Source organism: Camellia sinensis, chromosome 14, assembly GCF_055761805.1.
Source record: "Camellia sinensis isolate YWXY chromosome 14, ASM5576180v1, whole genome shotgun sequence".
NCBI classification, from domain to species: domain Eukaryota; kingdom Viridiplantae; phylum Streptophyta; class Magnoliopsida; order Ericales; family Theaceae; genus Camellia; species Camellia sinensis.
In genome coordinates this window covers 24,427,069-24,499,157 of record NC_138974.1, presented here as the reverse complement: position 1 = coordinate 24,499,157, position 72,089 = coordinate 24,427,069, and the positions used below count along the sequence as shown (strand labels likewise).

Here is a 72,089-nt window from a genome sequence, read left to right as displayed (position 1 = left end):
ACCTCTTAAAAATAATGACATTTGTCCTATCTTAAAAAAAAAAAAAACCATTTGTACAAGTTTTATAATTGGGAGTCAAAGTATATAAGTTCATAAATAAGGAGTGGTAAACTAATATTTGCTAATAATTAAAGTAATCTTGGTGTAATTAACCAAGAAAAATAATATCAAATGATCGGGCTTTACAGTTTCAATAATGCTACGAATACAAAAATCAAGTATGGAATCGGCCACAAAGGTGTATAGATGAATACTTTTAAGACTTGTTGGTGAAACCTACTTTTACAAGATCTTATCTATTTATTTATTTTTTGTGTCTAATTTTATGTTTAGATTATGAATTCTCGGACTTATTACTGTTAAAATTTTGGAGAAAGTATAATTATATTATGAAGAAAAGCTATACAAATAACTTCAAGCCTAAGTCATGCATTTAATTTCACGTGATTTGGGTGGGAGAGGGGTGGGTGCTGTGAGGCGATTGATAGCATTGGTGTTGTGTCCCTAAACGACGCAGTTTGTCGAATATTTTCGAATTCTTCCCTCAAGTCTACCTCCTGAGGTGAGGCCAACTCGCCGTTTCTTCCTATTTAAACAAATATAGGTTTCGTTTGACTAAGTTGGTTGAGATTAAAAAAGTATAAAAAAAAATAAAATAGACTAAATAAGTTAACAAAACAAAATGTTACATCTAAACAATAATTATTTTATTTTTTCTCACAACATTCAAAAAAAAAAAAAAAATTGCCAAACAAACTTTTTAGTTCCAAGCTAAAAAAATCTCAACTCTAAAAAATCAACTAAATTTTTTTTTTGTCAAACGGCAACATACTAACGTCCATTTTCTGTCAATTATCAATGCCAACTCTATTTCATGTTTTAAATTCTTCAAATAATGTAATTAGATAGTTGGGTATAGATTAACTCAATGGATTAACTTTTTAACAAGTTCAATTGACGAGTTTGTGGGGTTTATTATAGATCATATTTTGATAATTCAAATTATTGATTTCTTAGAATTCTCAATGTATATCATCCATGAAAAAAAAATTAAGTCGATCTAATAATCGTAACCATTTTATTTTATTGCGTTTTTTTCTAAAAAAAATAGACAACATGCATGTTTTGAAAATAAATTATTTATTTTTTTGGACACAGACACCATAAAATAAAAATGCTACAATTATTAGATAAATGTAATTTTTTATAGATGAAATATATGAAATGCCTAAAAAATTTAACGATTTAGATCATTGAAATGAGATTATTATTGAGCCCCACGAGCCTTTCAACTCAATCCTAATGTAAGTAAAACGTAATCAAAATTTATCCTAAAAATAAAACGTAAGGTGTAGAGTTAAAGTTAGAGTGGTGTGAGTTATGTGTAAAATAAATTTTCTTTACATATTTAATTTTTGGATAATGTTTTTGGGTACGTGGCACAATTGTATTTGATTATGTACATATATGATAAGAGCAATGATATAGAAATAAAACCAATGGAGAATTATACGGTACACACTCTTTAAAAATGTATCTATCATATGCCTTAGTTACGACATTTGTGATTTTTGGTGAAAACCTATTGTGGTGTTAGTGATGACATTATTGTAGTGGTGATCCAAAAGGCCTTTAGTTATGTCTTTTTTCATATAATATTCACAAAATTTATGGCATAAAATGGATTTGGCATTATGGACAACAAATGGAAGTAAGCATAAGCCAAAAACAGTGGATTTGGCCTACGAACGTAGACCTGATGAGGAGTTCGAAAATATCTATCAAACTACGTCGTTTAGGGGGCACATCACCAATGCTGTGAACTCCTTCACAGCACCCACCCCACCTCTGATTTGGGTCGCACACCCATTGTGAACAAGTAGAGTAAAAAATGCGTGTATGCAATAGAACTGGACTAAAATATTAAGATTTAAATACAACCTAATTATTTGTTTTATACTGTATTCGTTTTTTGTTTTTATTTTTCAAAAATTATAGTTTGTATGCTATTTTTGTTTTTTTTTTTTTTTATACCAATTCACATTTTAGGAAACAATAATAAGTTCTTTTCTAATTTTAAAAATTGTTTTTGCACTAAAATGGAAATTATATAAGTGTGTCAACCTTTCTTTAATTTTGAATAATAATAATAATAATACCAAACAAATCAAATATACATATATAGATACGGATATGAAACCCTAACCCTAGAATTGTCAGACAAATTCAAACAAAAATTTGGGTTAGCCCTAGCCCTAATTTCTGATTTCAAATTCAATTGAAAACCCTAGAACATTTTCACAATTCAAAACCACAAGATTTTACCAATTCAAAATCACAATTTCAATTCACAAAGCCTATTCTACCCACATTGATGTCAATTTCAATTCACAATATTTTCACATTCACAAACCCTATTCTACCCACATTGTACCCACATTCATATTTTCACAAACAAAATAAACACATATAAAATTCAAACTGAGAGAGAGAGAGAGAGACAGACAGTCATACCAACGAGAGAGGGAGCAGAGAGCGACCCACACAGAGAGAGAACAGAGAACCCACAAAGAGAGAGAGAGTGAGAGTAGAGAGTGAGAGAGAGCAAAGCGTGGTCCGGAGGGCAAAAAAAACGAAGTGTAAAAAACGTGGTTGCAAATGAGGTGGGTGGGTGTTTTTATAGGGGGTTTTTTTTAGGGTCCTTGGTATTAAGACTTTATAGTATAAAGGACATCTAATATTTTCATAATGTCTAAAGTCCCTCAATTTGATCTAGAGAAATTCTGTCCAGAGAAATTCTCTCTAACCCAGAGAAATTCTCTGTTTCTCTCCAGAGAAATTTCGATTTTGTTGAAAAAAGAGTACAATCTACAAGGGCAAACCCCAAGCCATTCAAGGTTGTCTTGAGGACCACCTATATACTGGGTTACAAAACAAAATGACAAGAACCTAATTACCTTCAAAATTGGGCTACCATTGACAGCAACAACAGCAAGAGCTACTTGACACAGCTCCAGCAACCTATTTGTAGATATATCAATAGCAGAGCACAAATTACACTCTAAGCAGCCACCCTAGCATGCAAAAGAAAATTTCCTTCCAATCTACGAGCTCAAGCACTTCTAAAAGGCAAGCGCTCATAGTAGTCCATATTCACAGCTGAGAATATGTCACATATCTGTAATAAATAAAAATTCTAGATCCATCTTAGAGAAATTTTGTTCCCAGAGAAATTCTGGATCCATCCTAGAGAAATTCTCTTCCCAGAGAAATTCTGATATTCTCAGAAGCCATCACCAGAGAAATTTTGGATCCATCACCAGAGAAATTCTGATTTTCTTAGAAGCCAAAGAGTCCATTGAAAGAAAATTAAAGACATAAGTTCAGATAACACAGCTTTGGTACTTTTCTGAAAACACTTGGTGGGCATTGTTCTCAATGAATTGCTCATTTGAATATAGTAATAACATCAATTTTTATCAGGTGTGTTTTCTATAGCCAAAACTATGAAGTCTGCTTGTTATCTGCAAGACTTTCTCAAAACAAGAGCATTTTTAATTCAACAAACTAGAAATTTACTCAATCTAGAGAAATTTCCCTCTCCACTCAAGAGAAATTTACTCAATCCCAGAGAAAATCCCCTCCAACCAGAGAAATTCACTTGTTGTCTGCAGTTTGATGGCTTCAGTGATTTGATCCAACATTATTTTTATACTACAAAAAGAGACTTGATCCAATAACCATATTTATGTCTATATTCATAATGAATTCAACATACAAAGTAATCCTTGGAATTTAGAGTCTGCAAAAAATAGAAAATTGGGAAAGAGAAACAGCCCAGAAGAACCTCAAGTCCATGCGCCTCGGCGACCTCTGCTTCTTCTACCACTCCAGTCCCAAAGCCCGCCGCATCGTCGGCGTAGTCTCCATCGTCCGAGAATGGTACGAAAACGATGGTGGTGCGGTGGATGTGATGGCGGTGGGGGTGTAGAAGCGGAACCAGAGATTGAGAGAAGAGTCGATTGTAGTGTTGGAGGTGGCAACGCCGTGGATGGGTTTGGTGGCGGAGGGAGGAGATTTGAGGTCGAGGAAGGTGGTGAGGCGGCGGTTGACGGTGCCGTTGGGGCGGCGAGAGGTGTTGACGGCGAAGGTGTAGGCGGAGAGTAAGAGTTTGATCTTCCATGGAAGGGCTGGTTTGGGTTTGGTTTGACTAGCCATTGAACCTTCTTCACTTCTCGCACTCTGTTATGGTGAAGAAACCTACTGTACAATAGTTTTATAGTATTTAATAAGCTCTCGTGCTATTGGCCGTTGTGCCGGTTCCGAATGATGTGTGGGATCGGATTTCTGAATTGGGTGGTGGGTTTGGAAGAGGTGAGGCGTGAGTCTGAGAGAGAGAGGGGTGAAGGTTTGAAACTTATACCAAATTTCTCTGTAATACATGGGTGTGGGGTTGAGGGACCTTAGACATTATAAAATAATATTGTGGATCTCTTCCATTACTAAAATTGGGAAAGGGACCTTAGACTAATTTTTCCGTTTTTATATATGTTATAAAAGTGTGGTTTTAAAACCAAATTTTCGTTAAAAGTATGGTTTCTAACCACGTTTTATTTACAAAATAGTTTTCTTGAAAAGCGTGATTTCTAACCACGCTTTCTATACAAAACAGATTTCCTTAAACGCGTGGTTTGTAACCACGCTTTCTTAATTAAAAGCGTAGTTTGTAACCACGCTTTTATGATTTTTTCAACTTTCCATGGTTGGGACAGAAATATGGTGAAAGTGTGGTTTCGAATAGCGTTCAGCTTATTTTGAGAATTTCGGCTAAACTAAACTTAGTTTGGGAAATAGGTTAATTGTTAGGCTTATTTTGGGAAATGGCACCAAATTTTTAGTATAAAAAAGAGTCATTATTTGGAAGAGACGCTAATACTATATGAATCATATACAAAAACAATTATAGAAGTGTATTATATATAAATTATGTCCTTTACAAATTTAATTATTACAAATAGTATAACTAATGTATTATCATAACTAATATTATTATGTGTCATAAGTAATCATAATCTTTAACTTAGAAATCATAAGTGGTTAAGAAGACTAATATATTGGGGAAAGTGCCAACTAGCTTATTTAGTAGGGCCATTTCCCTAAATAAGCCAAATTATCAATTCAATTCTCAAACTAAGCCTAGTCTTGAAAGAATTCCCAAAATAAGCTAAAACGTGGTTCACAACCACGCTTTCAACGTCTGTGTGCCTGTCCCGCGCGAAAATTAGGAAGTCTTAAAAGCGTGGTTACAAAACGCGCTTTTAATTAATAAAGCACGGTTATGAAAGGCGCTTTTAATTAATTTTTTTTTCTTCTGAAATCGTTGTTCTGAACCACGCTTTTAACTTAATTTTTTTTTTTTTTTTCTGAAATCGTGGTTATGAACCACGCTTTTAGCTTAATTTTTTTTCTTCTAAAAACGTGGTTATGAACCACGCTTTTTGGCAAAAAAATTTTTCTTGTGAAAGCGTGTTTGTGAACCACGCTTTTTACATAAATACACCAATTATTTAGTTTCAGTTTAACTGAACTCTGAAGAATAAATTTTTTTTTTTTTTTTTTTTGTTTCTGTTGTCATTGTTTTGGTGATAATGTATTTCAGAATAATTTTTCGGGTTAAAATTGTTTTACTAAAACCATTCTCATGTTAATTTTTTTTTCTTTTCTTTTGTCTTTATTTTGGGTTAGAAGGTGTAATTTAGAATTTTTTTTTGGCTTTACTAAAGTAAATTTATTTTGTTTTTTCTTGTGTTTGTTTTGGGTTAGAAGGTGATAATGTAATTCATAAATTTTTTGAGCTTTAGTAAAGCCGTTTTGATGTAAAAAATATTTTATTTTATTTTCTCTTTGTTTTGGGTTAGAAGGTGTTATTCCGTAATTTGTTTGGGCTTTAATAAAGCCGTTTTCATTTAAATATATATATTTTTTCTTTTGTCTTTGTTTTGGGTTAGAAGGTGATAATGTAATTCAGAAATTTCTTTTCGCTTTACTAAAGCCGTTTTCATGTAAAATTTTTTATTTTTTATTTTTTTCTCTTGTCTTTGTTTTGGGTTAGAAGGTGTTATTCAGAAATTTGTTTTGGCTTTACTAAAGCCGTTTTCATTTAAATAATTTTTTTTTTCTGTTGTCTTTGTTTTGGGTTAGAAGGTGATAATGTAATTCAGAAAACCTTGAGGAAAAAACACATAAGTCTCCCACAAAAATACATAGGTAGTATAGACATAAGTCTCCTACAACAATACATTCTGGATACCATGAACTGAACATACAATACATACATAAACATAACAGTTAGACAGACAAATATTAGCCAGATAATCTGACAAACTCATTACGAAAACACTTAGTCTAACACAGACATTACATATTAATGCATGACCTAATATTGTCGAAGTGTAGACATTAACACCTAATTCGCGCTTAAATCGGTAGGTGGCTCAGAGTCTGAATAATCCGAAAGCTCAGCGTCAGAGACAAGCTCAGGATCCTCCATGATACCCTTGATAGCCGCAACATTTGGTTCTGCTCTGTTCTGTTCTTCTGGGCATCCTTCTTAACTATGTATAGCTGCATATCGCGGGCTAACCTACGGCACATTTGAGAAATCTCACGTTGTAGTCTTTCACATAGTCGATCAACATTATCAGGATCTTCCTTTTGGATCTCAACAGAACGTGCTTTTGGCACCTTCAGTCGATTTTCCCGACATAATCTTTCCATTTGCACTCGCTCTATAAATAGTGTGGGCCACTTCAGAAGTCTAGCGTCTGCTAAACCATATCCTGTTTGATTATATGATGGATCCATACATGAACCTCCTTGAACTGGATAATACTTGGGCATCAAAAAATGTCGCTTCCCAAACCTATCACGATAACCACAAGCATAATCTAAAATAGGTATTCCCACTCCCTTCCATGAATCGTCTTCAGCATCGCCACGTCCCATTCCCCCTCGTCGTCATGAACTGTCACCCCTTTGCAAGTTCTTACCACCTCTGCGATTCCCACTCCCTCCCATGAACCATGTAGCCATGCTAATTTTTTAAAACAAATGAATGATAATTTCGTAGGGCGAAATGAGTTGTAAGGTTGTCTCTTCACCTTTAGTCGTTTATATAGTTGGTTGTGAACAGCTTTAGAAAGATGCCCCTGCATGACAATCCCACATATACGAACAAGGTATGAGTTGTCACTAGAATGAAAAAATTGAGAAAAGCAAATACTGTGTACCAAGTCACGTGACTTGACAATCCATCTGCATATACCGACAAAGTAAGGGCATGCTCACTGTAAGGTAAATAAGTTAATTCACTGTTGGCATGTGACTTTCTGAATTGAGAATCACTGTAATAAAAAAATCGAGCAAAAAATCGATAAAACCAAAGCCTGTGCACCAAGTCACATGACTTGACAATCCATCTGTATATACCGACAAAATAAAGGCATGCTCGCTATAAGGTAAATTAGTGAATTCACTGTTGCCATGTGACTTTATGAATTGAGAATCCCACATATATCAATAAGAGATGAGTTGTCACTGTACTAAAAAAATCAAGCAAAAAATTGAGAAAACCAAAGCCTGTGCACCAAGTCACATGACATGACAATCCATCTGCATATACCGAGAAAATAAGGGCATGCTCACTGTAAGGTAAATCAGTGAATTCATTGTTGCCATGTGACTTTATGAATTGAGAATCCCACATATATCAAATTGGTGTTGAGTTGTCACTGTAATAAAAAAATCGAGCAAAAAATCGAGAAAACCAAAGCCTATGCACCAAGTCACATGACTTGACAATCCATCTACATATAACGAGAAAATAAGGACATGCTCACTGTAAGGTAAATCGGTGAATTCACTGTTGCCATGTGACTTTCCAAATTAAGAATCCCACATATATTAATAAGAAATGAGTTATCACTGTAATAAAAAAATCTAGCAAAAAATCGAGAAAACCAAAGCATGTGCACCAAGTCACATGACTTGACAATCTATCTGCATATACGAACAAAATAATGGCATGCTCACTGTAAGGTATACCAGTGAATTCACTGTTGCCATGTGACTTTCTGAATTGAGACTGTAATGAAAAATGAAGCTTATGTAGGCAATGTTGTGTTTCACTTAGCTATGCATCATTCGTTGTTACGACCAAACGTTCGTGTATTTCATTGAAAAGTATGACTATTTGAATTATTTGTTGTCATTTGGGTACAAGTCAAGTTTCTTACATTTTTGGCCTTGCGTTGATTGCTATTTTATACTAAGAGAATCGTCAATTTCTTAAAAAATGCGTAGAAAACAATATGTTTGTGTATAATTAATTGTAAATAGTGATTTTGACAAGCAAATCAAGTAAAACCAATTGGGTTTTAAATTTAGTTCCCCAACTGGACCAACCACTTGGCTTTGAGCTTGTTTGTCCAGCCCCCAAGTTTAGTTATCTGTCAACCCCCCATTCCTTACCAGAGTCATCATTTTGACTGGATTTCCAGGAATTAGAAGGCGACTCTTTCTTCTTTTCTGATAGAGATTGAAATTCTTTACGTACAGGATCCCTATTTCACGAGCCCCAGTTAAGGAAAGCTTTTCACCGAGCTACCTGTTTTGTTTTATGTGTTGTTGAAGGCGGTAGTTCGTTTGTATGAACTTTATTAGTCCCCCAACTGGACCAACCACTTGGTGTAGACGTCCCCGAACGCCCCGGGAGGGTGAGTCCCGTTCTATTCATTTGGGGTCACTACAACTCAGGACTCTAAAATTGTCACGGTTCTAAGTCTGAACCAAAGAGTCCAAATCTAGCAAATCGTTTTGAAAACAGATTTTTAGAAAGAAGTGCCAAACATGGACTGCTTTGCCAGATACAGAGTCGCCACCTAAATATTTTATTTTGGGAAATTTAGGAAACCCTGACTCGTTGCCTAAGGCCACGTGTCCGTCATCACCAAAGTTGCCTCGGCTCGGGAACTTGGGTACGATTGGGGAAGGTCACTTCGTGAGCACCCCCGCTCGCCCGATCAAAGATCGGCCTCTACTAACCATGATATCTAGTTTTGAAAAACATTGTGTGTTCTTATTCCGGTTATTAGCCTAGATTTACTATGTGATGCGCACAGCATACAAGTATAGACTGGGTCGCCTGAATTGGAACAAAACATTTCGTGTTTGTTTTTGAAAGATGGTTTGCTACTCGCAAGTAGGCTTAAAATGCAGATTTTGCCACCCTCGGGTGGGCTTAGAAAAGATGGTTTTGCCACTATCTAGTGGGCTTAAAACTCACAGTTGATGATTTGTTCCAATCCAAGTAACCCAACCTTCACCCACAAGCATTCAAGGCAGTTATATCACATAAGCATATAGCCTCATGGTAAGCATGCTATTCATGGCAGTCACTCACACGCATGCAAGGATGCTAAAGCATAAAACTTACCGAGTACTCCAAGCCAAAACAGAAACTTATTAGAAATCCATGCATGATCCTAATTATACTGAAATGCCTAATGCAACACATGCAAAATGCAACTATAGCAGGCTCGGCTATTCTAAAATGGCATATGAAATGCTACAGCTAACATGTATTCAACTTGGAATTGAAAATACAATGCAGTTAGTATGATGCGCCGAGCCCGGTGCATGCAAAACAGATGAATGATGCAAACATGCTGTCATACTGTATGCTAATTGAAACATGCCCTAATTTAACCATCATAAGCAGGTAAAATAAAAGGGAAGAAAGACATGGGGTTGGAAGACATATAACACACACACGCACACTTATTACAGTTGTGCCCTCGCGCAGAGGGTCCGAATAAAATAATATACAGTCCCGAATGAATGAATAATACAGTCCCGAATAAATACAAAAATCCTAATTAATTTACAAATTAATCTAAGAAAGCTATAAACCGGCATGCAAGCCAGGGACTGCCTCGACTCTGATGAATGATGTATGTTTGGGCTGCCTTGCGCGGAAATTCACTAGGATGCCCCAATTAGCCTCTGTTTTGTAATTATTCTTGGGAAGCGCGCCAAGCTCCGGAAGACTGCTGATTCTTGATTTGCTGCAACAGAGAGCAGGAGAGGGGCATAGCAATGTATTTTCACAGATGTATGCATGCCTCGATCCTCGTGCCACCAATCACGCATATCGATGCATGATGGCCGAGGAGTCAACTTATGCAACTCAATATAGAATGAATGCATATGAAAACTCAACTAAAACCTAACTCCATCATGGATAATTCGGAGTGTCGGTGACTGGGGAATTGAGACACGTTCCATCACTCGGAGTACGAAATGTACCTCGTTTCCCGTGCTCGGGCTAACCCCTATCCCAAGCACAATGCAATATGCATGATATGCATGAATGCAACTAATATACAACCTAACATGCAACATGCTATGAAATGGCATACACGATGCACGAGATAACATGGCATACACAATGCGCTAACATACACCCTAGCATACGCAACGCTATGAAATAAAATGGCATACACAATGCGCAATGGACTTACACTAACATGAGTGGACCTCAGCCACACTCACATAAGAGGCCATCAGATGAAAATGAGACAATTCGGAATGCGTGCACACATGCACGCAAACCGAGGACCGACCCTAAGGCACAAAATGCCACTCTAACAAGACAGGGCAAGGCATGGAATATGATATGCAAACATGAAAATTACAGCGCTAAAATACGACCCGAAACAGCCCCGAATCATGATAATATAGCACCCGATGCATGAAATGGTCCCGAAATGCAAGATTAAGCACATGAAATGACTTGTAGCTACATCAAGCATGCATTATTTGATCATGGCATGTGAAGACAGATTCAAGGTAGCCCCAAAACAAGCATGTTTCCAGTTTATAACAGAGCCAAATAGCAAACACAAATGGGGCTAAACTAGCATGCAAAAATGGCCCCGAAAGCAAGCTAATGAAGCAAGCCACACCTGTAAGCCTCAAACAGCTGAGGGTCCTTCAACAATGTTGAAGAGGGACCCAAAATATGATATTTTACAGTTCTGAAAAGAGCCCAAAAATAGACACAGGTATGTCTAAGCTCTTATGCAAGAAATGGACCAAAAGATGGACAAAGAAGCAAGTGAAGGTTGCTGGCCTCAAACACAAAGGGGCCCTTCAACAACATTGAAGAGGAGCCCAAAACATGGCATTTTACAGTTGATGGCCAGACCCAAAACAGCATATATACAAGCCAAAAATACTATGCAAAATATGGCCAAAAAGAGAGATATAACACAAAATATAGAAAGGATGCCTCAAACAATGAAAGACCCTCAATGAAACATGAAGAGGAGGCCAAAATAAGACTGTTTTCAGTTCTGAAATCGCCCAAAAACAGAAGCACAATAGGCTAACAAATCATGCAAAAATGGAGCCAAAAGGGAGATATAAAGGCAAGTGATGAATGAAAGCCTCAAACAGCAATGAGCCCTTCAACAATGTTGAAGAATGGCTCAAAATAAGCTACTTCTCAGTTCATAACAGAGCTCAAAACAGATTATACATAGGCCAAAAATACTACACAAGATAATGGCATACAAGAGGGATAATGAAGGAAGTGCATCAAGAGGGCCTCAAACAGTGAGAGGCCCTTAAGCAAAAGTGAAAAGGAGCTCAAAAAAATGCCACTTTCAGTTAGGGCCGGAGCTCAAAACAGCAAGCATGTATGGCTTAAAAATGATACAAGATATGGACAAAAAAATGAGAAATGGAACTTACCCTTGAAGACAAGTCTTTGGTAGCTCTTGGCTTGAGTTTGCAGCACTCCTAGGCCTTGAAGAACATCCTCCAGCTGCTGGAATGGAAGATGGAAGGGTGAGGCTTGGTGGTGTAGTGTAAAATGGTGTAGGGTTTGAAGGATTGGAGCTTGGAAGAGAGGGAGAAAGAGAGATACAAAGCAAGGGCTTAGGGGGGATTTTTTGTTAACCCTAAACCAGAAGCTGGAGCTGCTGATATATAGGCAAAAATGGGGGGAAAAGGGGGGGGGGAAATGGAGGGAAAACAATCCAAGTTTCCCTCCAAAAAGGCCAAAAAGTGGGATATAAAGGTAAGTGGTAGCTGCTAGACCCAAATGGCCAAGAGCCCTTCAACAAAGTTGAAGAGGGGCTCAAAACAAGACACTTTGTAGTTTATGACCAAGTCCGAAAAAGCTCACAAGTAAGCCTAAAATACCGCGCAAAAATAGGCCTAAAAGAGTGTTAAAGAAGCAAGTGATAGGAGGAGATCTCAAACAGCAAAAGGTCCTTAATCAAACATGAAAAGGACCTCAAAATATGACTATCTCAAGTTCGGGTCGGAGCCCAAAAATGCAAAATGAAGGTTCGGGAGCCAAAACACGCAGTTCGGGGCCCCGAAAGTGGGCTGTTAGGCACCGGAAGTGGTGTCCGACCACGAAGTTGGTCTCTCGGACCACAGTGTCCCTCAAAAGGGAGCAAATAAGATGTATGCCAAAAACTGAGGCAAACGGAGGTGGTTAAGCGGTCCCGAACCGAGGCACACGGCCAACGGCTCCGAAAAACCGGAAACCGGGCTCCAAACGGGCAAAATGGCCTACGACCACGAAACGTAGCCTACGGCAACTGAGAGATGATTTACGAGACCTCTCTCTCCCTTCGAGAAGAGAAAACAGAGAAAACAGAGCCTGGTTCGCAAACCGAGGCAGAGCACAAAAGAGTCCGGAAGTCCGGAGACAAGGCTCGCAGCCGAGACTCTGAAACTTCTGAACGAGCACAATATGCAACATCACCGAGCGCTCAATCGGTGACGTCTGAGTCTTAAGGTCGGTCAAAAATGGGGTGTCTACACTTGGCTTTGAGCTTGTTTGTCTAGCCCCCAAGTTTAGTTATCTGTCAACCCCCCATTCCTTACCAGAGTCATCCTTTTGACTGGACTTCCAGGAATTGGAAGGCGACTCTTTCTTCTTTCCTGATGGAGATTGAAATTCTTTATATACAGGATCCTTATTTCACGAGCCCCAGTTAAGGGGGAAGCTTTTCACCGAGCTACCTGTTTTGTTTTATGTGTTGTTGAAGGCGGTAGTTCATTTGTATGAACTTTATTAGTCCCCCAACTGGACCAACCACTTGGCTTTGAGCTTGTTTGTCCGGCCCCTCAAGTTTAGTTATCTATCAACCCCTCATTCCTTACCAGAGTCATCATTTTGACTGGACTTCTAGGAATTGGAAGGTGACTCTTTCTTCTTTTCTGATGAAGATTGAAATTCTTTACGTACAAGATCTCTATTTCACGAGCCCCAGTTAAGGGAAGCTTTTCACCGAGCTATCTGTTCTGTTTTATGTGTTTTAAGTATTCACATAATTCAACATACATTAATCCATTCATTAATCTAGAACATTCATTAACTCATTGCAATTCAATAAAGAAAGTCATGAACTAATAAATGTGCAGTTATAAATGTAGTTATTTCATAAACTTTAGGTTCATAAAACAAATACTTGAAATACATCCGTACGGTAGATGAACAATAACATTGTCTTACACTCCAGTAACGAAGATATGAGACTATATACAAAATATATGAAAGATAAAGGTGTTTGATTTCTCATTCCTCATCTGACATGTAGTAGTCAGAGAGATATTTTTCATTGTTTAAGACATTATTTCGCTCAATCACTATCAAATCTCTGTTGCTTGCTTCTGCCATTTCGGTGGCTAGCTGAAGCATGAAATGTCGACATCTCCGCATCAACATTCTGTTGTTCTCCTTCTTAATTCTGCTAATTGCTTTTTCATAGTCACTCACATTTCGTCTAGCCATGGTCAATGAACGACGATGAGGTACCGATGCCCCAAAGTTACGTAGATCATTAAACAATCCTTTTTGCTCCGTTACCCTGAATGCCTGTTCTGCTCGGATACCAGCATAATAATCCTTCGGACTCGAGTACTTTTCGCTCTTGTAGTCATAAGTAAATGGAGGTAGCAGCCACACTTTTGGATTTCTTTGCCGGCGTGAACTTCCTACACTTCTTGAAGACATTGTTCATAAAATAAACAAACAAATAATAATAGTAATTGTAGATATATTACTATTATTATGACTTGAACAAACATCATATTGGGGGTGTCGCTATTTATAGACATCATACTGAGGGTTAACTAGAGATGATCTAGTGACGATAATGCATGTTGGGGCACTATGCAAGAAGTGATACCCGTGATATTATTTTATGTTATTCATTTCATGCAATCCTAAGTACCCGTGACTTTGTGTACCTGTGATGTAGTCACGGACGTTGTTGTCAGATAAAATCATAATTGTAGGCTAGAGGATGACAATGTAATCCCTTCATATTCGAGCAGTGAGTTGTCAAATAAAACAACATGCAGTGAGTTGTCACATCGCCACATGAAACTAATTTTTCATGATTACTTTTTTAATACAGTAAGTAGTCACTTGGAATTGACGATTTCAGTACAAATTGGTGTTTTCAAAAAATTATAAATGAAATTAAATGCTTAAATTTTCTTTGTTTTAAAGTAATATTCTTCATAAACAACTATGAAACAGAGTGCAAGTAAATACACAACTGTCCAACTCACTTCGACTTGCAAAACTATCATTGTTTTTTTCACCGAAATAATAAAATGGTCACCTGATATGTAAACACGATTGGAACTTTGCAGCTTATATTTTATCTTATTTTCACTTAATGAACTTCACAGTCATCCCATTTTCTCCTCTTTGCATTTTCTGCTTCTTTTTATATTCGGTAAATTACACTTTACTCCTTCAGTCCATCACATAATTATTTATCAACACTATTGCCATGTGGTCGTATTGATGTGACTTAGATGAATTCTGAAATGTGAGAAAAAAAGAAAGCGTTTATTTGCGCTGCAAAAAGTCACATGCATCACGTAATGTGAGGAAAAAAGTCACAAACTAATAAGCATGGCAAAGTCAGAAAGTCACATGCATTACTGCATCACTGCATAAAGTGACATGCATCACTGTACAAAGTCACATGTATCACCGCATCACTGCACAAAGTCACATAGCATCTGAGGAAAAAAAACAAAGCATCCAAATTATTACGTCTATTCAAGTCACTGGCGAGCATCACTGAGAAATGTTGGACGTATCACTGCGCCGAGTTACAATTTATTATCGTACCATACCTACTGTGCCCTTGTGAATTATGCAATTTATTAAAATTTTGAAGGGGTGTCATAACACAATAACAATAAATTAATAAATATGTCAATACACCTAAAAAGTAAAACAAATTTGTGAAAAAATATTTCAAAATATTTTAAAATATTTTAAATATTTTTAAATTGTAATTTCACATTTATTTTTTTAAAAAAAATTTCAAGCAGAGAAATTTGACTAATTCAGACGTTTAGTCGGTTGATCAGCTTGGTTCTTCTCATTTTTCATAAAATATTTTTCAGAAAATTCTAATTTCTTAATTTTCGTGTTTTTTTTTTCCAAAGTTTTTACTGGTTTTTTTAAATATTTTAAGCAATTTGACTAATTTAGACGTTTTTACTTCTTTTTTTTTTTATGTTTTTACTTTTTGTTTTGAAATAACAATAAATTATGCAATTTATAAAAGTCGAAGTGACAACTCTTATCAAGTTGATGCATAGTTGTTCAGGTCATAAAAGTTGACGTGACAATTCTGATGCACAGTTGTTTACAATAATTTCATACATACAGCTACCATGTGTATATATGGTATAAATATCGCATCATACTACAACAAAAGTTTTATAGCTGTTTCTAGCGATATCATCATGAGATATACGATGGTTGATCTATATTCAGCAATGGGTCGCTATTGGATTGCAGATGGAGATGAATTTGAATACTCATTAAATCCAAATTTGCGTTACTCACGTGCCACCGTCAATACCATGTGAGCTGAGTGGGAATTTCGCAAAACTCGAGCAAACGTTCTCGTTGAGCTATGTCGTGAAGTTAATCATAAATTTTCTCGCCAGTTAGCCATGCGTATGCCAACTGACACTCCACAGTTGTTGCAAAGGGCATTGCATCGTATCCGCGACGAGGTTATTCGCATGACCCAACGTTTGCAAAGGTCCAGACTAATGAAGACCGCAAATAAGTGTGCCGAAGATGGGTTAATGAATGATGCACACCGGTACTTCGCCTAGAACATGGATGTTATGTATGAATCTGATATTGAGATATCAGATGATGATGATAATGAATGAAATTTTTTGGATGAACGACCAAACCATTTCTATAATGCATTCACGACTTATCAATGAAGGGAGATATTTCAATTGTTTTCGAATAGTTCTTGTAATTCTACCTTTACTTTCTATCCGTTATTGTTATTTTGAAGAACGCTACTTGAACTAGACTTTCATGATTTCATGCATTATTGATGTGGAATATAATAATGATACTTAATGAACTACAGGTTCATATAACAAATAGTTGAAATACACGTTTAAGCTAGATGAACAACAAATATATATGTCTACATTTTGTTTGGTTATCATTGGTTTGTACATGAAAAAAAGACAGTGAATGCAATCATTCAGAAAAGTGAAAGAAAAGGAAAAACAAAATTATGTGTTTGTTTAGATATTTATTTTGTTTCTTTTTATTCATATTTCTCCCCACAACTATCCATTATGCAATGTTTACATTTTTTTTCCAGATTTTTTTTGTATAAAATTTTTACTAACCTGTAGCAACACAAGTGGTCCTCCAATCTCCCTCATTAATAAAATCCTATCAATTCTTATCCTTTTTTTTCTGTTTTCCTTCTCATTTTTATGGAAATCATCAAAACAAGTAAGAATAAAAAATTGTAAAATTATATTTTTGGAATAAGTAAGTATGACACATTTACATCATCTGTACAAGTTTGATTTACAAAAACTATAACAAAAACTATAAATAAAATAAACAATACACTCCATATCACACCTGCTAATGCACTAACCTGCCCCTAGTCCCACAATCCCGACCGTGGACCTCTCTCTTCGATCTCCTGCGGTAGACTCTTTGAATATCTGGCTCCCCCAATCGTAAATGCGTATCCTGTGGAGCCTGTGAGTGTGACCCCCCCTCTACTGCATGTGCTGCCCCTGATCCTGTCTGTGGCCAAAGATCGGATACTGCTGTGAACTGTGAAACTCCATCATCTGGTGTAATTGTATCACGATCTGCAGCTGGACCTCGACCTCTGCCTCTGCCCGCACCCCGACCTCGGCCGCAACGTCCGCCACGACCAAAACCTCGGCCTCTCCCGCGCGCTCTGGGGGGGAGGCTCAATATGGACCTCATTGTCAACGTGGAAGATGTCAGTGAGAACTGCATCATGTGTACTCATGGTTGCGGTCAAACTGTCTGGTGGTGGTAACTAGGTGGGTGGGATAACAACGTCATGCATGTATCGGGGCGGTGTCCAATCAGGTTCAGGCACATAAGGTATGCCAGATATGTATGGGGTAGTATGTGGTGGGGTGACTGATGTCGAAGGAGCTGATGTGGCAGGCGCTGAAGTGGAAGGCACTGACGTGGACGACGCTGATGTGTCTGGAGCAGCTGTTGAACTATGTACACTGTAGTGGCCGTAATGCAGACGATCTCCCCGATGGGCAACCTGGAATGCCTGGTACAATAACTCTCGGATCTTTGCAACGGCCTGCAAGGCATGCTGTCCATCACGTCTGAAATGGGTGTCCTCAGCCAAGTGATACGACCTCCCAGCTCCAGCCACCTGAACAAACATTCAGACGTATTATTAGGCTACAGTTGACTGAAAGTAAATCAAGTATGATTTTAATAATTATCTGACACATAATATGATACTCACTAATGCCTCAAGATAAGGCCCAAGTCCCTGATATCCAGACTCAGACACGTGGCTCGGATTCCCGACTAGTAGGTGTGTATGTCGCCGATACCACAACATATAAGGGTCGGAAGAGGGGATCACTTCATCGTTGTAGTCATCCTGTACAATACTATCCCGACGGGCATCCCACAACTGTATATATGGCATATAAAACAGATGTCAGTCAGTGCCAGCTCGGCCACGCCTATCAGTGACGTGCAACTGCCACTCAGTGTCGAACTGATCCGGCACGGATTGGACCTGACCAAACTGTCGAAGGACACGATAGGGGAGATGCCACTCAACCACGTCAAAACAAATAAGTGGCACTCTCGCCATCCATATCTCCTGACCCAGTCGGCAGTAGTCGAGGAGCGTACCGAGGACCCCAATGTAAGGCTGCCAGATAAACTACAATAATGACAAATAAATTACATTTTGCTCATGAACTCAAAACATATACAATGAAGAAGACAACTAAAATGTAATCAAAAAATTTCATACCTCGCCCTCGATCATCCGGTCCAGCTGGTCTCTATAAACTACCACTACGTGGGTCGAGACGACCTCGTGGCCCATGTCAACCCTTCACCAGCTACCTCGCGGTCCGGGGGGCAACTGCATGTCCCCCTCACCCATAGGAAGCTCACCAGGACCAACCAGTTGCCGCCTAGATGGGGCAATGCGAATCAATCTCTCCCATGCCTAAATCTGCAATAGTTTGAACACAATTACAATACTGATATATGGCATACAATATGAATTGACATGTAATAAAATTCTTACTAACCTGTAGCAACACAAGTGGTCCTCCAATCTCCCTCGTACCCACCTGAGTTGCTCGACATAGCATCCTATACAAGCATGCCAGAGCCGCGTTACCCCAGCTATACTGTCCAATCTCGTCAATGTCTCTCAGCAGTGGCAAGTACATCAGCTTGAGCAGGTTCTGTGACTTATCAGGGAGAAGTACCCCCCTAATAAGCCACATAATATATGCTCGGGTATGTTGCTGTACCAACTCATCTGGAGCATGATTTGGAAGATGAGCAAACTGTTCGACCAGCCACCTGATCCTCAGTCTACCTGCCTGCAAATCTGCTGGTGTAGGTGCTACTCCCAATAGCTCAGCACATAGGGCTATCCACTGCTCTGTCGCGAAAGATGGGTCAACTCTAGTAACTGCTCGGTCATCAATCCGAAGACCATATAGGACGGATACGTCCTGCAATGTGATGGTGGCCTCCTCGATCGGGAAATGGAATGTATGAGTCTCTGTGCGCCACCTCTCGACGAGAGCAGTAATGAGTGCGTGGTCCAGTCGAATGTGCCCGATACGATACACACCATAGAATCCCGTGCGTAATACATACTGCAAGACTCTATGATTCAATGGATGCTCCCACAATCCAGAATCTGCCCGATGGCATGTCAACACGGTGCGTGCCTCATCCTGCACAACAGAATGACCAGTTTAAATAATAGCATTATCACGAAATATACAACAAAATGCAATGTATTTTAATTGTAAGCGTAAAGTTCAACAAACGTTATTGCATACTGGACGCTCCCATATACTGTCAGCCCGATGTGCCTGTCTGAACAGTGGAACCTCCTCAGGTACATGTGCCATGAAGCCTGTACAACTGAAATATTAGATCATCCATATCAAAATCTCATTTAATCATAACATAATAACAAGAAAACTGTAATTATTGATTTTGTACTTAACAATTTAAAATACAATGAAGTAAATCTTATGGGTTCGAGAAAAGACAAATTTATGTGCCACTTACATGGAAGCAATTCGAAATTAATGATTACATTTATGGCATATTTGACAAAACTTAAATATTGATTTTGTAATGCTAAAAGTTTGAATAAATTATAAATTTTGTAAATTACGTATAAAATTTGTAATTGTGAACAATGACTGCAGCATTCCAATTTTTAAAATTTTAATTTATAATAGGTTAATTTTTTTAAAATTTGTAAATTTTTTAAATTATAAAATGTGAACAATGATTGCAGCATTCGATATTAAATTTATTCAAAAATATGAAATTTTGAAATGGTAGAAGAACTACGTGATTAAGTATAGAATCTTGTGATACACATTTTGAATCAAGTACACAGTGAAAAACTAGTACACATTTTGAATAAATTATACAAGTTTGAATAAATTATACACATTTTCAATTTTGTATTACACATTTTGAATCAAGTACACATTTTGTAATACACATTTTAAATGTACGACCCCGTTTACAAATAAAGAATTTAAAAATACATAATTAAATGATCTATTACAAATAAAGAATTTCAAAATGATATATTACAATATGTAAGTATTACATAGTCTTCATCGACCAAGTCGCACCATACATGTTCGCCTGTCATGACCTGTCTGCTGGCACTGACTGCAACGAGCTGTGAAACACCTGTCTGATATATCCATCTCATTCGGAATACGAGCCACAGATGTACAACCCCGTTTTACTTCTCGCAGACGAAGTACATTAGGCATTAAGGTCCACTGCGGATTATCCCAATAATCTTGATGTGGTATTGGATTGAATTTAGTTTCCCAAACCCTCATGTATACAAGAAGCCTATATACTGGATCAACATACTCGAATGGATTGTCACCGCATTCAAACATTACAGCGAACATATGAGAACATGGATAGTGTCTTATCTCATATTTCCCACAACTGCACGTGGGTTGATTCATCCGCACAATCTGTCTATTGCGACCTCGTCCACGGCGAAAAGATGTTTGCACCTCAAATACGTGGCGGGGCCTATAAGACAATATTGATACAAACTAATCAAGTTCATGTTTTTAGGTGTAATTAACTTAACAACATAATAATAACAATTTTTTCACATTACAAACTAAACTGTCATACGATATCAACTGGAAAGTATTTCCCCTTGCGATACCCTCCTCGATAGTTTTTTGTATCTCTCTAGGGTATTGGAACTCATTCCGTACATCTATTTCAGCTTGGGCTCCCATCTCGTCAAAATATTTGACGAGCCGTCGAAATGTAAATTCAACCATAGCTAAGATAAGTAAGTTCCTTGCACCTTTCAAGACGTTGTTGAATCACTCTGCATCATTACTGGTCAATACCCCCCAGCGATATCCACCGTAATATGCAAGGGCCCAGTCCTCAGGATTCATCTTGTGGACCCAATTGATGGTTTCTTGGTTAATAGCCTGTATCTGTTCTAAGTAACCATTACACTTTCGTTGTTGATCAGCACTCCCTGCTTTCCATAGAAGTTGTTTGAGCTCCTTATTTTTGAACTTTGTGTTAAAGTTACTACAAACATGTCGAAGGCAGTGCCGATGATATCCAACACATTGGAGTGAGGGATTCAGCTAATGCCGCCTCACAGCAGCGAAAATACTCTCAGCTCGATCAGATATCAAAGTCACTCCCTGTCGGTCCAGGACAATATGTTCCTTGATATTTTGAATGAAGAACGACCAAGACTCCAAACTCTCCCTATCGACAACAGCGAATACAAGCGGTAATATTTTGTCATTGGTAGTGACAATCGTTGCTACAAGCAACACACCAGTGTATTTATCGTATAAGAATGTACCATCTATAGTTATAACAGGCCTACAATATCTAAAGCCATCGATGACGGGTTTGAAAGACCAGAAAACAAAGTGGAAGACGGGCGTAATGGTTGTATGCCCGGTATATCTATGCTTCCATTTGACGATGGTGCCAGGATTAGATGTCTGTAATGCATGCATGAATTTAGGCAACTGCCTATATGATTCATCCCAATCACCGAATACCATTTTAATTGCCTTTGCCCTTGCATGCCACGCCTTCTTGTATGATATACTATAGTTCATGGTCTTTTCGATATCTTCGATGACATTCTTAATTGGCATATCAGGTTCATTTTGCATACGACAATCAATATGAGTTGGATTACCTGGGTGTGAACAGTATAAACAAACAAATATGTATATATATGTAAACATTTATTTTTTATACTAACTGCAACTTGTCCCAAAATATGAGAAGCAATATAACTGGAGCTAATATTAGTGTGGTCCCTGTTCATTCATGGGTATAAACAATGGTGAGGACCCATGTACTGCTTTATTTCAAAAAGACCATGTTTCCTACTAAGTGATGCACGCAACCACCAACCTCAATCGTGCTTGCAAGTAGACACCCAAACGTCTCGCTTGGAGGTTACGACCTTATACTCTCGATTATTTGTTGCATGGTACAATTTCACAGCATGTACAAGTTGCTTCTTATCAAAAAAAACCATTCCTCTGTCCAAGTCTGGATTTTCAGCACTCCAGATCCAGTTACGGGGAACGACATCACGGGTACTAATGTCAAAATCACCATCCATGTGAATGTTGTCATAGAAAGGGGTTTCAACTCTAGGTGTAATGGGGGCATTTTCAGGGTCAACGGGAGCCTCGGCGTCATCTTCTTCATCATCATCATCATCTGATCCGCCCAATAAATTTTCTTCATCACACATTTCATTGTCATCATCGTTTAGGGCGACATCAGGACCGTACATGTCACTGTCAGCAAACTGCACATTGTTCACTGTTGCTGCCATGTTACCAGCAATTTCAACCAGAGCGGTATGATGGCTGCATGTGGGCACATCTTGTGTGTTATTGTCAAATTCATAATCATATCCACTACGTGAACTTGATTCTACACCATGGCCCTCAAATGACTATTGTGTGTAGCCTAGTGGATAACATTGATCTGATTCATACATAGGAGACTGAAACGCTGTTGTGTTAATCCCATGCGTCAGCAATGTAGTGAACGGACGAGAATCCATCTGTGTCATGTTCGGGATATTGTGTACAACCGCTTTATCAATGTAGACTTCCAAACAATTTGGTGCTTGAAAACTTGCACCGATACTTAATACGGTGTTCAATGCCTCATCGTCATTGATCGGTAATGTCTTGTATTTGCTGTGTGCTTGCCACTAGCGATAAGGATATCTACATTTGAAGGTCAATCGGACACTTTCCCCGTAACTTGCCACCTTTGACATAAACATCTCCTCTAAATTGCTAAGCGTGGTGCCAATTTGCACCGCATATATCCCTTTCGGCTCAACATCATATGAGACGCCTTCATCGGGATCCCGAATTATGTTTCTTCCCCAGTAGAAAATAATTGGAACAGTCTCCGTATACTTGCTTCAATTAAGACAAAAAATATTAAAATAGCAACAATATACTTATATCTGCTCGTACTTGTAAAAGAATTATATGAATTTTAACTCATTCAATTACAATTACTTGTGACGCAAAAACTTTATTTAAGTAATCAGCAATTGTAATCCAACAATCATTATTGATTTTTTAATTAAAATATGAGTTAAAATAATGATAATGCTTTAGATTTTTTAGCTTTTTAAGAAACAAATCTTACAACACATACAAAATTAACATCATGCTCTTGTGTTATGCTTTTTACATTATTTATTAGGATTAAGATCATGCTCTTGTGCACATTAAATGCAATTCAGCTAAATTTTAGGTCTGAAAATCTTTTATTAATTTTGGATTAATTTTGTATAAATTATATAAAAATGATTATAAATTATAAAGTAACAACATTTGTAATCATTAAATAAATGTAATTGATGTAAGTTGATTTGGGTAATTGATAAATTATAAATCTAAGTAATTTACATAAACTTATGAGTGTAAGTTGTTAATCTTGTTACTTTAAGTGTAGGTAAACTTATGAGTGTAGGAAAATCTAACAATCTTATGAGGTAAGTAAACTTATGAGTGTAGGTAAACCTAACTTTACATCAAAGTAACAACCTACATCAAAGTAACAATATTTCTAATTTACCTAAATTTCTAATCATTACATAAATTATGAGTGTAGGTTGTGACTTTATATAAATTATGAAGTGTTGGTAAATGTAACGCCCTCAAAAAAACAACATTAAACCCATTGATATAGACATGCATTGATATACAAAAGCTTCACATTCTTCTATTCATCAGAGTACTTCATTACAAAAGTATTACATGTTAACAACAAAAGCAAATGTCCTAAGGGCCTACAGCTTTCCAAGTTAACACTTGATTACAACAAAAGAGTGCTAACTCATTTACACATTAAGCCCTTGGCTTGAATATACATGTAATACATCAAAGAAATAAAATAACAAAAGTCCGCATGTCTCTAGCCTCCCAAGCTACGTCCTTGGAGGTGGCATGCTACCTGTACCTGAAAATGATATTCCCATATAGGGTGAGCCACAGCCCAGTAGAAATACACTAAACCAAATATGAACAATGACTAAAAGATTAGCAGTTGATAGATGGCCAACACTAATACTTTTCCTCATCACACTTTACGATTTCATGACATACAAGTCCATGTTACAACCCATTTTCCAATTCCTTTCAATTCTCAATTTATAACCATGGCTCAGAACCTGGCCAAACAATTCATATGAGACAGTAACTCATATTAAACACTTTCCCATTTCATAACAGATAAGCACACTAGCTATATCACACACCAACAGATAAGCATACAAGCTATATCATCACTTCCATAGATATGCATAAGAGCACTATCACACTTCCAAAGACAAGCATATGAGCTCTGTTAACACATTAATAGATAAGCATATGAGCTCTATCTATGGAGTCCATCTCCTATCTCCTCCCAACAACATCCGGTTTAGAGGTCCATCCCCTATCTTCCCCTAAACTGTGGAGTACATCCCCTATCTCCTCCAACACAACACAATGCATATAAACAATAATTATACACATCATCACACAATACATAATTTTAATGTATTCTTTCAACCGTCAAGCTCAATGACGTATTTCAGTGATTAGTTTCAGTTAGCCTAATCATCCTGCATTGTCTACAACAATCACGACTATTCTCCACCGATAGCCCAAAGCAGTTATTTCTATACGGAAAATAAATGCAACAATGGATATATAATCAACATTTCAACTAGGTGAGTGATAAGTGATCCAACTACACCCTTTAACCCCTTCTCTTTCCAATTTCCACGTTTTCAAATCAATCCCTCATTTCCAATCATTAGTTATACAAATTAATCAATCAATGTAATTAGGGCATTTTCCATAATTAACATTTACAACCCTTAGGTTCCATTTTCATTAATGTTTTAACATTAATTTCACTTTTCCATGCCAAACATGCATCTAGGTTTTATATAGCTAAAACCCCAACTTTTGTAAAATTACACAAAGGCCCCCAAACTTTCACAAAATTACCAAACCAACCCCAACATCTCAAAATACTAAAATTTAAAGACAAAGCCCATAGTGAGGAGTAGGTTATCCCTACCTCGAAGTTAGAGCTCGGATGGGGAAGAGACTAAAACCAAAGTGCTTCAAAGACCAAGATTCTCGGATCAAAACGACGCCCTCGACGATCAACACAACTTTTACAAAGGCCGAAGAGAAGGAGGACACTCTAACTAGATCAAACCCTAGAGAGAAGGGAGTTTCTAGAGAGAGAGGCTCTCAAAAATGGTTTTTAGAAAAAAGTAGGAGAGAGAAAGAAAAGCAAAAAGTGATATAAAATCACCCAGCGGATAACTCATATACGTATGACCTGCTCGAGCGGAGAACACAACGCTCGAGCTCCAAGAACAAAAATCTGAACACGCTCGAGCGCAATAATGCCCGCTCGAGCGCCAAGACACAAGAATAAAGCACTTCCGCTCGAGCGCGAAAACCAGTCCACTCGAGCGTAGATTTCCCCCTCCCAGAACTTACACCCAGAAGGTACTACCCGCTCGAGCGCCACCAAACCCGCTCGAGCGCCACCGCTCGAGCGTAAACAAACCCGCTCGAGCGTAAAAATAACATCTGCAGAAGTTTTGCAAGAACACAAAATACTAGAGGAGTGCAAACCCCGCTCGAGCGCAAGAAGACCCGCTCGAGCGGATCGCCTAAAAACTGAACAACAAGGAATTGAAACCAAGGCCTAACCAACTTGTAACAAACCTGCCCAAAACATCCTAAAACTCAATCAAGTGGAATTATAGGACGACAACAAGATAGATACCACTACCGACTTCACGGAACTGAGTCCGAAATACAACAGAACAGAAAAGGGGCAACCGGGATCGCTATAGTAAACTTGATTTATACATAAAAAAATTTGATTTATACATATTCGTGACCACGCTTGTAAGTAAAATATGTAAAAACGTGTTTTCAAAACACATTTTGAACAAAAAATCAAAAGCAGCACTCACTCTTCTTTGTCACACACACACACACACACTCACTCTCTCTCTGTCTCTCTCTGACAGACACACCCACAACACACACTCACATCAAACATATAATTTTTAATATATATAAATTTTATTTTATAAAATTCAGAACAAATAATTTTGTTTTAATTTAATTTTTCTTTTGGAATAATTTATTTTTCCAATTAATTTTATTTTTTTTTCAATGAATTTTTTTTTTCAAAGGTGGGGGAATAACTGTCATAAACATAAACCTCAGGGGGTGTCAGTGTAATTTACCTAAATAAAAAAATTACATTTTAAGAATTAAAGTAAAAAAATAATCATTTTATATAGTTGATTATTATTTGTTATTATCAATTATTATTATATATATTTAATATTGGTCTGAATTTTACAAAATAAAATTTATATATATTACAAATTATATATGTTTGATGTGAGTGTGAGTGTTGTGGGTGTGTGTGTCAGAGAGAGAGATAGAGAGAGTGAGTGTGAGTGTATGTGAGAAACAAGAATGGGTGCTGGTTTTGAATTTTTTGTTGAATTTTTACATTTTGCTTAAAAGTGGTTATTATCCACGGGTCAACAGTAAAACCGTGGTTTGCAACCACATTTTCTAAAGATAAAAAGAATTACTTAACAAAACATGGTTATGTATAAATCAAATTTCCTTAATCAGATTTACTTTAAAAAAATAATTACTTAAAAATTTATGTATAAATAAAATTTCCTTAAAAGCGTGATTTGTAACCACGTTTTGTTAATTAAAAGCGTGGATTGTACCACGCTTTTAAGATTTTACAAATTGTCCACGGGAGGGCCACAAAAACGATGAAAGCGTGGTTTGTATCTGCGTTTTACCTTAGTTTAGGAATTCTGTCCAAACTAAGCCTACTTTGGGAAATAAATTACTATTTTGCCTTAATTTGGGAAAAGCCCATAATTTGGGCAATGATTTAATTGTACGCATGTAAATGGTAACAATTTAAAAAATACTTATTTTGAAGATATTTTAATAAATCTTGATCTATTTTTTTAGTATTTCGATAAACTAGACAGATATATTAATAATTTTGAATGTGAAGACATTATGAAGATTCTTCTTTTATTTTTCTGTTCATATAATTTTATAGTATAATTTGTATCAAGTATTGTATTTATTCAATGCGATTGGACAAAATTGGACAAGTCATACAAAAATCTTAAATCATAGTGTAACTTTTTCTATGAAATTATTATTTTTTTCATTGAGTTGAAATAACTCGACTGATTTTGTATGATTTGTTCTTAATTTTTATTTCAAACATTGTTCACGTAATTTTTTAAAATTGGTGGTCCAATTAGTGAGATTACTTTTATTTGCTCAAGCTTCTGCCATTAGGGATCTTAAGGACAAAGTGATTTGGTAGGTTATTTCCTATGAGATTATTCCCTTAGGGAAATAACCTCATATGAAATAACATAGGAAATAACTTAGGGAAATAACGTAAGAAATAACTTAAATAAAAAATTAATGAGCTCTCATAATTTTAAGCAATATAAATAACATAACAAAAAAATTATCGACCTGAACCGAGTAAAACTTGAGTTTCATTAATATTAATGAACTCTCATTATGTGTTAAAAATTAGGTATGCTCCTTTCAGGTCTCAAGTTGAACTCTCAGTATGTGTCATGTTTATAGGTATTAATTGAGATTTGTCGGATCTACGTGGAATGGACGTTTAGTGTGGATTGTAAGATTAGTCCATAAATACGTAAACTGATTCAGACATCCGACTATCATAAATAGTTAAAACTTAATTGAATAAACATAATGCAGGCACATAGAGAATAAGTCAATTGGATAATTCAAGTGGGTAAAAATTATCGAGAATGAGTCATTTTATAAATCAAATATTTTAATTTTTTGAAACATAATTTTTAAACAAATTTTTTTTATTTATATCAAATGTTTTGATAATAGCATTTTCCAAGACGACTTCAAAGGCCTCTTTTGGCAAAGAGGTAAAAAGTCATTTTTTGACTTCTAATTTTTTGTGGATCACCTCTAATGTTTATATCAAATTTTTTGTGGATCAAATTTTTTGACCTCTAATGTTTATATCAAATTTTTTGTAAAATGTCATTTATTTATATCAAATTTTTTGACTTCTAATGTTTTGGTAATTTTTTGGCAAAGAGGTAAAAAGGCATTTTCAGTATTTTTTTTACACGTTTTTGTACTAGTTATAGTGGCCTAATGATGAAGCTGAAGAGATAAGCGAAAGAATAACAAGATTTAACCAGATCGACAGGACTAAGAAGCAATCAGAAATTAAATTTTCAATTCAAAAAATATAGACAGGATTCACAATTCAAAATTCAAAAACCTAATTTGTAAAAAAATAGATAGGATTCACAGTTCACAATGCAATAAATATATACAGGATTAACAATTCAAAACCCAAATTCCTGAAACCATAACCCTAATTTCTGGTTTCACAATTGAAAACCCTATAAAATATATTTGTAATTCACAATCAGAAGAACGTCGTCAACGACCATCTTGGGTTTCACTCAGACTATTCGCGGCGAAGGACACGGCCACCCTCTCACAATTGAAAATTTTCTCCCCCTTTCCCTTAAATTTTCTCCTCATTTTCTTTTGGCTGAACTTGCTTTTCTTTTATGCCAAACATCCCCTTATACTTTCCATAATAGAGAAAGAAAAAATGATATAATGATCAGTTGGATCTATGGACTCGGGATAATTAGTACTAGACTAACCATGACAACTTTAAACATAGTTCCTTGTAATTCAATTTTGTATGACACTGATATATATTATATGATTCTATTTTTATTTTTTTTTAATATATCGTAAATATTGTTAGGCTGTGCTTAATTTATTGGAATGAAAATAAAAGGGAATGGCATGAGTATTCCTTAAATATGTTTTGATTAAAAAGAAAAATTTGTGGAAAGTGAAAGTGAAAGAAAAAAATAATAATAATTTGGAAATTTTGAAAGAAAGGGATAGAAAATTTTGAAATTTTAATTATAGATAATTTTTTTTATAGACAAAATTAGATTTTCTTGTGTTTTGCCATTTTTTTTTCCAAGAAATTATAAAGTTTGTTACGATAATAATATACAAGAAAATTATTATTATTATAGATAATTATTTGTTCCTAAAAATTATTTGTTCCTAAAAAAAATCATATAACATTATTAAAAAAATTTAACTTATCATAAATTTCTTAAACCCTAACTTCTGAAATCATAACCCTCATTTCTGATTTCACAATTTAAAACCCTAACCCTAATTGAAAAATGATTTCACATTCATCAATTCAAAACCCTAATTCAAAACCAAAACCCTCATTTCTGATTTCACATTCAATAGAAAACCATAACTCTCATTTTCTCATTTCAAACATAATATTTAAATTTTTCTAAACAGATTCAACATTCAATAGATTTCACATTCAACAGATGTCACATTGAATAGAAATCTGATTTCACATTCAATAGAAATCAGATTTCACATTCAACAGATTTCACAATTATAAACAGATTTCACATTTCTGAACAGATTTCACAAATTTTTAAACAGATTTCACAATACAAAACCCTAATTTCTCAAACCGTAATCGTAATTTCTGATTTCACAATTATAAACCCTAACCCTAATTTATTATTTCTGATTTCACAACATTTTCACATTCATGAACCCTATTCTACCAACATTATACCCACATTCATGAACCCTATTCTACCAACATTATACCCACATTCACATTTTCACAAATACAAAAAATGCATTGAAATAGATCAACAGAGAGAGACAGAAGCCATACCAACGAGAAAGAGCACAGAGAGCGACAGTACTGAAGCAGAGGGAGCTCGAGCACAGCGACAGAGAGAGAGCAGGGATCGAGAGAGAGAGCAGGTAGCGAGAGTGAAAGGTGTTGTAACAAGCGTGATTGCAAAAGACGGGGCTGGGGAGATTTTATATAAGTTTTAAAAGCATGGTTACAAACCACGCTTTCACTTAAAGAAAAAAATCGTATAAAAAGCGTGGTTCACAAACACGCTTTCAGAAAAAAAAAATTTGCCAAAAAGCGTAGTTCATAACCACGTTTTCAGAAAAAAAAAAAAATTTAAGTTAAAAGCGTGGTTCGTAACCACAATTTCAGAAGAAATTTTTTTTGTTAAAAGCGTGGTTCATAACCGCGCTTTCAGAAGAAAAAAATATAAGTGAAAAGCGTGGTTCAAAACGGCGATTTCAGAAGAAAAAAAATTTAATTAAAACACCTTTTGTAACTGCGCTTTCTTAATTAAAATCGCGTTTTGTAACTACGCTTTTAAGACTTCACAATTTTCACGCGGGACAGGCACACAGACGTGAAAGCATGGTTGTGAACCACGTTTTAGCCTATTTTGGAAAATCTTTCAAAACTAGGCTTATTTTGGGAATTAAATTGATAATTTGGCTTATTTAGGGAAATGGCTCTATTTAGGCCTCGTTTGGGAATAAGCTAATTTAGTAACTTTTTTGCTATTGGCTAAAATATGAACTAAAAAAAACTAGTATGTTTGGGATGACTTTTTGCTTTTTACGAAAAGATGTGCAGAAAGTAGAGAGAAGAAAATCTGACTTTTTGGTATAAGTTGTTGATTTTTTTACTAATTTAGTAACTTTTTAACTTTTTAACTAAAAAAAAAATTCCCAAACGAGGCCTTAGTAAAGTTAAAATCAAACTTGATTTCCCAGATAAAAACTAACTCCATCCAACTTAAGCTCATTTGATTATTTTAATTAATTTTTATTTTTTTTTAAATATGTAAAAAAATAAAAAAAAGTAATATAATGATTTTATTTATTTTTTAACCATTTTAATTAAAAATAACCAACTCCATTCGATAAAACTTAAGGTTTAATTTAATTTGATTTGATTATTTTAACTAAAAAATCACAGGCCAAATAACGGCTTATTTAAGTAATTTTGGACTCAACTAGTAAACAATAACTGCATCAAAAACTGCACCAAAAATACTAGACAGGCTCCAAATATTTTTTAGACAAAAGCTATAACCCTATTAAGTTGTACCAAACATTGCATTGTCCATCCCAAGTAAAAATAAAATAAAATAATTATGATATATCAGTGGGACTCAACTGAAAAAATGAGAAAGAAAAGCATAGAAGTGAAGATGCATTCGCTTATGAAATTTACACGGCAACTGCTTTCAACAAGAGCCATCAACCTATTAAGAATGTACATTTCTCACCCTCAATCCCCCCCACACAAAGCACATTTTTTTGGGAACAAAAAAATTAAAATGCAAAATCAAGTCGTAAAAATTTAAGGGGGGAAATAGAAAAGAAAACACAATCAAACCCCTCCACTTCTCTCATTTTATAGCAAACCTTCCCTCAACCCTTGGTAACATGATAGCCAAACTAATGGATCAATAAGACCTTCCTCAACCAGGAATTTAGATCAAAAAATTTTAAAAGATATTCTTCTTGATTTTACATATGAACATTTCAATGTGTCAGTCAATGTCCGAAGTCCTCACTCCCAACACCCACACTTGACTTGTCAACCATGCGCACGTTGTACTGTTCGTATACTCTTGCCCGGTTCTCCGCCCACCATTGTTCCGCTTGTTTCTCACTAAACCGCTTCCGACTGCATCCAAACAGTTATAGGCCATGTTAAAATGAATATCTTATCAAACTTCTTTTACCAAAATATGGCATTATTTGGTATCATTGCTAGTTTTCTGGTTTTTTTTTTTTTATTTCCAAAGCAAGGAATCGTGTTATTTATGTATTTTATTTTATTTTATATTTTTGTAAAACATTTATTTAAAAAAAAGGAAAAAAAATAAGTTAGCAAATAAAATGTTTGGTACACATTTCCAAAACAAAAACAAGAAAACATATTGTGTGAGTTGCAAGAGGGGGGTGAGGATGGAATAACCAGAGGGGAGTTGCCAGAGTAAGAATGGCCAAGGCTATTTTCATTAACAGTATTCAAAATTTTTGAAAACAAAACCAGAAAAACAGAAATAAGAAACGTTACCAAACTGGCCCCAAAATGAAGTTATCATTAACAACCAATAACTATGAGGTTTAACTTCCAATATGCTGTGCAACAAAGGAAAACAGTAAGACTTTATGCTCTTCTTGTGGCTCTATGAACGATTGAATATTGTTAGAATAAAAAGGAAGTGGCAAAATATGGTTGGTATACAAGAAACCTTTGTCGAACTCAAGAAAATCCAACTCCATTAATCACCATATCCATGTCAATGACTGCCAATTGATCTCTTATTAATTCAAGTCACATAATCAGTCCCTGGCTAAGAAGCATGGACATGGACACGGACACGTGACACGACACGGATACGACACGGACACGCTGACACGTTAATTTTCAACAAAAGAAGGACACAACACGTAGGGGACACGCGTGAAATATGTAATTTTATATTTTTATTATATGTTATATATATTAATATATCATTCAAAGATAATAAAAAATGCAATATAATACTAATTCTTATAAATTTATATGATTTTTGTTTTATTATTGTATCTTAAGTTATTTTGTTTAAACTTATAATTAGTTTCACATGTATCCAATCGATAGACACGTGTGTTTATGGGATTGACATGTGTGTCTTCCAAGTATCCAAAGAGTGTTCGGCTGCTTAAAAAAATTTAAAAATTAGGACACGTTTTGAAGAGTGTCAAACACGTGTCCTAAGAGTGTCCAAAGAGTGTCGGGGCCCGTTTGTTTTGGGAGATAGAATGGAGGGGATTGATAGTGAGGGGATTAATAGTGAGGGGATTGTTAGTGAGGGGATTGATAGTGAGGGGATTAATAGTGAGGGGATTGATAGTGAGGGGATTAATAATGAGAGATTGTTAAATTATTTTTATATAAAATAATAAAACAAATAAAAAAATATAAAAAATTAAACATTATATTTAAAAAAAAATTCCCAATATATAAAAAATAAAAAAATTTATAATCCCCTCACTATTTTCTAATACCATCTCTACCTCCTCCTTACCAATCCCCCTTCCAAGGGTATTAGCAATACCAAGGGACTAATAGTCCCAACCCTTTCTCTGCAAACAAACAGGGACTTTAGTAATACCTTGGTATTACTAGTCCCAATACCCTCCCTATAGCCCAAAACAAACGGGGCCTCGGTGTCCAACACGGACACGACACGGATACGTCACCTTCTTAGAAGTGTCCGTGTTTCTTAGGTCCCTGGGTTAAATTAAATTTATATCATCACTAGTTTACCTAAATTCAATCTTTATGCATAGAAAAATATCTGTGTAGCAGTTGCAAAAGATTCTAGTAGGTATTTCAAGCACAAGAAGCTAGGTTTGATTAAAATGATATTTGGAGAAAAATAGATACAAACATACCTGAACCGTACTCGTTTAAGATCTTTAACACCACCAGGTAAGGAGGTAAGCGTGATATAAACACCTGGCTCGTCTTGCTCAACCCATTCATTGTCATTACGAGAATCACCTTCTTTAGTTCTGCCACCATTTCTGGTTGTTGTTTCTGACTGGCCTTGTCTGTTGTGGCCTGAACTGCGGTTACCAGCAGTGATTGACCCATTAGAAATCACTTGGCCGTTTGATCCATTCAAATCTGGTTCTTGGAATGTTGCTTGACCATTCAATTGATCAATAGAAGCAATAGGAACTTCGTTGGAAATGAGATTGAAGCCAAAGGAACCAAAGGAAGGTGATTTTATATTCCGGGATGCTCCCACAGGCAGCCTTTCAGCCATCTCCTTCAGCTATTTTGCATACAAAAATAAATAAATGAATGAGTTGCCTCACTAATTGGTTTTAGAAGTAGTGAGAAAACAAGTTTGTTGCTAATGGGAATGGAAGACAATAGCAGACCACTAATATCTTCAAATAAAGACATTTCAAATAAATAAAAAAAAATTATATTACTGACAATGTTATTAGCATAAACTTATAAGTGAGATCTCTCTCTCTCTCTCATGTGTCTGAGACAGAAAATACCCCATTCCCTTAATCCCGTGGATCAGATTCATACGCCTGATCTTCAACTGAGATATTTATTTCCCTCCACATAGGACCAACCTATTGCTCATGGTCCAATAATACTTCAGAATGTTCAAACTCCATTAAAAGTTTTTTTGCTCAAAATAAGTCATCATTTTATTGTGCAAATAACCTTAGCATTCCTTATTTTGGTCAAATAAGAAGGGGAATTCATATAAAGCCACAGCATGAATGGAAAGAAGCCACTTAACTGTCAAGGAATAAAAAGTTCGTTCAAATTTTCTAATTTCCTAACCACAAAAAGACATAAAAAGTGAATTCAAGCATTAATGATCAGCTACTTTCACATGCTTCTTAGGAACATTTAACACAGTTTTGTTATCCTGCTATTGCTGTCATGAGTGTCATTGTGTCATACTTGGGAAAAGTTGTGAAAAACCTATATGCTCCATAAAACCCTAAATGTGGCCAGCCACTTTGTGCAAATAATGCCAAAGGTTAGGTATGTACCCAATCTACCCTTCCCAGACCCAATCCAATTGGGACTAAACTGGATGTCCTCTTTGATAAGACATGCAATCAATCATTGCACTTGTCATATACAATTAATGCACACAATAAGCATTCATCTTACTTGGGCAGTGAGTGACTTGATCACTTCCTTTGCTGCTTTGCATTTTGCTGCTTCATCCTCTGCATTTGCCATTGCCTTCTCTAGCTGCTTAGCAGTTCTTTCCAACTCTACTTCTTGAAGTTGAGCTTTCCGGGTAAGATTTTCCACCTAAGGTAAAGATTGGTCAGACAACACAAAAGAACAGTCCAACATTGTTTGAAACTGAGTGATAAATTATGGGAAAAGGAGATTTTTGTTTGTCTACAGACAAATCACATCTTCTATACATCAGAGAAAATCTTTTCGAGTAGTTCTCTAACCAAATACCAACTCATATTATTAGATTGGAAGTTAACTCCACCTTTTTAATCCTAAATTTTATATCATTAACTACCAGGAAATCCTCTTTAGAGAAACATTTAAACTTACAGCCGATGAAGATATGGCTGGAGAAATAGCTATGCCCCTTGCCAAAGTAAACAAAAGAAGCTAAAAAAAAAAAAAAAAGAGGACAAATTAAAGTTCAAAAGGTTTGCATTTAACTCTTGAACTTCATTTAGAACTTCATAGACCAGCTCCTACAACACAAACTTTGGATTATATACCATGTATCACCACATATATTCACCAGAACGTGTATATATGCACTCGTTTGCATGCACACACAAACCCAAAGAAAAGATGTGGACACCAACAGCCTAACCGTTCCCATAATGTCAGTCATCCCAAGAAAAGAAAGGCATTTATAAAAAAAACTTTGTTTCTATGGATTATTAGGCACTGTTCCTTCACCTTTTCCACCTATTAGTACACCACTATTCCCATTGCTTCATCAAACTTCAAATTGAAAGAAACATTGCCAACAAATTACAGAAGCAGATGACTGTCAAGCAAGATAATACTAGTACCTGTTGTCTTAATCTAATAACTTCTTGGCTAAGGCTATCATTTGTTCTCTTAGCATCATCCACAACAATTTTCGGAGAGGTAAGTCCACCCAGAGTAGGTGTTGGTGTCGTGGAACGAGGTGGGCTCGGTCGTCTTGATATCGGCGACGTTGCCCGAGATACAATTCTGGACCCAGGTACAGAAGCTGAGAAAAACTTCTTGGATGAGCCAAACATTGGATTAAATGATTTAGAGATGTTAAGAGCACCCCATTGTGAATTCCCATTTGGAATAGGTGACACACGACTACTGTTGAATTCTGGTTTCTTGTTTCTCTTGGAAGACCGACTTTCCACTTGCTTGAAGGACTCCATGGAGGAAAATCTAGCAAGCTGAGGACGAGATCTGTAATCCAGCTTCTCGTCTTTTTCAATTAGTTCATTCATGCTACCTCTTCTACTCACAGAAGACTGGGATGAAGCATCAGTTTCAATGGCTTTCTTCAGTTTACTAAAACAAATATCACAAACCCGATAAGGTTTGTTGGGGTTCGGCGCCATAGATGCCTTAAGTGATTTCTTGCTGCTACACGAATGACAGAAAACAAGTCCACAATTATAACAATTATGACGTTTTCTTTTGAAATTAAATGGCAGACGGCAACCAGAACACATAGACTGATCAACCCCTGAAACCCACTTATGAAGACAGATAGCCACAGTAAAATTAGTACCACAAGCAATGCTTTTGACTTGCTTGTCTTTCAGAGCTTCTACTAAAGTAGGAGAATTTCTATCATCTGTATCACCATGACCCAATCGACCATTTGCTCCCTTGCCCCAAGTGTAAACTTCAGTTTTTTGAGTTAAAACTGCAACATGATAGGCTCCACAAGCTATCTCATCCACGAAACTCTTTATGAGCTTTCCTTCAACACGAGCGGGGAGCTTCCCATCAGCTTGAACATTTCCAAGCTGGCCATAAACAGGACTACCCATTGTGTAGACATGGCCTGAAGTTGTGAGTGCAGCAGTCAGGCTATGCCCACATGCAACTTGGCGAAAGTTGGGTTCAACAAGAGCAGCAACACAGGTAGGCACAAGTTTTGTTTCTTTGTCACCATGTCCAAGTCGATTTTTATCCCCATCTCCCCAAGTAAACAGTTTTCCTGAAGAGCAATTGCTGGAACTTGAATTCCCAACCATGATTTCTACAACTGCGGCAGTATGCCAAACACCACAAGCTGCTTGTACAGTCCGAAGACCCTTAAGGGACTCAACTTCCCTGGGTATTGAAACACTTCTTCGATCTCCATGACCCAAAACGCCAAATGTTCCATCACCAAAAGTAAACAATTGGCCAGCAGAAGTCACAACAGCAGTATGCCAGGGCCCACAGGAGATAGATGAAACATGAATACCCTCCAAAGGCCCATTCACCTTTTTTGGGACCCAATGACTCACTTCATTTCCATGCCCAAGAAGACCAAAATGGCCTTCGCCCCATGTGTACAGATCACCAGAAAGAGTTACAGCACAAGTATGGTGCTCACCACATGCTACAAGCTCAACGTTTGTTTGGCTGAGAGCATCAATGAGCTTTGGATGCAAAACATCAGAATCTACACCATGCCCAAGCCTGCCACCCGATTCCTCCCCCCAAGAAAAAATCTCTCCTTGTTTGGTTACTAAGGCAGCATGTTGTCCACCACATGCTATATTTTGAACATCAAGCACTACGGCGGACTCCAATGCTTTAGGCAACGACGAGTCCATTTTAACACCAAAACAACTCCCAACCTTGTGAAGTCCACCACCGAGAACACCATCCCCAGTGCTTTCCCCCCAAATGTAAACATCCCCCAAGGCATCGCCATCATCATGACCAGAACCTTGGCTTGATGAGCTAACAGCACTTGATAGGCTTACTCTAAAAGCATCCATTCCCATTGCTTTCATGTGACCATGTACACTATCTGAGCCTCCAGACGATGCAGAATGGACAGAACCACTAGCAGAGTCCGGGGGGAAGAAACCCTTGGGTGGCACAGCATATAATATTACATCCGAAAATCCCTTATCCAGACCATTTTTGGGGGGGCTTTCATATGGACTATGAAGGCGAAGCTGATCACTATCCTGAATTGAGCAACAAAGATTCTCTTAGCTGGCATTCTTAAGGAGAACTGTGTCCATGTGCATTTGTTTTTACATACACGTGCCTATGTGTGTCTCAAGGTGAACTTTCTGCATGTGTGCAAAACTAGAAATCATACCTTCTGCAAGCTATCACCACTACCAAATGGAGAGTTCAAAGGAGAACTTCTTCGAGTGTATGTTCGGGGACTATTAGCTTCAGATGGAATACCTTCACTCCTTGATTCTGTTCTCCACTTCCGTTGATGGCCACGTGAAATTAATGCTTTTAAACCAATAAACCATTGCTCAGCTTCATCTTTATCTTTACAAATCTGGAATGAAAGTCATTTACCAAATTACAAATAGAGTAAAATATTTATCTATACAACTCTAAAATAGCAGGAGAGAATTGGTATTTTAGGAAGATCGTTGCAGCAACTGAAAATTAAGAAGGAAATGGATATGTCAAATGAGATGCTTACCAAATCCAGTGACCTGTCGTTATATATAAGAGAGAAGGACTGGTACTCCTTCTCAGGCCGTGGATACCTTTGAAAGATTGGCTGAAAAATATTACACGATGAAATCAAATTTTAGGGCCGTAATTTAGTCAGTCCATATCAGGAAGAATTTATGTTTTATTAGAAGAGCTGAAACTAAGTCTACAAATAGCTACTCACACGACCATTGTAAAACAAACTTAATGAAAAGATTGTTGCACACAGCAATTGTTTGACTTCTACATAAGTTAGCATTATTCTGGATCTTAAATCAGCTTTTAGATTAGCCTCAGCAAATGCATGGTTTAATAAATTGACAAACTGGAAAGTGTTGGGAGATACAACTCTACAAGCAAAATAGAGGTCATGCATGTAGCAACTTCATCTTAAGGACGAAACATTTTGCATACCACAATATAAAGGACAAGTATCCTGGAACAATGTTTATCAAATGGCTACTTTATGGTGGTCACTGTTTTCTTTGACACTGATTAACAATAAAGAAACAAATGGCCATTTCATGGTAAAAGCTCAGGATGTCAAGCTTGAGAACAGGTTTGAGTCAAGGGAAGCCACTTCATGTGAATAAAACCAGAAAGTAGGTTTGTACCCTGTCTACCCAACCCAGCCTCAAAGAAAGAAACCCAAATGCAAAAATCAATCAGTTCTCTTTTTCTTCCTTTTTTGATAGGTATCAACAAATACTCCTTAGACTTATATTCCTTATACCACATAATTTATTTTTCAATAGCAGTGAATACCAGGTGCCCTTGTCTTCTGTGAAGTTTCCTTAATTACATTATGAACTACCCAGAATTTCCTATGTTTTTTGATATTCCACAAGAATTGCCTCCTAATACTACTCAGCAAGGAACCTTCTATTTTAGATTCCTTTTTAAGTCAACAAAACTCTTGCGATCCCAGTTCGTTTTAATATACTTCATGTCCAAGATATGATTGAATCTATGTCAATCCAAAGTAAAATAATCCAAATTGAAGGTCAAAATCAAAATAGACCACTGCACACAAAGGGAAGATTAGTTTTTTTGGGTTTTTTAAGCTTGTAGAAAAACTATCCATTTGAGATGTTTACCCCACTTTGGCTAAGTTTGGCATCTTCAAAAAAAGTCAAAAGTCACTATCCTATTTAAGTCACTATCACCTCTCTACCACATCACTTCAAACCCAACCTATATTTCATAAAAAGTCAAAAAGTGCACTTATTTAGAACATCCCAGTATTCTAAACCTTTGTTAGACATGTTATATAATCTCATAAAAGAGTAAATTGCCTTGTTGGATATTGCCATGGAATAAAATTCAATAACAATAAGAAAATGAGATGAACACAATCAATTGCGTCAAGAAAGCATACATCCCAAGTACTCGACTACGGCTATAAAAGTCCTTTTTTGACGATCAGCTCTACTCAAAGAAAGCCTGTCTAGTTAAGTTTGACAAACAAACATTCAATAAAAAATACTATCCAATCCAACACTTAGCAATGCTAACCCACCATAATCTATAACCTAATCTTTATATTTTACTGTGCTCCTATATAACATAGGTTATATCATGGAGGCTGCAATTTTTCCCAAGTTGTTTCACTTAGGTTTTGCACTAAGCAACACATGTCCTTGAGCCCAACAACTAAGGAGGCCCATGCTTATTCTGAGCCCATGATCGGAATAGGTTATATTAGAATAAGAAACTAAATACAATGAGATAATGATCGCAGCTGAGTGACAAAGAAAAACATGTCCAATCTTTAATCCTGGCCACTAGAATAGAATATAAGGTTGTCCAACCAAGAGATTGTGCCTAAAGGTCAAGCTTTTTGCAACCGATGGCCTATAATAGCAAGATCATGGAGCAATGCTTTCATCCTGGCAATTGACAACCTCAACACCCGCAGTTTACTAGAAATTCAAGTATTGGCCCTAAACACACAGAAGAAAGACTGTGCCTTATTAGCAAGAATTGACATAATTCAAATGTCCCTTAAAATCGCCTAAGCTTATGTGAACAAACCACTGTATGTTGTTTGACTCGGACTGTTAACCATTGCAAGCGAGGTAAGTTTGTCTCAGGGCTTGATGCCATGCACTTTTTCCTGCCCTTTTAACTGAAACACTCAAGGCATCCTGCTCAGCTTTACACCCAAAGCCTTGGTGTATAGGTGGCCCCACAGCCAAGGTCACATGCTTTGCGCCATGCCTTACTGCCCACAAACCCTCGCACACATGACTTAATAGGTAAATATTTGACTGTTCAAAAGGTATAAACAAAGTTATTTTCCACATTACAGATTTAACAAGGCCATGTAAAATGAGAAGGGAGGGTGTAGAAAAAATAAGCACGTTTTTTATAAGTTAAATGTTTAGTTATTAAATCATTAAGTGCAGAAAAAATTCATTCACACCAGTAAGTATAACAGAAATATTTGTTTGGCATCTCATACTTCATAGCAGCATAAATTTTTGTTTGGACAGTAAAAGGGAAACAAGATTCCCTTTCCATAACTTCGAGGAAAAAGATGTTAACATATTACAATGTCACCATAAAACAACAGTAGCCCAATTGTTTGCAAACTAAAACAAATGAACCGAAGTACGACACACTGTCAACTTTAAATGATTGGAGAACTTATATCATCAATCACTCTAATCCTATTAAAAGATTTAAAAAATGAAATTTAAAAGATATATTACTGATGGCTACGGAATGGAGATCAACAAATATATATATATATATAGTTAAAGCATACAAGAGCCTAAACTACATATATAGTTCCGCTTGTATCATATTCTTACATGGCCACAAATAAATTGGACCAAATTACCTGATGTAAAGACAAAGCTTTTCCCTTTGAGACCACATGCTTTTAATAATACCAAAGTAAGCCTTGTGTCTCACTCTAGTGGAGTCAGATATACGAATTTGTTTTCACCATTTTGCTCTGTCAAGGGCTACATGCTTTTAATTATCTAAAGAAAAAAGATTAAGATCATGACCATTCTACCCCATGTTTATAGATTGAAATGTAAACTCGTATGACCTTTTGAAAATTATTAAAAGCATGTGGTCTTCTTAAGGGAAAAAGTTAATCATTACATCAAAAAAAAAATTATTTATGCTATACATAGGAAGAAAAAATTAGCAATGATGTTATTTCCAATTAAAGCAAGATGAACTACGTGGAAGAGTACTTAAAAAATTAGGACAATTCTATCAGATGAACATATCCAACCAATACTAAACTTATTGAGGAGTCCAAGAAAAAATCATGAAATGGTAGGAGTAGCATCAATTGAGGATTATTCACAACCACCCCCCCCCCCCCCCCCCCCCCCCCAAAAAAAAAAAAAAAAGCATCACTTGAGGATAAATTGACAGAGAATAGATTAAGGTGGTTTAGACACCTACAACGAAGACTTGCAGATACAATAGTCAGAAAGAGTGATATAATCATTATAGATGAAAATATTAGGGGACAGGAAGACCTAAACTAACATAAGATGTGGTAGTAAAAAAGGATATGGATTTATTTAATTTAACTAACTATATAGCCCTTGACATAGCAAAATGATAGAAAATGATCTATGTAACCGACCCCATCTAAGTGGGACACAAGGTTTAGTTTGGTTTGGTTTGGTTTGGTTTAGTTTGACAACAACAACAACAACAAAAACCATGATTTGTGAGATAAAATGTTGAATCGCTAAGAAACATGTTCATAAAATTATCGTGGCTAAAATGCAAACGTTGAGATGGATGCATGGTAAACCGAGAATAATAAAATTAGGAATCAATGAATGGATCCACAAAAAGCACAAAAAGTTGACTTGGATAATTTGGCCATGTGCAACAATGATCAATAAGTGCACTAATAAAGAAGAGTGATGATGTTCAGATTACAAGTAATGTGCGGGGAAAAGAGAGAGAGACTAAACTTAACATGGGCTACGATAGTAAGGAAAGATATTGTAGCATGCTGTTTAGTTTAAGTTATGGCGAGATTACTGTAGCTGGCACCAAATAATTGGAACGAGGCTTAATTGAGTTGAGTAGAGTTGAGTTAAATTGAGTTGAACTCAAAAGGATATCTCACATTACGATATTTCGATTTCAATACTAAATTTATAGTGATCCATTGTCTATCATTGGCTTGCAACATAGGTAAGGCTATTTGCCCCATACACTGGCAACATTGCAAATCAATTTGCAATTACTACAAGTGAAATAGTCCAACAGGAGATCTATTTTGATCTTTTTCCTTACACTGGCTTGCATCATATGACAATTTATACACTAGCAACATTGAAAGCCAATTTGCAACAACTAAAGTGAAATAGTCCAAAAAGAGATTTTTATCTTTTTCTTGGGTAGGTAGTGGTGGTGATAAACGTACATCAAAGTAGAATCTAATTTAACATATAATTGAGAAATTTAGTAGGATGACATCGAAAAGTAGACGAGTTTAGAAAATGAATAAGAGCGGGGTAAAAAGCCAACAAGATAAAAAAAAATAATGCAAAACACGATACGCTTGAGACACGTTAAAATTTTATATTTTTATTAATTTATTATATGTCAAATATATGAATAGTTTATTCGAAAGTAATAGGAAAAAAGTAACATAACACTAATTAAATTGAAAAGGCATATATTCCATAAATAAAACATCAAGATATCATTCACGTAGTAATTGCATTCTAGAGAATGCAAAACAATTGTAGAACATTGAAATATGCGCGATGTATTAGTCTTATAAATGTTTCAAAACATATTTAGAGTGCATAAGTTGCATTAACATTATTACTATAAAAAGATTCATCACATTGGATGGTTCATTCTTGTTGCCAAGTGTCCGAAAAGTGTTTGTAAAGTGCCCAATATTACAAATTAAAATTTTAATTAAGGCACGTTGAAAAAGTGTCGGAACACTTTTAAGAGCATCTGCTAAGTGTCATGTCCGACATTACATGCTTCCTCCATAGAAATGTCCGTGCTTCTTAGCATAGCACTGGGGAACTGCGATTATTACATTATCACAACTTATCCAAGCACACAAAAACCATTATCAATTACAATGGTGCAATAAACAAACAGATTCTGCACGGAGTAAAAGAACTCAAGGGTACCAAATTACATTAGTTAGGGCAGAATGGTGGAAAAATAGGTATGCCATTTATTTCTCATGGATGCTGCAATAAGATGAGGATTATGTAAAACTTCGGCAATCTAACACTCTACTCCTTAGTAGCACGAAGCGGGAGCGGGAGCGGGGTCGGAATCGGAGAATCGTAGACATTCCAAGAAGCGTTGGTAGGGAGCGTTTGTATATATATATATATATTAAATAATATAATACATAAAAATATATTGTAAGATTATATATTTTTTTCCTCTAATGATAATGAAAATATATGTTATAATTTTTTTTAAAAAAAAAATACTATAAAAAATCATATGTTAAAGTATTATAATTATATACTTTTATTCGATTTTTTTCATTTATTATAAAATATTTATTCTAAAATATTTATATTAATTTTTTTATCTATTTATTTTAAAATGTTTTTGTTAAAAATTATTTGTTTTATTTATTTTATTACAAAAATAAAATAAAAGGAGAGAGAGGGAGAGGAGAAGAAAAACAATCCCAGGCCCAACTCTCCTATTTATGATGCAAACAAATCATCTAGTAACCCAATCAATAAATAAAACAGGTCACAAGCCCAAACAAATGTTTGTATGGGTCCAAAAACAATCCCAAGCCCAATAAAAATTCCCAAGCCCAACTTTTATGTTTATAGCTTACAAGCCCATACAAATGTTTGTATGAGTCTAAAAAAAAATCCCAAGCCCAATAAAAGTCCCAAGGCCAACTCTTATGTTTATAATTCCCAACCCTAGCAGCTGCTGCTTCTTCTTCACATGCTTCTTTGCAGCCTGGTACGTTTCTTCTTCGCAGCATAACCCTAGCAGTAGTAGCTGCTTCTTCGCAGCCGGGTTTCTCTCTCTCTCTCTCTCTCTCCCCTTCTGTGTCGCCATCGCTCCCATCTAGTTAGATCCGCGATTCTATCTTGACGGAGACGTGATTCTATCACGAATCTTGCTACGAATCGCTGAATCGTGATTCTAGACGAGAATCGTCTCCCATTTCAACGATTCCTGCTACTAAGCTCTACTCAGCCCCACTGTAGACTTCGACATCAATGAATATTTACTATTCCTTCACAAGCTTTAAAGTGTAGATAGAGTAGTTATACAATGATATTGTCATCACAGCAAGAAACTTACAGTGCGCTGCCCTGAAATGATTTTAGACACGTGACTTAGTTTGAGGTGTTTCTCCTCTTTCCCCGAGAACCATATTAGTACAGATTCATCCTGAAAGCAATAACACCACAGGTTCTAAATAATTTTAGCAGTGAAACTCTACTTTCAGTGAAATACAAATCAAGGAAGCTATTGTTTGTCAATAACACAACTAATGGCAGGTGATTGAGTATTAAAATAATTCGAAAATGAATATAAAAGTAAGCATATACATAAGACAATTATATATAGGAGGAAATATGTGTATCCTGTATTACATAAAGTCAAAATGAAAATAAAACAACACGATTCATCAAGCATTCGCATTCAATTTTCTGACAAGCCAGTTTGCTTCCATCTTATAGTTTAGGGGGAGTGATTCAACAACCTCTTTTGCAATTAGGCAAGGCAATAAGGCGTTAAATGGTGGGAGTGAAAGCATAAAAGGTTCACATGACTTGTGAGAATAAATATTATATTTGGCATGATAGAATGTGATTGCCAACCAGAGAAACGTGGTGTACAAAACAGCTACAGAAGGTAATTCACTACGGAGGTTAGAGTTACAACCACCAATCAACATGAAGATTTATTCCTATCCCAGTAACAACGAATAAGAAAAATTGCCAACATAAACCAGTTGAGTAATTATAATTAACCTGCACAACAACCAGTTAACATAAAAGCTACTGAATTTTAAACATATCACCACCATGTTTTTGTTTTTGCCTACATTTTGGGCATGTTCATAAGCAAGATTTCAACCAAATAGTACAGTGCAAAAAAAAGCGTCTTTTTATAAATTATCAAAAACAGAATAATTATTATAAATGGTCCTCGGCTCCAGTCAAGATTCAGATGTTAGCAAGATCACAAACATTTATGGGTATAATAGATGCCATTGCTGATTAAGAAACAAGCTACCAAATTTACAAGTATCACCTTGTGTTTTGGACTACAGTATCCTGCATGCATTCGCGGCAATACTCTGACATTTTGAAAGGTAACTGACAAATAGTTGCATAAAGACATAACTAATCTTTGGGTCACTATAATAGGAGTATGGACATAAATAATGATATATCAACTACAGATTCTAGAACTTAAAAACAACATAATAATAAATTAAAAACTCCAGGTTATCATTACAAGAAAAACAGGTAAAAAGCAATGCAAATGCAAAAGCAGTAGCACCAACATAAAATAATATAAATTTAATAGTAGGATTGTTCTTGCTGCAGTTGATTGTGGTGGTGGTCAAATAAATGAACAGAAGTACAAAAGGCACATAGATATCTAGAAACATCAAACAAACTTACATTTGCCAGTCGGAAGGGACAAAACTTAGGCTTCCCCCTTCTTCCATACTTGAGCAAATATGCCCCTTTCTTGAGAGCAGTAATGGCCTGTTGTAAAGATCAGCCAAAAACCTAAATTAAACAAGTTCAGCACATTTGCCTATGTTCAAGGTAAAGTCACAGTAATAGGTTAAAGATCAAAAAAGTAGCAAAAATTTTATTGAGATGATGAGGACAAATGTGTAGTTACAAAGACTGCAGATGCAGAAGGAAGTTGAAGCCATATTGTATATCCTGTAAAATCTTCATGGTTACTCAGTAAATATCCATAGGATTTTAACATCAACCTTCGAGGAACATTATTCTATTGAGTTATGGTGCAATGCAGTAAGACCCCTCTGCAGGTGTCTAAGTGGTTCTTCATTCTTATCTCTCTTTTCAATGCATAAGGAACTAGCTGAAAACTTCTCGCAATAATAATAATAATACCAGTATTCTGGACAGTGATAATCTGAAAGTAAAAGATTTATAAGTGTTTTTTTTTTCTTTTTCTTTTTTTGATGAACGGATATCCGGGCCAGTTTACGCACATCTTAACTAATCCGGGACTCATGCAAAGCACCCCCTCCACGTGAATCAGGCAAATCTCGGGTAAAGCCAGCGGACGTGGCCCAAGGAGTTGATAGCACCTAGTTGGAGTTGAACCTGAGACCTGGAGGGAGCACACCCCCAAGCCCCAAGTTGTACCCACTAGGCCAACCCCTTGGGGTTTACACAAGGTTTTAAAAGGTAGCTGCAACCATTCCGTAATACCGTTAGGTAACGGTTGTGCTTGTTATCACCACCCGTTTCGGCCGCTATAGTGGTGTGACAGAAATTCATGTGTAACTATTGTTTTGATGTTACGTAACGACTATGGCGGTACCATAACAGCTGTAACGGTCTATTACACACTTTTACAATGTTCTGAATAGCGTCATTACGCGGAAAAAAAAAGAAAAAAAAAAAAGGCTTACAAAAAAATAACAAATACTCAAATGATCCAAGTCCAAAGAAAGACTCTTATATAAATTTTTTTTCTTTATAATTTACTTTATAATTTTTATTTCATTACATTAGCGTGCAATTTTTTTTTTTATTTTTCACACAATTTAAAAAAAAAAACTATTGATACGCATATATTTTTTTTCTTCATAGTCACATTTATTGAGATTTAAAATATATTTTGATCAATTTTTGTTAGTTTTTAACTATGATCTAATATATTTCATATTTTTAAATCACTATAAAAGGAACTTTTTACATTTTATTTCAATAATTAATGACTTTAAGAATAATTAATTTTAAATGTCTACAAATTATTTTTGACCAATACCTGAACTAACTGAATAAAATGTTCACAATTATTAAATGAAATAATTATAAAAATAAAAATTATGCCATAAACAAAAATTATTTTTGAAGCATTTTTTTAGATAACGCTTTATAGCTAACTAAATAAAATTATTTACAATTAAGTATTAAATGAAATGATTATAAAAATAAAAATTGTGTCATAAACAAAAAAAAAAATTTTGAGCTACTGATTTTATTTTATTTTTTCAATGCATTTTTTATGCAACACATTACAGTAACAAAATAAAAAATATTTACAATTAAATATTACATAAAATGATTATAAAAATAAATACAACTACTGTTTATATATTTTTTATTTTACACGCCCAAGTAATGAAATAAATATTAAAAAATAAATTATAAAGAAAAAAAAATGTATATAAGATTTTTTATTTGAGCTTAGATCACTTGAATATTTGTTCTTTTTTTTTTTTTTGTAACCTTTTGTCTCTTTTTTTGAAAAGAAAGATATTTAGAATATTGTAAAAGTGTGTAACATACCGTTACAACCATTACATAACACCAAAACAACTGTTACACATGAATTTCCATCACACCACTGTAGCGGCCGTAACGGGTGGCGGTAACCACCACAACCATTACGTAACACTTTTTAAAACCCTAAGATTATATGTACAAGGGGACACATATTCACTGGTAAAAACTCAGCCAATCAACCTTGAAGTTGTGGGCTTGAACTAAAGGGCCACCAGTTTGGGCAAATAATGCCAAAGATTAAGTCTATGCTCAATCTCCCCCTCCTAGACCCTCATCCAATGGGGACTAAGCTGGACGAATTGTTCAAGATCATATGTGCCATTAAAGAAAATTAGAAACAGGTAGAAGTTGAGAAGTAAAGTGCCTACTTACCCAAAAATAAAAATAAAAATAGTATCAATTTCTGCCGCTAAAGCTTTTCCAAACAAGTTCTAACCAACCTAAATACTTCCCCTCCCTTTGGCCTTAAATTCTACACCAGAGCCCCCAAAATTAGCCAATGTTTTAAGAATTTTAGCACACTGTTTACAAAATCCAGCACGCAGGAACTTTTAAATCCTAGCAAGTTACAAGTCCTTTCAAATCCCCAAAACCTCAATTGTTGCTTCCACATTATAGGATCATAACTTAGGAAGCCACCCAGACACCAACCACAAGCAGCCTTGACTTAAGTTTCTTAAAGCTGTGCTGCACTACATCTTTTCTCGATAGCAGGCACCAAAACTTGAGAATATCCTAGATATGAGGCTTATACTACCCAAACGTATCCATAAATAGAACACACACCTTAGTTTTGAACATATATCTGAATGCTTCCAGAAAGATGTGTTCAACAAGATTGATAAAATGCCTTTCTAGAACATATTAATTATTTTAGAAAAAGCATTAACAATATTATACACTTGGACCAATTTTGAAGTGAGATCAAAGAGGATAAATGATTTGGAATCCAATCCAAATGTTTGGATCAATGTACATAATTCACGTTCACTTGGATGAAATTTAATATCGCATATTTAGAACTTAGAATAATAAAAATTTCATACTAGTGAGTAGGGGTGCTCACGGACCCGGATGATCTGCCAAACTGACCCGACTCGACCCGACCCAATACACCAGATTTTTAAACGGATTAGGTGGTAGGACAGAAATTTTCCAAATCTGTCTATGTTCAGACGGATGGCAAATGAAAGACCCCCCCGACCCAACCTATCTGCAAACCCTCCTTCAGAAAATGATATTATATTTTTATCCTTTGTATGTTAAAAAAAGACATTTTATTTAATAATAATATTAACTATTTATGAAATATGAAAGTTATGGCTTTTATTTAAATTATAAAAAATTTTAGACACAAAAAAGGACTAAAATAGTAAAAAAAATTACTCTAAAATAATTTTTTAAAAAACCTAAAATAGTAAAGCCCAAACCGCCAAATCGATCTGTATCCGCCTACCAACCCACATGGCCTGCTCAATCCGCATTAACTAACTAAGCGGACGGATGCTTTTAGTTTGCTATTAGGCTTAATTTCTTTTATTTTTATTTTTTTCTCATTATTATTTTTTGTTTGGATTTAATTTTCTTATTTTTTTCTGCTTTTTAATTTCATTTTTCAGTACTTAAACATAAAAATAAAAATAAATCAAAATACAAATATTTACATAAAAAAAAACACCCTTCATTTTTTTTTTCAGCCACACGCCGATCAAAATAATACAAAAAAAAAACTCTTCATTTTTTTCCGGCCATACGCCGATCTTACTTACTCGCCTCTTCCATTATTTTCTTCTTCTTTTTATCACCTTGGGCTACCCTTGATGCCCCTGCCCCCATGCTTTCGTCGAGAGCGACGACTCTCTGCTGACTATCAAAGGCCAAGAACGACGTTGCTCCAAATCGGGCCATGGAGGTGGTCTTTTGTTTAAGCTCTTTATTTTTGGCCTTCAGTGCGCCTATTTCTGCTCGCGCATCCTTGTACATGCGTTGGAGCAGAGAGAGTTGGGCGTTGAACTGATGGAGCTCACTCGTCCTGTTCTGCAATCGGTGAGCCAATTTTGTGACTGCAGTCACCGTCTCCATACAGGACGTCAGTGTGAAATGATTGGCTTCAATGTTTGATTGAGCTGCCATGATTTGCTCAATCGACATCATAAGAAGGTTAGGCAGAGGAATGACAGGAAGAGTAAGAGTAGGGGCACTCGGTCCAGCAAAGCTTATGAGATCGTTCAGGTCCAGAAACAGAGTGAGGGGACGGGATGAGAAAGCCATGGATTAGAGGTGAGACGTGTCAAAGAAATGAGTTGCAGAGAAATATAAGCGAACAGACTGAGGTTTGGCCTCCTCCATTCAGTTTGTTTGTCTCTCGATAAGGAAGACAAAACAAAAGAGAGTGGTGAAGAAAAGATAGAAGAGAATGGTGAAGAAGAAAATAAAAGAGTGTGTGATTAAGAAGAAGGCAAAAAAGAAGAAGACAAGGAGGGAGAGGGAGCCGAGGCAAGTACAAATTGAGGCCTGTTTTTGTCCGCCAATGACGCAAAAGTGAGGCCATGTGTCAAACTCGTTTATCGAAGGAAAAAGAGAGACGCGGGCGAGTTGTATATGCATATATATGTTTTGATTATCTATTTTTTGATACCATTTATCCCTATCATTTTCTTCCTCCTCCTCCTCCAGATTCTGACCCATAATTTCCTTTCGATAATGTCACAGGGGGAGAAAACTTATGGTGTCATGATGTTCTGTATTATGGTATTAGTTTCAAATTATGGTATTATTTTCAAACTAATCTGATGTTATGTATTTATAGTTTGATATTTTAATCTTATATCATGTTGTTGATTAAAGCTTATTTATTACACATGTGCTAACCTATGTATGAGATAACAGCCAACTTGAGCATCCCAAAGTCGCCATTTTCAAACTCAAAAATTCAACAACATTATCTCCATATCTTGACAAGCATCATGAATCATGTTAATGTATAAGAAGATAATGAACAAGGAAAAAAAAAAAAAAAAACACTTTGAATAAAAAATCATCATATTAAGTTTTGTGAAGAGAGGTATTGCCAAAACATAAATCTTAAATTTCTTTAGGATAAAAAATCCTAACCATAAACAAAGGGTAGAGGAGGCAACAATGAGAAAGTAATCATAAGCATTAAGAGAGAGTGAGCGTGGTCTTCTTTGGTTCCATATGTATATTGCAAATCATGTCTTAAATATGTTCTTGGTTTTTTTGCAGAAAAGAGGGGCAGCTATGGGATTACACCATACGGATAATAGGCTTGTAAGCCAACTACTTGCAATGGTTAATATCTCTCAAATTTCGTTTATCAATTTTTTATTTTTATTGTTTCTCCTTGTCTAGGCAATACTTGCAAAATTTGCAAGCCTTTAAGATTGATGGCCCAAAAGCATTTAAAAACATTTTTATTATTGGTACTATAAATCGAAAGGAGCTCATCGATGAAGCCCTCCTGTGGTAACCTTCTCTCCGTTGTGTTGTTCTTTGCTGATTTCTTTATTCTTTTTGAACGATGTCCCACATTTTTTGAACTCGAATGGTATGTTCAAATTTTGAGTTTATCAAGTAGAGAAAAATGAAATTATTTAAACATATTTATCTTTTATGGGTAACCAAACAAATATATATATATTTAAAAATAGCTATTTATTTTATTCTCATTTTCCTAACTCAATAAAAAAAAAAGTACTTTATTTATTGTATTTGTTTGTAGGGAATGTAGAATTGAACTACATGTCAAAGTAGAGTACCCAGATAAGCAAGGGTGCCTGCAAATTTCGGGCATCTACACAAGGAACATGAGACAATTTTGTACTCGATAAAGATGTGAATCTTCATGAACTTGGTAAGTTGTTTGAGCAATATTGTTGTGTAAGCAGAAACATCAAATCATCATTTATGAAATGAGATTGTGCGTGTGCTTGATTGCACAACTTGCAGGACGGATGGCTGTAGTGGCTCTGCCCTTGCATCTCTAGTCACTCGTGCACATTCATATGCTGTGGGCCACACAGTGGAGAATGGATTACTGCAGCATGTCAAGGATGATTTCAAAGTAACAATGAACCACTTTCTCCGTGCTATAGAAGATGTTAAGTCTAGACTTCAAGAATCTAACTTGGAGCCAAGCAGGTAATACACATCAACATTTATTTTTGTAACTAAATGACATAACGTACATATTGTAGATTTATTTAATAGAAAATGTGATTTCAATTAAAACATGTTTCCTATATTTTAGAAGGAAATCTACCTTTAGCAAGAAACATGTTTTAATTGAAATCACATTTTCTATTAAATAAATCTACAATATGTACGTTATGTCATTTAGTTACAAAAATAAATGTTGATGTGTGTTACCTGCTTGGCTCCAAGTCAGATTCTTGAAGTTTAGACTTGACATCTTCTATAGCATGGATAAAGTGGTTCATTGTTACTTTGAAATCATCCTTGACATGCTGCAGTAATCCATTCTCCACTGTGTGGACCACAGCATATGAATGTGCACGAGTGACTAGAGATGCAAGGGCAGAGCCACTACAGTCATCCGTCCTGCCAGCTGTGCAAACAAGCACACGCACAATCTCATTTCATAAATGATGATTTGATGTTTCCGCTTACACAACAATACTGCTCAAACAACTTACCAATTTCATGAAGATTCACATCTTTATCGAGTACAAAATTTTGTCTCATGTTCCTTGTGTAGATGCCCAAAATTTGCAGGCACCCTTGCTTATCTGGGTACTCTACTTTGACATGTATTTCGATTCTACCTTCCCCACAAACAAATACAATAAATAAAGTACTCTTTTTTTTTATTGAGTTAGGAAAATGAGAATAAAATAAATACCTATTTTTAAATATATATATATATATATATATATTTATTTGGTTACCATAAAAGATAAATATGTTTAAATAATTTCATTTTTCTTTACTTGATAAACTCAAAATTTGAACATACCATTCGAGTTCAAAAAATGTGGGACATTGTTCAAAAAGAATAAAGAAATCAGCAAAGAACAACACAACGGAGAGAAGGTTGTTGACATATTATAATCACCGAAAGGCACTTAGCATATTATATTAGCCGAAAGTCTCTAGGATCTGTAATCATTTTTACGCACTCAGGGATTATCTTGTAATTGTCTTCTTTGTAAACCCTAAATCTTCATTTATAAATAAGGGGTGATATCTCATCATACCCTAAGCTGGTTACCCAAGCTTCATGGTATCAGAGCATCACCTCCAGGGCTAGGGTTCAAAGCATACCTAGTTGGATCATCTGCTGAATCGATCTTCTGCCATCATCATCATTCCGCTTCGTCTTCGTCTCTGCCATCATCATCATCCCGCAGTTCGTCACTCGTCTTCATCAATCGCAGTTCATCCCGCAGTTCGTCGCTCGTCTTCATCAATCGCAGTTCGTCGATCTTCATCGCAGTTCGTCGCTCGTCGATCTTCTCCCGCAGTTCGTCGCTCGTCTCAGCCCTCGTCCTTGTCGTCCTCACCCTCGTCCTCGTCGTCCTCTGATCTAGGTATATATATATATATCCTGATATAGATATATCACTATAGTCTGATATATATATTTATATATAAATAGATGTATATATAAATAACTCAACATAAAAAAAAAAAAAAAAAAAAAAAAAAAAAAAAATCAAATAAAAAAAAAAAAAAAATCAAATAAAAAAAAATAATAATAATAAAATAAAATAAAAAAAAAAAAACAAAACAAAACAAAAAAAAACAAAACAAAACAAAAAAAAAAACAAAACAAAACAAAAAAAAAAAAAAAAAAAATGGTTTCTTAATTTTGTACTTTGTATGTCTTTATAGTGATCATTGTGCCTGTTATCTCACTACCACCTTCCGGGTTTGTGATTTCCACTAATTTGTTGCGGGTTTGGTAGTATTGTATCTATGACAGATTCCACTAGTGTGTCCTCTTCGTCTCAAACACCAAAAAGTGAGAGTCTCATTCTACCTACTACCATGATTGAGAACCCCAACCCTAGTCTGAAAATCACCACCTCTCTATTTAATGGTCAGAACTACCTAGCATGGTCTCAAAGTTTGACTTTGTTTTTAAAGAGCAGAGGGAAGATGGGGTATGTTGATGGCAGGATACAGGCACCTAGTACCACTGACTCAAGTTATGACCAATGGGAGATTAACAACTCTTTGATTATGAGTTGGCTTATCCATTCGATGGTTCCAGAACTTGGTGAGGGCTACTTGTCTATGGAGACTGCCCAGGACATTTGGGAGGCTGTGGCTGTTACCTATTCCCGCAAAGGAAATTTTTCACAGGCATTTGAGTTGCGTCGCTCTATTGAGAGCACACTTCAGGGGGAGCAGACTGTTCTTCAGTACTTCACTTTCCTCACCAACGGCTGGAAACGCCTTGACCACCTGGAAGACTATAAGCCCGTTTGCCCTACTGATTCTATCGGGTACAAGAAGTTCATCGCACGGGAACGGGTCTTTAAATTTTTGGCTGGCCTAAATATGGAGTATGATCAAGTTAGGGGTCGAGTTCTGAGTATGGACACTCTTCCTTCACTGCAAGAGGCATTTGCCTATGTCCAAAATGAGGAGAGTCGTCGGTCTGCTATGATGTCCCCTGTCTCTACTGACCGTTCCGCATTACTGTCTACTCCTCGAGATAGCCTCAGCCTGCCTCCTCCGTCTGCTGCTAAGGAGTCTGTGTTCTGTGATTATTGCAAAAAGCCGCGGCATACTCGTGAGACATGTTGGAAGCTTCATGGGACTCCATCTGGGGGTCGAAATGATCGGTCGGGTTCTCGAGGAGGTCGGTCAGGCCACTCTCGAGGACGTGGTTCCTATTCCCGGGCTCATCAGTCGAGTGCCGTTGATACCCTTGATTCTAATTCCCCTTCTGCTACCCAAGCTTCTGATACTGAGCTGGAGGATGCTTTGCGCCAATTGTTGGACCGCCGATCTTCTACTGCTCTCAGTACCGCTTCCTCGTCCTTTGCCCGCTCAGGTAACTTAGTCCCTTCTCCTTGTGCTTTCCTGTGTCATACATCTTTGCCTTGGATTATTGATTCTGGTGCCTCAAATCATATGTCTGGCTCCTCTGATCTTTTCTCTGCCTATAAGCCCTCTTCAGGTCAGGACAAAGTTAGGATTGCCGATGGAACTGTTTCTTCTATTTCTGGAAAAGGTTTAGTCCAAGTCACTCCTACCATGCATCTATCTTCTGTTCTCCATGTTCCCAAGTTTTCTGTTAATCTGTTATCCTTAAGTCGTCTTACCCAGGATTTGAATTGTTGTGTGACGTTTTTTCCTGATCATTGTCTTTTTCAGGACCTTGTCACGGGGAGGACGATTGGCAGTGGTAGTGCAGAAAATGGTCTCTACTTCCTAGATCAACCGGACAAACTTGCTTATTCTTCCACCCCGTCTTCTCCTACCCCCGCTGATGTATGGCTATGGCATCGACGTCTTGGGCATCCCTCATTTCATTTACTTAAGCATTTATTTCCTTCTAGTTTCGCAAATCATCATGTGTCTGACTTTCTTTGTGAGTCTTGTCAACTTGGAAAACAACATCGAGCTTCTTTTGCTCCCAGTTTGAATAAAAGCTTAGTTCCTTTTTCATTAATACACTCTGATGTTTGGGGTCCCTCTCGTGTTCTGTCTGTGAAAGGTCATCGCTGGTTTGTTACCTTTATTGATGATTTTTCTCGTACTACTTGGGTGTATCTCATGAAAGATAAGAGTGAAGTTTTCTCTGTGTTTCGCACTTTTCATAAGATGATTTGTACTCAGTTTGGGGCCACTATCAAAATATTTCGTTCTGATAATGGCGGGGAATACATAGATTCTGGGTTAGGACAATATTTCTCTACTCATGGCATTATCCATCAGACCTCTTGTACCAATACCCCTCAACAAAATGGGGTGGCCGAACGCAAGAATCGGCATCTTCTTGACATGGCTCGGTGCATGTGTTTTTTTATGAACGTGCCTCGACCCTATTGGGGCGACGCCGTTCTCACCGCTGCCTATCTTATTAATCGTCTCCCTACCCAGGTTTTGGACAAACAGGCTCCGCTTCACGTCCTCCTCGGTTCTCAGTCCTTGTTTTCTATTCCTCCCAAAATATTTGGTTGTGTCTGTTTTGTCCATAATCACTCTCCCTCTCGTGGTAAGTTGGACCCTCGCTCCCTCAAGTGTGTTTTCCTTGGTTATTCTCCTACTCAAAAGGGGTATAAATGTTACCACCCTTCTTCTCGTAAGTGGTTTGTGTCCATGGATGTCACTTTCTTTGAGTCCCAGTCCTATTTTTTGTCCTCTCCGGTGTCCCCGACCTCCCTTCCGGGGGAGCCTTGGTATGAAGTGAGTCCTGTGCCTCCTATGGTAGAAGTGAGTCCTGTGCCTCCTATGATAGAAGTGAGTCCTGTGCCTCCTATGATAGAACCAGTTGTTCTTGCACCACCTGGAACTATAGAACCCACACCACCTGGAACTATAGAACCCACTGTCACCAAGAATAAGGATGGACATGTTTATATCCGGGACATCGACAGAAAACAAGTTAACTGGATACACGGGACCGTTTCTGCTACTCCACTGTCATCTCCTGCTTCTGATGAGAGTCTAGGTAATTTTGAATCTCGTGAGTCCATTGATCTTGATGTTCCTATTGCCAAAAGAAAGGGTGTGAGATCTTGTACTCAACATCCTATCTCACAGTTTGTATCATACTCTCATTTGTCATCCTCATATAAAGCATTTGTGTCAAATATTTCCTCTGTTAGCATTCCTAACCATTTTCAGGATGCTCTTGCTATCTCTGAGTGGAAACTAGCCATGATTGAGGAAATGAAAGCACTTAGGAAGAATGGCACTTGGGAATTGACCGAGTTACCTACGGGCAAACGACCTGTGGGCTGTAAATGGGTATATACTGTGAAACACAAAGCAGATGGGTCTATTGAGCGTTACAAGGCAAGACTTGTGGCAAAAGGGTTCACTCAGACATATGGCATTGATTATCAGGAGACCTTCGCACCCGTGGCTAAAATGAATTCAGTCAGAGTACTTCTTTCTCTAGCAGCTAATCTAGATTGGCCGCTTTATCAGTTTGATGTCGAGAATGCTTTTCTCCATGGTGACCTCGAAGAAGAAGTATATATGGACATTCCTCCGGGTTTTGAGAATCATCAAACAGAAGGGAAAGTATGCAAACTTCGGAAGTCGTTATATGGTCTCAAACAGTCTCCAAGGGCTTGGTTTGAGAGATTCACTCAGGCTATGATTAAATTTGGCTTCAAACAAAGTCAGGCAGATCACACATTATTTGTGAAACATTCCTCATGCGGTAAGACTACAGCACTTATTGTTTATGTAGATGACATAGTTCTTACAGGCAATGATAGTGGGGAAATACCTCTGTTGAAGAAATATTTAGCCAAAGAGTTTGAAATCAAAGACTTGGGAAGCTTGAAGTATTTTCTGGGAATTGAAGTTGCTCGCTCTAAGGATGGGATATTTATCTCACAGAGAAAATATGTGCTTGACCTGTTGAAGGAAACTGGGATGCTTGGCTGCAAGGCATGTGCCACCCCACTGGAACCCAATCAGAAATTGGGGGATGATGAAGGAGGAGAAATTGTGGATAGGGGGAGCTATCAACGTTTAGTGGGTAAGCTCATTTACCTATCTCACTCACGTCCTGATATTGCTGTTGCTGTCAGTATAGTTAGTCAGTTTATGCATGCTCCTCATCAGATTCACTTTGAGGCTGTCATGAGAATCTTGAGGTATTTGAAGTCTGCTCCTGGTAAGGGTCTGTATTTTTCAAAGTATGATCATCTTCGTGTAGAAGCCTATACAGATGCTGACTGGGCTGGGTCAGTAACTGATAGGAGATCAACTTCAGGGTATTGCACATTTGTCGGCGGCAACCTAGTTACTTGGAGGAGTAAGAAACAGAATGTGGTTGCCAGGTCAAGTGCAGAAGCTGAGTTTAGAGCTATGGCACAAGGTGTGTGTGAACTTTTATGGATCAAATTATTGTTGAGTGATCTAGGTATTGCTCAGACGGACTCCATGCGGTTATACTGTGATAATAAGGCCGCCATCAACATTGCTCACAATCCCGTTCAACATGACAGGACAAAACATGTTGAGATTGATCGCCACTTCATTAAGGAGAAACTCACTAGTGGTACCATTTGTACTCCTTTTGTTCAGTCTGGTGAACAACTTGCTGACATTCTCACCAAGGGAATTGGGAATAAACCGTTTCATGACATATTAGGCAAGCTGGGCATGAAAGATATCTTCGCACCAGCTTGAGGGGGAGTGTTGACATATTATAATCACCGAAAGGCACTTAGCATATTATATTAGCCGAAAGTCTCTAGGATCTGTAATCATTTTTACGCACTCAGGGATTATCTTGTAATTGTCTTCTTTGTAAACCCTAAATCTTCATTTATAAATAAGGGGTGATATCTCATCATACCCTAAGCTGGTTACCCAAGCTTCAAAGGTTACCTCAGCAGGGCTTCATCTATGAGCTCCTTTCGATTTGTAGTACCAATAACAAAAATGTTGTTAAATGCTTTCGGGCCGTCAATCTTAAAGACATGCAAATTTTCAAGTGTTGCCTAGACAAGGAGAAACAATAAAAAAAAAAAATTGCTAAACGAAATCTGAGAGATATTAACCATTACAAGTAGTTGGCTTACAAGCCTATCATCCATATGGTGTAATCCCATAGCTACCCCTCTTTTCTACAAAAAAACCAAGAACATATTTAAGACATGATTTGCAATATACATATGGAACCAAAGAAGACGATGCTCACTCTCTCTCAATGCTTATGATTACTTTCTCATTGTTGCCTCCTCTACCCTTTGTTTATGGTTAGGATTTTTTATCCTAAAGAAATTTAAGATTTATGTTTTGGCAATAGCTTTCTTCACAAAACTTAATATGACGATTTTTTATTCAAAGTGTTTTTGTTTTTATTATTTTCTTGTTCATTATCTTCTTATACATTAACATGATTCATGATGCTTGTCAAGATATGGAGATAATGTTGTTGAATTTTCGAGTTTGTAAATGGCAACTTTGGGATGCTCAAATTGGCTATTGTCTCAGCTTTTTGGTGTCAACACGTGGGTGAAAGGATAGAGCTTCACATGTGTGGACTTTTTGTGGATTTTGTTGGATCTTCATTGATAGCAAGCATGAGGATACTTTGACAAAGGGATGGACTTTGCATAGCAAAATGGTGGCTTAGGGAGGCTGTTTGTCTGTGGGATAGGCTGACAAAGCGTGGAGCAAAATGCGCAAGAAATATGAAGCAAAGAGTCAGAAAAAGCTGCTCAGCCGCATGCACCATCGCGCCCACGAGTAGGGAAGGCAATTTAAACCCGGCCCGACGGGAACCCGCCCCCCCGACCCCGATTAGAGCAGTTTTTTCCCAAAAAATACCCCCGACGGGCCGAGGATGGTATTCGAAAATGAATCCCCGTTGACTTTCGGGCCAGGGACGGTAATATGTTTTCCAGCCCCGGCCCTGGCCCGTTCCCGGCCCCGGCCCCGTTCCCGTTACCCCCCCGAAGTAAACCTACTATATATATCCCTCAAAAATTTATGACCCCTCTGTCTCTCTCTCTCACTCTCTCTCTTCCCTTTACTCCCTCTCACTCTCGCACCTCTCCTTCGCTTCTCTCTACTCTCTCTCACTCTCACACCTCTCCTTCTCCTCAGTGCCACCGCCACTGTCCACGATGTCGGAGTCGCCCGCAGTCACCACTCTCTTTCTCTCTCTCTCTCTCTCTCTCTCTCTCTCTGACACAGATACACAGATCTCAGATCTGTGTTGATCTCCTCCGTCATCTCCGCCGATCTCCTCTGTCGTCCTCTCTCTGTGTATGTAGACGTGTGTATGTGTGTACCTCTATGTGTATATATACATGTATGTGTGTCTCTCTCTATATGAATGTATACATATATGTATGTATGTGTGTGTGTGTGTGTCTCTCTCTCTCTCTCTCTCTGTGTATGACTTTGTTAATGATGTTGATGGTGTTGATGTTGAAAGAAGTTGTTGATGATGTTGTTCAACAAATTTGGACCAGGGTTGTTCTTGATGATGTTGTTGAACAGATTTGGACCAGGGAATTCTCGAGGTCGGAGAAACCCGATCCCCGTTGGGGGCGAGGACGGTGATAGGTTCCTTGTCAGGGATCAAGGACGGGGGGTGTGATCCCCGGCCCCGCCCTGCCCCGCCCCGTTGCTATTCCTACTTGCGAGAAGCACCATCGCACCCACGATTCACACACAGCACAGTCGCACCTGCGAGCATGCACATCACGCCCGCGACCAAGCTTTGCCCAAATGACCAGCTCCGAAAAATTTGCTCTGCAACTCACGAAGGGACACCGCGGCCGCGACCAAGGCTGACCACGCCAGCAAAAGTGCCCTGCCTCAGGTCTATTTAAAGGACCCTTTGCTCATTTGTTGAGGCACCTCTCCAAGACCATTTTGGCATCTCTCCAGAACATTTTCTATCTCTCCCAACACTCTCTAGAGCTCAACATTTCCAAACTTAGAGAGAGTTTATTTTGAGAGATATATTTTGAGAGATCATTTTTGTAAGAGAGAATATTTTGAGAGAGTTTATTTTGAGAGAGATCATGCTTTATTTTCTTAACAATCTTTCTTACCTCCTTGTATCAAGAAAAAAAATTGAAGTTCTATATGTAGTTGTGTGTGTGATTTAAGGCTACATGACCTAGTAAGGAAGCTATCTAGGAACTATGGAGGATGCTGAGACGACACTACACCATCAAATACTAGCTAAGTCAAAGCAAAGATGGCTTTGGGAAAAGAAAGAGTAAGGAGTTGTTTTAGAGGTCTAGAAGTGAATAACCAAAAAGTAAGAGATGGAGATGGTTAGATCTTCTTTATGCATGAAGATGGAGGCTATATTTACAAGGATTGGGTTACATAGGCCAACTCACCTAGTGGCCTCAATAGCTAGAATGGTGTTCAAGTGTGCTCAGATATGAACAAATCACTTGTCTTTGTCACACTCTAGAGTTCTGTTCCTGTCGAGATCTCTCCAAGGTCGGTCAAGTGCAGATCCCCCCAACGAGAATAGTACGACGCATCTCGACAAATCTTCATTTCCAATATACCAATTGATTTTTTTCCAATCCTAAGTTCGAACAGATGGTGGATGAAAGGCTACCCAATTCACGAGCACCACCACAAATGAGTGTTTGCACATTGCATAGATACATATATGCATGTGAATATCGTGGATCCAAGTATGTTGCGATTATTCTTCTGTGCATAAATTCAGTTAAAGCCTAGTCATTTTAGATGTTTCTGAGTTCACCTAGTTCAAGTTTTGTTCATATTCATATTAGTGAATATCTTAGAGTAAAATTCCCAACGAAATCCAAGTGGTCTCCAATTTGGGTTAGCAATAATAAAGACATAAATAAAGAAAAAGGTTACAATTTGTAGGTATTTGGTAGTGAGATGGTCAATAGTGGACCTCTGGGAAGATGGTGGGAACTTCAATGCCTAAGGATTGTCTGAGGCATAAGAGAAAACCAAAGCAGCCTTAGAGAGAGAAAGGGTGGCAATGAGAGACTTTTGTCACCAAAGCAGAAGATGATAACCAGCATTGTGTGTTTCTCTACATGCATGGATACTCTCTTATATAAGCTCCAAAACCGTTGGAAGCCAACTCACTTATGGCCAGGTCGTCAGCTCTTCTTGACAGAGATAGCGAACTTAGGCCTATGATTGCATCCACCCCATGATTCAACCTCGAAGGTTGTATCATGAGAGCTAAAGAGTTTAGTACGACACTTCGGAGAGATCATGGCATGGAGTAGGTGGTAGATATGATATCTCTTTCGAGGTGTTAGTTGTTAGGTCAACGTCCCTCTCTCTTTAAAATTGGTCAAGAAGGAGCTACTCAACAAGGCCTTAATTCTAACCTGCAATCCACAATCCTCCAAAAATCCTTAGTAGTGGATTCCTAGACCCTGCTCCCAGCTTATGATGTCGAATGAAGCCATTATAGTAGTAATAATAACCCCAGGTAAGCAGGTGACTACATAGGGGCAACAGGCACACTAAAGGCCAAGCTATGCTACTACTGCGAAGTGGGAGTGACCGAGTAAAGGCACACTGATCGAGCAGTGCCCTTGATCACCCCTAGCATACCCTATAAAAATGAGGCATGTAGTGCTTGTTTGGGCAAACTAGGGATGTCGAGCGATGGCACTTATGACAGAGTCGCTGAGATTGGCTCAACTAGGTAGTATAATGGGCTATGCCTCTGGATCTAATACTTCATATGGCATTGAGTGCGCTAGTGGACGGAGCAACCATACTTAGTGTCTATATGCCTCCACTTAGGATAAACATATGACCCCAATAAATTCACACAAGAACATTGTGGTGCCTCTAGAGGATTGCTCCATGGAGATGATGTTGAGGTGGTGATAACGTGGCATCCATAGGACTCGCCACAGCACAAGGTTGGTATACACATAGTAAAACCTTAAGTTACAAACTATGAAGTACAGACAAGGACATGCATACGGACACGGACACAGACACAGACATGGGACACGACAATTTCTAAAAAATGGGGACACGGGCACGGCAGGGGACACGGCAAATTTTTTAATTTTTTTATAAATATTTTTATTTTAATACACATTAATTATTTTATTTATTTATTATATTTTTTAAATAATGTGTTCCAATTAATTTTTTTTATTTTATTTTACCTAGACATTTTTCCTATTAATTAACATTAACATTAGAAGGATTTAAAAAAAAAAAAAAAGAATTTCCATACTGTATATATATATAAACCTATAATTAATTTTTTTTTAAAAACTACAGTTTTAGTTTTAGATATTAAAAAAAAAAAAAAAACAAATCTTACATGTATATAAATTTATATATAAAGAAATAAAAATCAGTCTAACTCTTACATATATATATATATATAAACGTATAAAAAAAATAAAAATATAAATCAGTGTTTACCTTCGAAGTCGAAAACAGACCACAAAGAGAGAGAGAGAGAGAGAGAGAGAGGGCTTCGATCGACTGAGAGAGGGCTTCGACTGAAACGAGGGCTTCGATCGACTAAGAGAGGGCTTCGACAGAGACGAGGGCTTCGATCGACTAAGAGAGGGCTTCGACTGAGACGACTGAGAGAGAGAGAGCTTCGATCAACTGAGAGAGAGAGGGCTTCTACTCAGAAGGTCTTCGCAGGTTCACTATATTTCTTCACCCTTAGTTTTTACTTTTTAAATATTACACTTTGACCCCAAATACATATAACAAATTCAAAAAAGAGCCCCGCCATGTCCCATAGCGTGTCCAGATGTGGACAAGCGTGTCCAGATGTGGACACGCGTGTCCCCGCCATGCCCCCTTCCAAAAAAAACATTAAATTAAAGGGACACGCCATCTGGCGTGTCCCGTGCGTGTCCCCGGCGTGTCCGCGTGTCGGACACCGCCACGGCACCAATTTTGGAGTGTCCATACTTCATAGGTTACAAACATAAACTGATGGCTTTTTTGGCAAAAGTATAGTAACAAGAAAAAGATCATATTGAAATTTTCAAATGGGTATGAACATGACTTTTCTTTCCAACTTTTTGGTCACATAAACTTTTGTTTTATAAGTTTATTCTAAATTAGTATGCTGGTGGTCAGGTTTATTGATATTTTAGTAATATCCTCAGAGCCAATTATCTAATTTTTGGTACAGGGTCATTAGTCTTCTTTGAGGTCAAATTATATTATTGGGTCTTTATGTGACCTTTAATAGGTTTTGAATAGTTTTAGTAGTCAAAATATCAAAGTTCTCTACTCTAAAGTCTCAACCCTGAGGTTAGAGAAGTGCAACTCCCAATAAGTACCTATATGAGCTTTCCACGTAATGAAGTTGACATTTAGAAAGTTTGAGATTGTGTTCATGGAACGAAGCTTAACCACTATAGGAGCTTAGCCTAAAACTCGAGGTGATCATTGGATCCTCCTCCTCTTTCCGTTACTTACTGTCAAAAGCCCTAGGACAACACATTTCTTCATAAATGCCTAAACTATCAAGCCCTAATCCTTTTCTCTACCTTCTAGCCTTTGGTTAAGGCCCAAACTGCAATAATTACTCTCATAAATGTTTATTTCTTACAAGTAAAGATTTATTAGAATAGGCAAGAAAAAGGGAGTGCCACCCATTTTACTCATTCCATAAACTTTTACTACTTTATTTTCTTATCTTTTTTTAATAAGTAAGAATTTATCGAGAAAACGCATCAAAAGGGGAAGCAACCAACGTACATCAAACAAGACACTAAAACACATCCTCAAACAGAGGTCTAGAATCATATAAACTCCAAACTTTTAGTACTTTCGGTAAAAACCACTGACATTACTTTTTGAACCAAGCCAATTCCAACCCTTTTCTATCTTCTAATGCTAGCCTACAACCGTTCTACCTTTCATTACACCAAAAAGCTTTCCATGACCCTAGGATACCATGATGAGCAACACCATTGAAATGCTTTCCTACATCACTTTTTATGAACTAATATCCAACAATCCAACTTATATTTGTTCTTCTACACATTATAGCTCAAGGGCACCAAAATGTTTTTCACAAAAAAAGAAAAAAGAAAAAATGAGAGACAGAGAGCCAAGGGCACCACTGCAATTACTGTTTTTTCCTTCTCCTTCCATTCTTCATTATCTTAACAGTACCCCTCCTTTTCACTTTTTTCTTAGGTTCAACTTCTCTCAATTATCTCCTTATCCAAAAATTATATACCCGTTGGTCTTATTTATCACCCCATTTTTTCACCCCTTTACTTCACCTCCTATGTGTATTCATGCAATAAATCTCATGTGTATATATGGGAACTTATCATGCCACATGAGAAGTTACATAGAAAGTAGAAAGTGGAAAGTGTCGGTAAAATGTTTAGGTAATATATTATTAAGTCACAAATTTTCCCAAAAGCCCAAGCTGCTAGGAAATGAGCCCAACAATATACATCAAACTATCTAACACCCTCCCTCACATGCAACTCCATCTTGCATGCGGAGAGACAAACATAGAACCAAACAGAATGAGAAGCAAACAACCAAACAAAGAGGAAGAAAGCAAATGGGGATATAATATCAAATGTTGACGGAAAGACTTGACCCCAAAACCTCTCTCAACCAGAGCTCTGATACAATATTAAGTCATCAATTTTTCCAAAAGCCTGAGTAGTTAGAAAATGAGCCTAACAATGTATATAAAGCTATCTAACAAGCAAAACTCTTTTATGAACTCAATTTCCCCAATGTTCTGGACCAAAGGTATTTCATCTTTTCCCTCACCCCAATATCTTACTCCCTAATGGCATATGTGGTATAATTTTGTTTTCTTTGTTATTGTTTTTCATTTTCATTTCCCATGTTTTTGGAAACAGAAGCATTGAAAAGTTTGAAACCACTCATCATTTTCATATCATTTCTCACAAATTTGAAAACAACTTTTTAGTGTTTCCTAAAAAATTGGCTAGTTTTTAGAAAATCTTTGGAAAAACAATAGTTAGAAACAATTCTCCAAACGAGTTTTATGTGTTTTCCGAAGAAGGAAAACATAAAATAGAAAAAATAAATAAAAAAAAAAATGATACCAATTTGACCTTAAATTTATTATCCGTGAAGGGACACCACACTCTATCTTCGGTCCTTTGTGATTTTATCCACTGGTTTTATTAATAGTCTAGCCTGGTTATTAATATTACCAAGCTCTTTTACATCATACTAGATAGAGCAGAAGTGCAAATTAATAACTTTATGAGTTGACCAATTCAGTCAAATAACATTTTAAAAATGTTGATGCACCTATTTCCCAGCAGCAAATAGATGGCTTACTAAAAAATCAGTTGCAAACCAATTTTAGGAAGAAAACAACGTAACATCATAAAAGAAAATGCTAGGTCTCACACAATGAACTTGAGGACAGCAGCTTAAAGGAGGCTGTATCCATAAACAAACAGCTAATTTGGTGCACACAACTTGGGGTTTTCAATCTACTACTTCTAATTCATAGTAATATTGTAGAGTCAAAGTTTATCAACTTTCAAATAGAATTTTTTGAACTCTCAAGGGTTGAATAAAATTCCAAAAAGTTCATGAGCGATTTAGTACCTGTTCAACGTCTCTTTCAACAGGGCCGCTGGTTCTGTTAACATCCGAAGTCATCCTATCCGTCCGCAACACCAAAAATCTCGCAAACAAAATTCAAATCTAAATGCCAAGCTCCGCAAACCCCATTCTCAAAACCAAGCCGTTCCATTCATCAATTCACTTCCAAACTTCACAAAAAAACCAAAATCACAAACATCAAACCCCAATTGTACACCGAAGATCGATTTAATCATAACGATCTTCACTCCAAGTTTCAGAATTGCAGTAATTGCAGAAAAACAAGTATAGTGAAGTACAGAACGCTTGACATACACTTGTCAATCTTCACAATCAGTCAGTGAAACAGTGAGAAATGTAGTTTTGTGTGTTAGGTTTTTTGTACGGATAGAAGCGATCGAAGATGAGACGAAACTTTACTGATTTCAATGATTGAGGACTCACCGCAGCTCGATTATGGAGCGAGAGAATCGGAGATGAGATCAGCGTAAAAGTGAATCAGAATCTAGGAGAATGGTCGATCTGGTAGTAATCAGTTGCAGAGGAGAGAGAAAGAGAGTTTTTTTTAGAGAGAGAAAGAGGAGAAGAAGAGAGAGAGAGAGAGAGAGAGGGCGTGGACTGAAAGTTATAAATAAAAATAAAAAAAAACGCCTAGTGGTAGTGCATAGACTAGCACCCAATAACTAAATAAATAAACGGGAAGGTGTGTATTCAGTCCCCAAAGTACTTGGATTGTATTGTTAGGCTGATGGGATCTCTCGTAACTTTCATTTTAAAAAATAATTATTATAGATGGAAAATTACTGGTATACCCTTTAAAAAAAATATTTGAGGGCCTGAAATTGTTTGGTTTGAAGTTGGTTTAAAATTTAAAATGATATCGTTTTGAGTTCTCTTATCGGTAATATGTAATAAAATTTTCTTATCAGTAAAATATATTACAATTCTCTTACTGGTAAGATAATCCAAAACGACGTCATTTTGGATTCGGGGCAAATTCGAACTTGAAAATTTCGGATCCTGTGGCAGTGTTGTATCCTAAATTGGAAAATGTTAATTTATTTAGTTCTATTTTTATTTTTTTTATGAGCCATTTAGTCTTATTCAATTGGTAAGAGATATTTTCCTTTGATTTGATATAGGTGAAGTTTACGTATTTACCTTTTCATGGGATTTAGTATGATTCTTTCTGATAATGTGCGTGTAATAGTGTAAAGAGTAACATTTTACATTTCTATTTGTGTGTGATTTTTGCAGAATGATCTACGATGGATTGGTTGCAATTGCTAACGTTGTTTTCTTGAAACGTGAGAATCAATTTTATTTTTCTAAAAATTTGTTGGGTTACCTTTTATTTTCCGGTGCCAGTGGGTGTCAGTGCCCTTTTGGTGACGAGGTAAGTATGGGTTGCTTTGTTTAACACTCAAATGTAACATTTTAATGTAATACTACAAAAAAAAAAACTCTTTAGTGTATTTTTTTCAAATATAACACTACAATAAAACATTCTAAAAAAACTCATTGATGTACTTTTTTCAAACGTAACACTTTAATATAGCACTCTAAATTTTTTTTTTAATGTAACACTCTAATGTAACATATAAAAAAACTCCTTAGTGTAATTTTTTTAAATGTAACACTTTAAAAAAACTCTTCAGTGTAACACTCCAATGTAACACAAAAATAAACTTTTTAGTGTATTTTTTTCAAACATAATACTCCAATATAATACTCTAAAAAAACTCCTTAATGTACTTTTTTTCATATGTAACACTTCAATATAACACTTCAAAAAAATTCTTTAATATAATACTCCAATGTAACATATAAAAAAAACTTCACAGCATATATTTTTCTCAAATGTAATACTCCAAAAAAAACTCTTCAATGTAATATACAAAAAAAACTTTTTATGTACTTTTTCTAAACATAACACTCTAATGTCTCCACAAAAAAAAAAAAAAAAAAAAAAAGATGTGGGATTCTTCAAACTATTTCAAATGAAATACAAAAATCCCCTAATAAGCTTTGGACAAATGTATAACTTTAAATTGTAAGTATTACGTTTGGAAAAAGTACATTAAAGAGTTTTTTTAATATTTTTGTGTGTATTACATTGGAGTGTATTATATTATAATATTATATTTGAGATTACATTGATTGAAGTATTATATTTGTGAAAAACACATTAAGAATTTTTTTTTATATGTTACATTGGAGTGTTGTTACATTTGAGTTGGGATATTTGAGAAGGGATTTTGAAAGAGAAAGAAAAAAATAGGTGAAATGTGAATAAAATATATTTACATTTCACTTAGTTTCACATATCTTTTCCCTTTCCTTTTCAAAATCCCTTTCCAAATCTTCCAACCAAACATATCGTAAAGAGTTTTTTGAAGTGTTACATTATTACGTTTAGGAAAAGTACGCTAAGGAATTTTTTAATATATTATATTGGAATGTTATGTTTTTGTTTGTAATGTGGGATTTGTTCCAAAAGAAGAGAAAATTCAAAACCTCTATAGTGCAGATTACCCAAATGTGTAATTTCACATTTAGAAAAACCTACTTATATTCCTCAAAAATTACCCCAAATGTGTAAGTTGTTAGGTTTTTATTCTTGGCAACCCCGTTTGACAAAACTCCTTTCAGATGTATTTATTTTCGCACTTTTATTTCAGTGAGGCTATGAGTTTATTAGATGCGAATCCAAACCCGAATCGAACCATGCAGAGAAGTTTGTGATGTTAATGCTTTCAAGATTGCCACTTCGCTGATTATTACGGGGGTCGAGCTGACCGGTCAGCTCGCGGCCGAAGCAAAATGCAAAATTGCATTCAAAATTGCATGTCCGTCGTTGGTCGCTCGAGCCAAGGAATTCTCGCTCGAGCTAGGGCTTGCTCGCTCGAGCCAAGGAATGCGCGCTCGAGCCAAGGATTGCGTCCATACAAAAACCTGAAAGAGTGTATTCCTCGCTCGAGCCAAGGATCCGTCGCTCGAGCCAAGGCACTAGTAGAAATCATGAAAAATACACTGCTCGCTCGAGCCAGAAAAGCTTCGCTCGAGCGAACCTCAGAATCCGGATTTCTCAAGAAGTTTGTTTTCTTCCCAATCTTGGATTACTTTTGGTTCTCTATAAATACTTGGTTTTCTCCCAAAACTAAGTGATTGATTGAAGTCCTCCAGATCTTCTTTTTGGTTCTTAAGGATTATATCTGGGGATATTTTGTTTGTTTTCTTTGATGTTTTTATTGAGTTTCCAACTCATGATTTAAAGAGAGTACATCAAAGGTTTGTTTGATATATACAAAAGAGAGTGTTGTTCTTCAGTTGTGTATTCTGAAGAATTCGAGCCTGAAGCTGTGGTGGAATCCAGAGTGGCTCATCAGAAAGACAATTCCGTGGTGAAGATGGAGTTGGAAGAGGCACATAAAGGTTGGTTCAATTAGGCGTTGTGGATTCGCTACATTGAGAGTATACCTGTGTAATTCCTTTAATTCTTCTTAGTGGATTGTCTTGTGGCTGTTGCCCGTGATTTTTTGATCACAGTTGGAGGTATCCAATTGTGGTTTTTTCCACGTTAAATCGTTGTGTCTCTTTGTCTTGATTGTTTGATTGGGATTGTTATATTCTGCTTAAAATTGATACATAATCACAAATCAACATCTAGGGGATTTCTAGATTTTTCATAAGTGACTACCCTTTGTGTAATTTCTACTTTAATGGGATCTTTGGATTCATAAAAAAAAAAAAAAAAAAAAAAAAAAGACCAAACAATTCATAAAATCACATTTTAGGATTTATTGGTACTTCGCTCTAGAACAATCCTAATTCTGCAAGATAAGAAACAAACAAAATAAGAAATTTAAATAAATAGATAACTAATAATCAAATATTAAATTCTTTCTATATAAAAAAAATATTAAATTAAAATCAAATATTAAATTCTTTCTATATAAAAAAAATATTAAATTAAAATATAAATAAACATATATTACTTTAAATTAGGTCATACTCTTCATTTCTCACCTCATATGGTGACTTTGATTTTGAAGCTTTTAAAAATCATTTTTAAAATTTTTTAATATGTATATTCTTTTATTTTTAATATATGTTTTGATTTTGAAGTTTTTAAAAAAATTTAATATGTATATTCTTTTATTTTTAATATATGTTTTTAAGAGAGAGTAACTAAAGTGACATGGTGGTGGGGTAATGATATGGTGGAGATGGAATTTTTGTTAAAAAAATGTTCAAAAAATTATTGAAAAACATTGTCGAAAGAAATATCGCCGGAGTTCGAATGTGATCGTTGGCAGTCGGAGGTGGTCAAAGGCAACTAAAGATGGTGGCTAGAGGGAGGGAGTGAGGGAGTCATGGTAATATTGATAATAGAAATGAAGAATGTGAATATTTTGAAGATATTAATAGGGGAAAAAAAAAGAACATTACTTATAAGTATATAAATCTGATCAATAGAACCGGTCTGTAAGTATCTCTAAAAATTAATTATATAAATAACAATTTGGTTTACATTATACAACAATTTAATTGAATCAAAATATTTTTGCAAGATTTTTTTGGTCCCATTAAAGTTCCTATACAATTTTAATAACACTTGCACACTATGAATTTTGGGATTGATCTATATTTGGAACAATCTTCTGTGTAAATAAAATAAATTGAAACTAATTCAAACAAAATAAATAAATAACATACCGAATTTATTTATCGAAGCAAATTAAAAAATAAAAGACCAAGTCAAGTGTGTGACACTCTGTCCTTAAGACAGATTCGTCCCCACTATGGTGTTTACAGTTGAGTGGCGTCTATCTCCCAGGATACAATGATCTTAACCAATTTGTAGTAGCACTCCAAAACAAATTGTTCGGCGAACCAAACCTGTGTTCTAACTCTCTGATTATTTAATCTAAAACTAATATATGAAGAATAAATGCACAAGTAAAATCTGGACAACAAAAAGAATTTTCAAACTGATATTTTCGGATCACCCTGGACTGCTGGAAATGGATTTGTATTTATAGGCAACTTAGAGACTGTAAGGGCAGCCCGAATAGGTACAACAAGAGGTCAACAGATGCCACTTTCAAATGAACATATCTGTAGCAGTTTTATTACCTGTTGGCAGTTATAAAACTGTCTAAAAACTGCTGGGCAGTTAATCAATCTGTCTAGAACAATTTGCACCTGTTGAACTTTGTTTTGAATTTGTTCAAATCTACCAGGCAGATTTAAATCTGTTTGAAAAACAGAATCTGTCCGAAATATAAAGAAAATTGTTTTGGACAATTTAGAATCTATCCGACAGTTTAAAACCAGTTTTAACAGTTTGGAAAAAATAGAACTTGAAGGAACAATTATTGGACAAAATTTGAATTCAAATTCAAATTACAAAAGTGCAAAATTTAAATTAATTTTCCCGCAATAATTTCTGAAAAAAATTCAAATGAATTTTGTCCAAAAAATTAATATTAGAACCGACCCACAACCGCGCCCGATACGGCCGGACGGACGGACGGCGGCGGCGCGCGTGTGTGGTTGTTTTGGCTAAGGTTTACTTTAACCATAACTCCTCCCTTCTACAAACTTGTGGTATCCCTTGGGGCCCAACCCAAGTATTTGTAGGCTAGAGTTTATATACTCAACAAAACTCTCTTAAAGTTTCAATGTGGGACAAGCCTTTTCAAAGAAACCCACATTTACTTCCTTAAATTTCCTATTCCACGAACTCGAAAACGACGTCATATTCCCATTCACTCAAAAATGGTTTTGACGAACCGTATTCACCGTGTGACTTGCCACGCGGCAAGGAACACTTTACCTTT

At 36.4% G+C, this 72,089-nt stretch overlaps 1 protein-coding gene and 1 long non-coding RNA gene across 5 annotated transcripts; both read right to left on the bottom strand.

The window, feature by feature from the left end:
• Window positions 1-16,905: 16,905 nt before the first annotated feature.
• Window positions 16,906-18,121, bottom strand: LOC145807775 (uncharacterized). Its single transcript, XR_014351145.1, has 2 exons — window positions 17,919-18,121; window positions 16,906-17,822 (listed from the first exon to the last, which is right to left on the bottom strand). It is a non-coding gene; the product is annotated as an uncharacterized LOC145807775 (long non-coding RNA).
• A 13,298-nt stretch (window positions 18,122-31,419) lies between these two features.
• On the bottom strand, window positions 31,420-66,922 carry LOC145788647 (PH, RCC1 and FYVE domains-containing protein 1-like). Of its 4 annotated transcripts, none has more exons than XM_082905480.1 (10): window positions 66,559-66,907; window positions 66,247-66,413; window positions 46,096-46,182; window positions 44,759-44,848; window positions 38,436-38,516; window positions 38,091-38,285; window positions 35,836-37,953; window positions 34,949-35,095; window positions 33,691-34,076; window positions 31,420-31,927 (listed from the first exon to the last, which is right to left on the bottom strand). In XM_082905480.1, the coding sequence occupies exons 2-10, from the start codon at window positions 66,298-66,300 to the stop codon at window positions 31,795-31,797; spliced, it is 3,291 nt and encodes a 1,096-aa protein (XP_082761606.1). In that variant the 5' UTR covers window positions 66,301-66,413; window positions 66,559-66,907; the 3' UTR covers window positions 31,420-31,794. The 4 variants fall into 4 exon arrangements, with proteins under 4 accessions (XP_082761606.1, XP_082761605.1, XP_082761609.1 ...); XM_082905479.1 differs by having other exon boundaries at window positions 66,688-66,907; XM_082905483.1 differs by lacking the exon at window positions 38,436-38,516 and having other exon boundaries at window positions 66,688-66,922.
• Between the last annotated feature and the right edge of the window lie 5,167 nt (window positions 66,923-72,089).

Coding starts and splice junctions, on each gene's coding strand:
- LOC145788647 (XM_082905480.1), bottom strand. CDS start 66,300: ATGACTTCGGATGTTAACAGAACCAGCGGCCCTGTTGAAAGAGACGTT. Junction 37,954..38,090: donor GTGGTGATAGCTTGCAGAAG/GTATGATTTCTA, acceptor TGCTCAATTCAG/GATAGTGATCAGCTTCGCCT. Junction 34,077..34,948: donor TCAAGTCACTCACTGCCCAA/GTAAGATGAATG, acceptor TATGCAAAATAG/CTGAAGGAGATGGCTGAAAG.